This window comes from Hyla sarda, unplaced genomic scaffold (genome assembly GCF_029499605.1).
Source record: "Hyla sarda isolate aHylSar1 unplaced genomic scaffold, aHylSar1.hap1 scaffold_1073, whole genome shotgun sequence".
NCBI classification, from domain to species: Eukaryota; Metazoa; Chordata; class Amphibia; order Anura; family Hylidae; genus Hyla; species Hyla sarda.
Genome location: NW_026607693.1, coordinates 3 through 65979, shown reverse-complemented (window position 1 = coordinate 65979; position 65977 = coordinate 3). Strand labels below are relative to the sequence as shown.

At 42.9% G+C, this 65977-nt stretch overlaps 1 protein-coding gene across 1 annotated transcript; it reads right to left on the bottom strand.

Annotated features, from left to right (window-relative positions):
• Positions 1-13609: 13609 nt before the first annotated feature.
• On the bottom strand, positions 13610-65556 carry LOC130300282 (PC-esterase domain-containing protein 1A-like; the record flags this gene model as incomplete). The annotated part of the gene is given in 7 exon segments (XM_056551529.1): positions 13610-16378; positions 26705-26776; positions 26933-27013; positions 35658-35759; positions 64792-64863; positions 65144-65245; positions 65485-65556. Coding segments are annotated over 7 exon segments (674 nt in total), but the record flags the coding sequence as incomplete, so codon positions are not given.
• Between the last annotated feature and the right edge of the window lie 421 nt (positions 65557-65977).

Genomic DNA, 65977 nt, shown 5'->3' with positions numbered 1-65977 from the left:
TGTTGATGTCTGTGAACGAAGTAACCGGGTCATTGCAGCAGATTTCAATGCAAGACACCCTACGAGACCACCCATCTCCTATGCTACAGTTAGCAAACTACTTGCTAAGTTTCGTGAAACTGGTTCAGTGTTGGTTTTGCCAAAATGTGGACGCATGAAATCTATCACTAATGAAGAAACATCAGTGGCTGTCCTAGCTTCAGCACGAGCCCACAGCGTAGCACTCGCCGCATGTCACTGAAGAGTGGCATTAGTCGGACATCCCTTCGGCGGATATTAGCTACTCACAAATGGCACCTTACAAACTCCAGCTACTGCAGCATCTCGACGAGGATGACCCAGATCGGCGCACTGAATTTACAGAATGCGCAAAACAAAAATTGGAACAGGACCCTCAGTTTAAGCAGAAGATTTTATTCAGTGATGAGGAAACTTTTATGTGAACGGTGAAGTTAACAAACAAAACCACCGCTATTGGTCTGACACTAACCCACATTGGATAGATGGTATTAATGGTCTGGTGTGGTATGTGGGGTACAAAGATAATGGGGCCATTCTTCATCAATGGAAACCTCAAGGCCACTGGATATGTGAAATTGCTCCATGATGATGTTTCCCTCTTTATGCGTTGAAGCTGCACGTTCCCTGAGTTTTTCCAGCAAGATGGTGACCACCACATTATGGGTGTCAGATCCGAGCATTCCTAGATGAACAGTTTCCTGGAAAGTGGATTGGTCGTCGTGGGTCTGTTGAATGGCCCCCAATCTCTCCTGATCTGACCCCCTTAGACTTTTATCTTTGGGGTCATCTGAAGGCAATTGTCTATGCTGTGAAGATACGAGATGTGCAGCACCTGAAACTACGGCTACTGGAAGCCTGTGCTTGCATTTCTCCTGCGGTGTATATAGTAGTATATACCAGTGTATACGGATACTGGAAGCCTGTGCTAGCATTTCTCCTGCGGTGTATATAGTAGTATATAGCAGTGTATACGGATACTGGAAGTCTGTGCTAGCATTTCTCCTGTGGTGTATATAGTAGTATATAGCAGTGTATATGGATACTGGAAGCCTGTGCTAGCATTTCTCCTGCGGTGTATATAGTAGTATATAGCAGTGTATACGGATACTGGAAGCCTGTGCTAGCATTTCTCCTGCGGTGTATATAGTAGTATATAGCAGTGTATACGGATACTGGAAGCCTGTGCTAGCATTTCTCCTGCGGTGTATATAGTAGTATATAGCAGTGTATACGGATACTGGAAGCCTGTGCTAGCATTTCTCCTGCGGTGTATATAGTAGTATATAGCAGTGTATACGGATACTGGAAGCCTGTGCTAGCATTTCTCCTGTGGTGTATATAGTAGTATATAGCAGTGTATAAGGATACTGGAAGCCTGTGCTAGCATTTCTCCTGCGGTGTATATAGTAGTATATAGCAGTGTATACGGATACTGGAAGCCTGTGCTAGCATTTCTCCTGCGGTGTATATAGTAGTATATAGCAGTGTATACGGATACTGGAAGCCTGTGCTAGCATTTCTCCTGCGGTGTATATAGTAGTATATAGCAGTGTATACGGATACTGGAAGCCTGTGCTAGCATTTCTCCTGCGGTGTATATAGTAGTATATAGCAGTGTATACGGATACTGGAAGCCTGTGCTAGCATTTCTCCTGCGGTGTATATAGTAGTATATAGCAGTGTATACGGATACTGGAAGTCTGTGCTAGCATTTCTCCTGCGGTGTATATAGTAGTATATAGCAGTGTATATGGATACTGGAAGCCTGTGCTAGCATTTCTCCTGCGGTGTATATAGTAGTATATAGCAGTGTATACGGATACTGGAAGCCTGTGCTAGCATTTCTCCTGCGGTGTATATAGTAGTATATAGCAGTGTATACGGATACTGGAAGCCAGTGCTAGCATTTCTCCTGCGGTGTATATAGTAGTATATAGCAGTGTATACGGATACTGGAAGCCTGTGCTAGCATTTCTCCTGTGGTGTATATAGTAGTATATAGCAGTGTATAAGGATACTGGAAGCCTGTGCTAGCATTTCTCCTGCGGTGTATATAGTAGTATATAGCAGTGTATACGGATACTGGAAGTCTGTGCTAGCATTTCTCCTGTGGTGTATATAGTAGTATATAGCAGTGTATAAGGATACTGGAAGCCTGTGCTAGCATTTCTCCTGCGGTGTATATAGTAGTATATAGCAGTGTATACGGATACTGGAAGCCTGTGCTAGCATTTCTCCTGCGGTGTATATAGTAGTATATAGCAGTGTATACGGATACTGGAAGCCTGTGCTAGCATTTCTCCTGCGGTGTATATAGTAGTATATAGCAGTGTATACGGATACTGGAAGCCTGTGCTAGCATTTCTCCTGCGGTGTATATAGTAGTATATAGCAGTGTATACGGATACTGGAAGCCTGTGCTAGCATTTCTCCTGTGGTGTATATAGTAGTATATAGCAGTGTATAAGGATACTGGAAGCCTGTGCTAGCATTTCTCCTGCGGTGTATATAGTAGTATATAGCAGTGTATACGGATACTGGAAGCCTGTGCTAGCATTTCTCCTGCGGTGTATATAGTAGTATATAGCAGTGTATACGGATACTGGAAGCCTGTGCTAGCATTTCTCCTGCGGTGTATATAGTAGTATATAGCAGTGTATACGGATACTGGAAGCCTGTGCTAGCATTTCTCCTGCGGTGTATATAGTAGTATATAGCAGTGTATACGGATACTGGAAGCCTGTGCTAGCATTTCTCCTGCGGTGTATATAGTAGTATATAGCAGTGTATACGGATACTGGAACCCTGTGCTGGCATTTCTCCTGCGGTGTATATAGTAGTATATAGCAGTGTATACGGATACTGGTAGCCTGTGCTAGCATTTCTCCTGCGGTGTATATAGTAGTATATAGCAGTGTATACGGATACTGGAAGCCTGTGCTAGCATTTCTCCTGTGGTGTATATAGTAGTATATAGCAGTGTATATGGATACTGGAAGCCTGTGCTAGCATTTCTCCTGCGGTGTATATAGTAGTATACAGCAGTGTATACGGATACTGGAAGCCTGTGCTAGCATTTCTCCTGCGGTGTATATAGTAGTATATAGCAGTGTATACGGATACTGGAAGCCTGTGCTAGCATTTCTCCTGCGGTGTATATAGTAGTATATAGCAGTGTATACGGATACTGGAAGCCTGTGCTAGCATTTCTCCTGCGGTGTATATAGTAGTATATAGCAGTGTATACGGATACTGGAAGCCTGTGCTAGCATTTCTCCTGCGGTGTATATAATAGTATATAGCAGTGTATACGGATACTGGAAGCCTGTGCTAGCATTTCTCCTGCGGTGTATATAGTAGTATATAGCAGTGTATATGGATACTGGAAGCCTGTGCTAGCATTTCTCCTGTGGTGTATATAGTAGTATATAGCAGTGTATACGGATACTGGAAGCCTGTGCTAGCATTTCTCCTGCGGTGTATATAGTAGTATATAGCAGTGTATATGGATAGTGGAAGTCTGTGCTAGCATTTCTCCTGCGGTGTATATAGTAGTATATAGCAGTGTATATGGACACTGGAAGCCTGTGCTAGCATTTCTCCTGCGGTGTATATAGTAGTATATAGCAGTATATAGAGAAGAGGGTTGCATTGACAATCCAACACAATGGGCAGCACATTGAACACATTTTAGAAATGGTCAGAAACTTGTAAATAACTCATGAAAGAATAAAGTTACGTTAAAACCAAGAACATCATTGTTTTTCTTGTGAAATTCCCAATAGGTTTGATGTGTCACATGACCCTCTTCCTATTGGAAAAACAAAAGTTGGATTCAAAATGGCCGACTTCAAAATGGCCGCCATGATCACCACCCATCTTGAAAAGTTTCCCCCCTCATATATACTAATGTGCCACAAACATTTGATCTGGAATATATTATAGATTAATGTATGCGGAATAACTTTCCAATTGAATGCTATAAAAACATACACTTCTCTCTACAGAGTGCGCCATTTATATGGATACACCTTAATAAAATGGGAATGGTTTTTTGAGAGGTACGCTTTAAATGATACATTGATAAGATTTTAGAAGACAAGCACCTGCATTAACCCTTAGATGTCTGTCTACTCGAGTTTTATGCTGGAGAATGTAGAGGAAGAGGAGAATTTATGCAGAAAATATATTTTATAATAATGAATGGAATATGTTTTACATGACTGTCTTTAGGTTTTGTACAGCTACTTGTATTGAACACACATTGGCCTTTTATACTGTTTGTGGTGTTTTATATGTCCTTGATATTATATGTCCTCGGGCCGGGCCCAAAATGTACTGTTTGCTGTGAATAAAATAATTGCACGTTCACTTTGTGGTTAGAGGTCCTGCTGGTCCTGGTTTTGCCTCCAGCACAGCACTCCTGGAGGATCGGAGGAGCACTGCAGCCATTGGATTATAAGTCCTAAATACTGATACTGTATTTGTGGTGTGCCTACAAGCTGATATTTGGTGTGTGCCTGCATGCTGCTATGTGTGGGGTGCCTACATGCTGATATGTGTGGAGTGCCTACATGATGATAATTGTGGGGTGCCTACATGCTGATATTTGTGGGGTGCCTACAAGCTGATATTTGGTGTGTGCCTGCATGCTGATATGTGTGGGGTGCCTACATGCTGATATGTGTGGAGTGCCTAGATGCTGATATGTGTGGGGTGCCTACATGATGATATTTGTGGGGTGCCTACATGCTGATATATGTGGGGTGCCTACATGCTGATATGTGTGGAGTGCCTAGATGCTGATATGTGTGGGGTGCCTACATGAGGATATTTGTGGGGTGCCTACATGCTGATATGTGTGGAGTGCCTACATGCTGATATGTGTGGGGTGCCTACATGATGATATTTGTGGGGTGCCTACATGATGATATTTGTGGGGTGCCTACATGCTGATATGTGTGGGGTGCCTACATGCTGATATTTGTGGGGTGCCTACATGCTAATATGTGTGGAGTGCCTACATGCTGATATTTGTGGGGTGCCTACATGCTGATATTTGTGGAGTGCCTAGATGCTGATATGTGTGGGGTGCCTACATGATGATATTTGTGGAGTGCCTAGATGCTGATATGTGTGGGGTGCCTACATGATGATATTTGTGGGGTGCCTACATGCTGATATGTGTGGAGTGCCTACATGCTGATATGTGTGGGGTGCCTACATGCTGATATTTGTGGAGTGCCTAGATGCTGATATGTGTGGGGTGCCTACATGATGATATTTGTGGGGTGCCTACATGCTGATATGTGTGGAGTGCCTACATGCTGATATGTGTGGGGTGCCTACATGATGATATTTGTGGGGTGCCTACATGATGATATTTGTGGGGTGCCTACATGCTGATATGTGTGGGGTGCCTACATGCTGATATTTGTGGGGTGCCTACATGCTAATATGTGTGGAGTGCCTACATGCTGATATTTGTGGGGTGCCTACATGCTGATATGTGTGGGGTGCCTACATGCTGATATGTGTGGGGTGCCTACATGCTGATATGTGTGGAGTGCCTACATGCTGATATTTGTGGGGTGCCTACATGCTGATGTGTGTGGAGTGCCTAAATGCTGATATGTGTGGGGTGCCTACATGCTGATATTTGTGGTGTGCCTACATGCTGATGTTTGTGGTGTGCCTACATGCTGATGTGTGTGGGGTGCCTACATGCTGATGTGTGTGGAGTGCCTACATGCTGATGTTTGTGGTGTGTCTACATGCTGATGTGTGTGGTGTGTCTACATGCTGATATTTGTGGTGTGTCTACATGCTGATGTGTGTGGTGTGCCTACATGCTGATGTGTGTGGAGTGCCTACATGCTGATGTTTGTGGTGTGCCTACATGCTGATGTTTGTGGTGTGCCTACATGCTGATGTGTGTGGAGTGCCTACATGCTGATGTGTGTGGTGTGCCTACATGCTGATGTGTGTGGGGTGCCTACATGCTGATGTGTGTGGGGTGCCTACATGCTGATGTTTGTGGTGTGCCTACATGCTGATGTTTGTGGTGTGCCTACATGCTGATGTTTGTGGTGTGCCTACATGCTGATGTGTGTGGAGTGCCTACATGCTGATGTGTGTGGAGTGCCTACATGCTGATGTGTGTGGAGTGCCTACATGCTGATGTGTGTGGAGTGCCTAAATGCTGATATGTGTGGGGTGCCTACATGCTGATATTTGTGGTGTGCCTACATGCTGATGTTTGTGGTGTGCCTACATGCTGATGTGTGTGGGGTGCCTACATGCTGATGTGTGTGGAGTGCCTACATGCTGATGTTTGTGGTGTGTCTACATGCTGATGTGTGTGGTGTGTCTACATGCTGATATTTGTGGTGTGTCTACATGCTGATGTGTGTGGTGTGCCTACATGCTGATGTGTGTGGAGTGCCTACATGCTGATGTTTGTGGTGTGCCTACATGCTGATGTTTGTGGTGTGCCTACATGCTGATGTGTGTGGAGTGCCTACATGCTGATGTGTGTGGTGTGCCTACATGCTGATGTGTGTGGGGTGCCTACATGCTGATGTGTGTGGGGTGCCTACATGCTGATGTTTGTGGTGTGCCTACATGCTGATGTTTGTGGTGTGCCTACATGCTGATGTTTGTGGTGTGCCTACATGCTGATGTGTGTGGAGTGCCTACATGCTGATGTGTGTGGAGTGCCTACATGCTGATGTGTGTGGAGTGCCTACATGCTGATGTGTGTGGTGTGCCTACATGCTGATGTGTGTGGAGTGCCTACATGCTGATGTGTGTGGAGTGCCTACATGCTGGTGTGTGGAGTGCCTACATGCTGATGTTTGTGGTGTGCCTACATGCTGATGTGTGTGGGGTGCCTACATGCTGATATGTGTGGAGTGCCTACATGCTGATGTTTGTGGGGTGCCTACAAGCTGATATTTGGGGTGTGCCTACATGCTGATGTGTGTGGGGTGCCTACATGCTGATGTGTGTGGAGTGCCTACATGCTGATGTGTGTGGGGTGCCTACATGCTGATGTTTGTGGTGTGCCTACATGCTGATGTGTGTGGGGTGCCTACATGCTGATGTGTGTGGGGTGCCTACAAGCTGATATTTGTGGTGTGTCTACATGCTGATGTGTGGGGTGTCTACATACTGATACTGTATTTGTGGTGTGTCTACATGCTGATATTTGTGGGGTGCCTACATAGTGATATGTGTGGTGTGTCTACATGCTGATATTTGTGGGGTGCCTACATGCTGATATGTGGGGTGTGTCTACATGCTGATATTTGTGGGGTGCCTACATGCTGATGTTTGTGGGGTGCCTACATGCTGATGTTTGTGGGGTGCCTACATGCTGATGTGTGTGGGGTGCCTACATGCTGATGTGTGTGGGGTGCCTACATGCTGATGATGTGTGTGGGGTGCCTACATGCAGATGATGTGTGTGGGGTGCCTACATGCAGATGATGTGTGTGGGGTGCCTACATGCTGATGATGTGTGTGGGGTGCCTACATGCTGATGATGTGTGTGGGGTGCCTACATGCTGATGATGTGTGTGGGGTGCCTACATCATCAGCATGTTTTTGCTGATGATTTGTGACAAGCTGATATTTGTGGGGTGCCTACAAGCTGATATTTATGGGGTGCCTACATTTGGTAGTAGAACAGATGAGGACCCATTGGGTGTACAGACAGTGGATTCACCTGTGTTTTATACATATTGTTATATCATTATGGGATATTATTAAGGAGAAAACAAAGATGAGAATTGAGGTAACTGAATGTGATACTTCTCTGTGCTCTCTTTTTAACCTCTTAATAGGAGCAGTTACACCTTTTTATCGCACTTAGCAGTCAATAAATATGGGGCGGGCTCAGGAGATCCCCCCCCCTCCATAGGCTTCTGGCACTGGCTGTATCTTACATCCCTCACCCACCTACCACTGGGGGTGTTGAGTAATTTTCCTGGACCTGTTGGTAGCTGGACTGCAGCTCTTAATCTGAAATGAACATTATTGCTAAAGCACGAGCGCACCCCCCCCCCCAAACCATGACCAGTGATCACAGGGCCGTTCTGCATGTGATGAAGGGGAGGGGCATGGGTGGAGGAAGGGGAGGGGGCATAGGGGGGAGGAAGGGGAAGGGGCATGGGTGGAGGAAGGGGAGGGGGCATAGGGGGGAGGAAGGGGCATGGGTGGAGGAAGGGGAAGGGGCATGGGTGGAGGAAGGGAAGGGGGCATAGGGGGGAGGAAGGGGAAGGGGCATGGGTGGAGGAAGGGGAGGGGGCATAGGGGGGAGGAAGGGGAGGGGGCATAGGGGGGAGGAAGGGGAGGGGGTATAGGGTGGAGGAAGGGGAGGGGTATGGGTGGAGGAAGGGGAGGGGGTATAGGGGGGAGGAAGGGGAGGGGTATAGGGGGGAGGGGTATGGCAGGACAAATGAGGGGGGAGGGAATGGTATGGAAGAAGAATAAGGGTATGTGTAGATGGGAGGATGAAGGGGAGGAATATGGGTTGATGAAGAGCAGGGGTATGGGTTGATGATGGGGTGGGGGGTACGGGAGGACTAAGGGGTATGGAGAAATGAAGAGGAGGGGTATTGAGGGATGAAGGAAAAGGGTATGGATGAATGAAGAGGAGGAGTAAAGGTAGATGAAGGGAGAGTACAGGTAAATGAAGAAGAGGGGGTACGGATAGATGAAGAAAAGGGGTATGGGTGGAGGAAGAGGAGGGGTACAGGTAGATGAAGAGAGTGGGATATGATTCTATATTTCTACATAAAACATTATTTTCTTCTAAGAATGTATCTAAGCCTGTTTTGAAGCTTCAACAGTTTTTCCTGTGACCAGTTCCTGAGGTAGACTGTTCCACTGATTTCCATTTTGTTAGGGTAAAGGTGTCTTGTCACTTCTGGTGATTTAAACCTTGTTTTTCTCCAGACAGAGGGAGCGCCCCCTTGACTTTTGAGGGGACCTCCGTTCGCAACTTATTCTCTAGGCCCCTAAGAAAAAAATTACAACATTTAGTACAATTTTTTTTGACCCCTTAGAGGGGTCCCAGTGGTGGGACCCCCGCGATCAGACATCTTATCCCCTATCCTTTGGATAGCGCTGCGCTCTTGTGCCCCACATTGCTTTTGTGTTCATCCCTGCAGTGCTCAACACTATGTGTCCGAGAACAATGGGGATGTAGTGGTGTGTGCCCGGCCGCTCTTTGGGTTCATCCCTGCAGTTCTTGACATTATGGGTCCGAGCACAATGGGGATGTCGTGGTGTGTGCCCCGCAGCACTTTTGTGTTCATCCCTGCAGCGCTCAGCGCTATGTGTCCGTGCGCAGCAGGGATGTAGTGGAGTGTGCCCCGCAGTGCTTCTGTGCTCATCCCCGCACCGCTTGGCGCTATGTGTTTGAGTACAGGGGGATGTAGTGGAGTGTACCCCGCAGCGCTTTTGTGTTCATCCCTGCAGCGCTATGTGTCCCAGCGCAGGTGGGGGGGATGTAGTGGAGTGTGCCCCGCAGTGCTTCTGTGTTCATCCCCGCAGCGCTTGGCGCAATGTGTTTGAGTACAGGGGGATGTAGTGGAGTGTACCCCGCAGCGCTTTTGTGTTCATTCCTGCAGCGCTATGTGTCCGAGCGCAGGTGGGGGTGAGATGTAGTGGAGTGTACCCCGCAGCGCTTTTGTGTTCATCCCCGCAGCGCTATGTGTCCGAGCGCAGGTGGGGGGGAGATGTAGTGGAGTGTGCCCCGCAGCCCTTCTGTGTTCATCCCCGCAGCACTATGTGTCCACTTTCTGGCACCAGTTGATAAAAAAATAAATAAATAAAATCCCACCGGAGTACCCCTTTAAGTCAGTTATTATTTGTTTTTTCTGTTTTAATTCAGACTAGTTTTATGCTTTTCTTCTTAGGTTTTGATAGTAGACACCAGGGATATCCCGCTATGTTCACACAGTTCCTATCACACATGGGCACCGGGCCAAGTTGGTTTACTGACTGAAGGTCACATTCCATGCTTTTTGTTTATCTTTATCACGGAGTAACTGGGTGTTATTATAGTTTACTGAAGAAATTCTAATAGACAAGTCAAGGCCATAACTATATAAAGGTATCAAAGGAGTTCTAGAAGAAAGGGGATAAAATATATACTGTCTGCATGAGACTACATTACTGGAATCTGAAAGCCATAGTTAGTTAAATGGCAAACTGACCAAAGAAGTTGAGTGCACGTGCTCAGCGTCACAACCAGAGGTTGTTTTTGGGAAATAGACAGGCCATAGTTAGTTAGTGCTGGGATGACAAACTGATCGGTGGAAGTCAGACTACCGACCTCTGACACTCACAGGACAGGTTCCACTCAAAACAGGCCTCGCCACAGTCGACCGAAGAAGTTGAGTGCACGTGCTCAGCGTCACAACCAGAGGTGGTCTTTAACTATGGCCTGACTATTTCCCAAAGACCACGTCTGGTTGTGACGCTGAGCACGTGCACTCAACTTCTTTGGTCGACTGTGGCGAGGCCTGTTCTGAATGGAACCTGTCCTGTGAGTGTCAGAGGTCAGTAGTCTGACCTCCACTGATCAGTCTGTCATCCTGGCACTAACTACCTAACTATGGCCTGACTATTTCCCAGTTAGAGCCGGGATGGCAAACTGATCGGTGGGGTCAGACTACTGACCTCTGACACTCACAGGAGAGGTTCCACTCAGATCAGGCCTCACCACAGTCGACCAAAGAAGTTGAGTGCACTTGCTCAGTGTCACAACCAGAGGTTTTCTTTGGGAAATAGAAGTATGAGTGCTGCCAGCATTGCTGCAGAGGTTGAAGGAGTTGGAGGGTCAGCCTGTCAGTGCTCAGACCATACACCACCAACCTCATCAAATTGGTCTGCATGGCTGTCGTCCCAGAAGGAAGTCTCTTCTAAAGATGAAGCACAAGAAAGCCTACAGTTTGCTGAAGATAAGCAGACTAAGGGCACGGATTGCTGGAACCATGTTTTGGGGTACGATGAGACCAAGATAAACTTATTTGGTTCAGATGGTGTCAGGTTTGTGTGGGGGCAACCAGGTGAGGAGTACAAAGACAAGTGTGTCTCATCTACAGCCACCATGGTGGTGGGAGTGTCAAGGTCTGAGCCGGCATGAGTGGTGCTGGCACTGGGGGAGCTACAGGTCATTGAGGTAACCATGGATGCCAACATGTACTGTGACTGGGCTGCAGGGCAGTATTCACACATAAGGACCCCAAACACTTCCAAGACCACCACTGCTAAAGAAGCTGAGGGTAAAGGTGATGGGCTGGCCAAGCATGTCTCCAGACCTGAACCCTATTGGGCATCTGTGGGCATACTCAAATGGAAGGTGGGAGAGCGCAAGGTCTCTACCATCAGCCATCTCCATAATGTCATCATGGAGGAGAGGAAGAGGACTCCAGGAACAACCTGTGAAGATCTGGTGAACTCCATGCCCAAGAGGCTTCAGGATGGGCTGGAAAATAATGGCGGCCACACAAAATATTATAGGCACATTGGGCCCAATTAGGACATTTCCATTTAGGGGTGTCCTCACGTATTTATGATACCGTATTTTTGCAACAAAAAGATACAAGTACACCAAGATACACAGAAAAATGTCTTTATTGTCATTTACGTGAATATATTGTGATGTCTCACAATTTAGCATATTTCATAGACCTGATACAATATCTGTTCTGATAATACTGGAGAGAGATGGACCATGTGGTTCTGTATGCTTGTTGTACTGCATAGGTAAAAACTCAATTAAGTTCCTCATTCTATAATATATACACAGATATATACATACACTGGCCCCTTTATTAGAGCCCGCTGCCCTCTCACAATTGGATCTCCTTTGATCAAAGATAAGACCCCCTCACCCTAGGCTACATCATAAAATGCAGGGATCGGTGTTCTGTGAATTGTTTCAGTCTGAACATGCCTTAAGACTGGAAAATCAAGTAATCTAAGTGACTTGGAGCACGGCCTGGTCATCGGGGGCTAGACTAATTGGGATGAGGGGGTCACTGCCAACCCTGTGGGGTTTTTATGTAGCAGGGGGGAGACTATACAGGGAACTGTGTAGACTAGGAAAAACATCCAGAGAAACATGACTGGTCAGATGGATCCATATCTCTATGGAGAAACATGACTGGTCAGATGGATCCAGATCTCTGTATAGAAACATGACTGGTCAGATGGATCCAGATCTCTATGGAGAAACATGACTGGTCAGATGGATTCATATCTCTATGGAGAAACATGACGGGTCAGATGGATCCAGATCTCTGTGGAGAAACATGACCTGGTCAGATGGATCCAGATCTCTGTGGAGAAACATGGCCTGGTCAGATGGATCCAGATCTCTGTGGAGAAACATGACCTGGTCAGATGGATCCAGATCTCTGTGGAGAAACATGGTCTGGTCAGATGGATCCAGATCTCTGTGGAGAAACATGACCTGGTCAGATGCATCCAGATCTCTATAGAGAAACATGGCCTGGTCAGATGGATCCAGATCTCTGTGGAGAAACATGGCCTGGTCAGATGGATCCAGATCTCTGTGGAGAAACATGACCTGGTCAGATGGATCCAGATCTCTGTGGAGAAACATGGCCTGGTCAGATGGATCCAGATCTCTGTGGAGAAACATGGCCTGGTCAGATGGATCCAGATCTATGTAGAGAAACATGGCCTGGTCAGATGGATCCAGATCTATGTAGAGAAACATGGCCTGGTCAGATTGATCCAGATCTCTGTATAGAAACATGACCAGGTCAGATGGATCTAGATCTCTATGGAGAAACATGGCCTGGTCAGATGGATCCAGATCTCTGTATAGAAACATGACTGGTCAGATGGATCCAGATCTCTATGGAGAAACATGACTGGTCAGATGGATTCATATCTCTATGGAGAAACATGACTGGTCAGATGGATCCAGATCTCTGTGGAGAAACATGGTCTGGTCAGATGGATCCAGATCTCTGTGGAGAAACATGGCCTGGTCAGATGGATCCAGATCTATGTAGAGAAACATGGCCTGGTCATATGGATCCAGATCTATGTAGAGAAACATGGCCTGGTCAGATTGATCCAGATCTCTGTATAGAAACATGACCTGGTAAGATGGATCTAGATCTCTATGGAGAAACATGGCCTGGTCAGATGGATCCAGATCTCTGTATAGAAACATGACTGGTCAGATGGATCCAGATCTCTATGGAGAAACATGACTGGTCAGATGGATTCATATCTCTATGGAGAAACATGACTGGTCAGATGGATCCAGATCTCTGTGGAGAAACATGACCTGGTCAGATGGATCCAGATCTCTGTGGAGAAACATGGTCTGGTCAGATGGATCCAGATCTCTGTGGAGAAACATGACCTGGTCAGATGGATCCAGATCTCTATAGAGAAACATGGCCTGGTCAGATGGATCCAGATCTCTGTGGAGAAACATGGCCTGGTCAGATGGATCCAGATCTCTGTGGAGAAACATGACCTGGTCAGATGGATCCAGATCTCTGTGGAGAAACATGGCCTGGTCAGATGGATCCAGATCTCTGTGGAGAAACCTGGCCTGGTCAGATGGATCCAGATCTATGTAGAGAAACATGGCCTGGTCAGATGGATCCAGATCTATGTAGAGAAACATGGCCTGGTCAGATTGATCCAGATCTCTGTATAGAAACATGACCTGGTCAGATGGATCTAGATCTCTATGGAGAAACATGGCCTGGTCAGATGGATCCAGATCTCTATGGAGAAACATGACCTGGTCAGATGGATCCAGATCTGTGGAGAAACATGACCTGGTCAGATGGATCCAGATCTGTGGAGAAACATGGCCTGGTCAGATGTATGGAGATCTCTATAGAGAAATATGGCCTGGTCAGATGGATCCAGATCTCTGTAGAGAAACATGACCTGGTCAGATAGATCCAGATCTCTGTGGAGAAACATGGCCTGGTCAGATGGATCCAGATCTCTGTGGAGAAACATGGCCTGGTCAGATGGATCCAGATCTCTGTAGAGAAACATGGCCTGGTCAGATAGATCCAGATCTCTGTGGAGAAACATGGCCTGGTCATATGGATCCACATCTCTGTAGAGAAACATGGCCGGGTCAGATGGATCCAGATCTGTGGAGAAACATGGCCTGGTCAGATGGATACAGATCTCTGTGGAGAAACATGACCTGGTCAGATGGATCCAGATCTCTGTGGAGAAACATGGCCTGGTCAGATGGATCCAGATCTCTGTGGAGAAACCTGGCCTGGTCAGATGGATCCAGATCTATGTAGAGAAACATGGCCTGGTCAGATGGATCCAGATCTATGTAGAGAAACATGGCCTGGTCAGATTGATCCAGATCTCTGTATAGAAACATGACCTGGTCAGATGGATCTAGATCTCTATGGAGAAACATGGCCTGGTCAGATGGATCCAGATCTCTATGGAGAAACATGACCTGGTCAGATGGATCCAGATCTGTGGAGAAACATGACCTGGTCAGATAGATCCAGATCTGTGGAGAAACATGGCCTGGTCAGATGTATGGAGATCTCTATAGAGAAATATGGCCTGGTCAGATGGATCCAGATCTCTGTAGAGAAACATGACCTGGTCAGATAGATCCAGATCTCTGTGGAGAAACATGGCCTGGTCAGATGGATCCAGATCTCTGTGGAGAAACATGGCCTGGTCAGATGGATCCAGATCTCTGTAGAGAAACATGGCCTGGTCAGATAGATCCAGATCTCTGTGGAGAAACATGGCCTGGTCATATGGATCCACATCTCTGTAGAGAAACATGGCCGGGTCAGATGGATCCAGATCTGTGGAGAAACATGGCCTGGTCAGAGGGGGTCAGCAATTTGGCACAAGCACCATGAATCAATGACCTGTTTTTGTCTGGTGTGAATAGTTCAGGAGGCAGTCAGCAGGTCAATGCACCATCCACACAGCGCGTAGAGTTATTGATTGGCTCCAGAAACATCGCCAGACCTTAACCCTATAGACTTCACTGGGACAAGGTAGAATGGATTCTGGAGTGCATGTCAGGTCCTGCATCTAACGGACAGGTACTGCTACAATCCATCTTGTCTATACAGAGCCAATTCATTGTGGTCCGGGAGGCAATGGAAGGATCATGGGGGATCTACTAAAGAGGACAATCAGTGCATGCAATGAAATGTAAAGACACAAAACATACGGTCAACCTCCTAAAAATGTACAAAAAGTTTCAGTGTGATAAAAAAAATGTTGTCGACAGTTCTTCTATAGCAGCAATATGGTTGACGGGGGGTTAATACTTCATTCATTGTGCAGATACTGAGATGTCCACCACTTGACTGAACCAGCAGAACCTTTGAAGGCCAGTATGCCATTTCTTCATTAAAGGGGTACTCCTTAGGATTGGGGGGAAGATGTCTGAACGTGGGGGTCCCTCCGCTGGGTACCCCCCGCGATCTCCATGCTGCACCCGGTGTTCGTTTACAGTGTCAGGTTCAGCGCTGGCGGCTCCTGATGTCACGGCCGCGCCCCCTCAATGCAGGTGTATGGGAGGGGGCGTGAGGGCTGTCACGCCCCCTCCCATAGATTTGCATTGAGGGGGCATGGCCATGACCTCATGACCAGGGCCTGACTGTGACATCACAAGCCTCCACCCCGCATCACCAGTCATCCGGCATGGAGTGAAGTTTGCTCCGTGCACCGGATGTTTGGGGTGCCAAAGCAGAGATCCGGGGGGGGGGGTCAGACATCTTATCCCCTATCCTTTTGGATAGGGGATAAGATGTCTAGCAGCGAAGTAACCCTTTAAGGCCACATTCACACAATGGCAAGCTTTGGCGCAGTTCAGGGGAATTACTGTCCCTGGTTGAAGTTCAAGAAACCCTCTTGAGTGCTTCAAAGAAGCTATAACTCTGGGGAAAGTGCAAAATATAATGCCGGGTCCACAATATAGTGCAAGTATGTAAGGCTGGGTCACCAATATAGTGCAAGTAACAGATCAGGTTCACACATCGCAGGGTCCCAAATCCCATGATAAGAACCTAGGTCCCGGACTGGATGGTATATCCCAGCACTGCCTGTGGACAAGAGGTAGAAGTCCCATCTAGTTGTGGTCAGTAGATCCCAGGTAGATGCTATGGTGGGCAAGGGTTCGGTTTCATCTTGCCCCTTCTCCGCTTCATCTTCTTTTTCAGGGGTTTTTGTGAATACGGGGCGTGGTTGGGAAAAGGGACGTTCAGGTTCATGAGTGACGGTGTAGAGAGGAGGACCTTCCTTCCAGGAAACGGATGACTGAAGACCTCAGGACCTGGAAGAAGGACGAGATGTATCAATGAGGATAAGAGAACAACTCCACCCAACATCTGGAATATGCATACATGATTCAGCTCCTTTACTCCATTTCGTCCACCAGGTCTGATGTATCTGTAAAATCCGGATATTCTGCCCCTTTTACCTATGATATGAGGAACGTGTCTTCATGGGAACTATTATATAAGAGATGTGTCGCCATGGACTCTATCACATGAGAAAACCGTCAACATGGGCACTATGACATGAGGAACATGTCTCCATGGACACTATCACATGAGGAACATGTCTCCATGGACACTATCACATGAGGAACATGTCACCATGGACAATATCACATGAGGAACATGTCGCCATGGACACTATAATATGAGGAACATGTCACCATGGACACTATCACATGAGGAACATGTCTCCATGGACACTATCACGAGGAACATGTCTCCATGGACACTGTCAGATGAGGAACATGTGGCCATGGACACTAAAATATGAGGAACATGTCGCCATGGACACTATCACATGAGGAACATGTCTCCATGGACACTATCACATGAGGAACATGTCGCCATGGACACTATCACATGAGGAACATGTCTCCATGGACACTATCACATGAGGAACATGTCTCCATGGACACTATCAGATGAGGAACATGTCGCCATGGACACTAAAATATGAGGAACATGTCTCCATGGACACTATAATATGGAGAAACATGTCTCCATGGACACTATCAGATGAGGAACATGTCGCCATGGACACTATCACATGAGGAACATGTCTCCATGGACACTATCACATGAGGAACATGTCGCCATGGACACTATCACATGAGGAACATGTCTCCATGGACACTATCACATGAGGAACATGTCTCCATGGACACTATCAGATGAGGAACATGTCTCCATGGACACTATCAGATGAGGAACATGTCTCCATGGACACTATCAGATGAGGAACATTTCTCCATGGACACTATCAGATGAGGAACATGTCTCCATGGATACTATAATATGGAGGAACATGTCTCCATGGACACTATAATATGAGGAACATGTCTCCATGGACACTATCACATGAGGAACATGTCGCCATGGACACTATCACATGAGGAACATGTCACCATGGACACTATCACATGAGGAACATGTCACCATGGACACTATCAGATGAGGAACATGTCGCCATGGATACTATAATATGGAGGAACATGTCTCCATGGACACTATCACATGAGGAACATTTCACCATGGACACTATCAGAAGAGGAACATGTCGCCATGGATACTATAATATTGAGGAACATGTCTCCATGGACACTATCACATGAGGAACATTTCACCATGGACACTATCAGATGAGGAACATGTCACCATGGATACTATAATATGGAGGAACATGTCACCATGGATACTATAATATGGAGGAACATGTCGCCATGGACACTATCACATGAGGAACATGTCTCCATGGATACTATAATATGGAGGAAAATGTCTCCATGGACACTATCACATGAGAAACATGTCACCATGGACACTATCTCATGAGGAACATGTCTCCATGGACACTATCACATGAGGAACATGTCACCATGAACACTATCAGATGAGGAACATGTCGCCATGGATACTATAATATGGAGGAACATGTCTCCATGGACACTATCACATGAGGAACATTTCACCATGGACACTATCAGATGAGGAACATGTCTCCATGGATACTATAATATGGAGGAACATGTCACCATGGATACTATAATATGGAGGAACATTTCTCCATGGACACTATCACATGAGGAACATGTCTCCATGGACACTATAATATGGAGGAACATGTCTCCATGGATACTATAATATGGAGGAACATGTCTCCATGGATACTATAATATGGAGGAACATGTCTCCATGGACACTATAATATGAGGAACATGTCTCCATGGACACTATAATATGAGGAACATGTCTCCATGGATACTATAATATGGAGGAACATGTCTCCATGGATACTATAATATGAGGAACATGTCTCCATGGATACTATAATATGGAGGAACATGTCTCCATGGACACTATAATATGAGGAACATGTCTCCATGGATACTATAATATGGAGGAACATGTCACCATGGACACTATAATATGGAGGAACATGTCTCCATGGATACTATAATATGGAGGAACATGTCTCCATGGACACTATAATATGAGGAACATGTCTCCATGGATACTATAATATGGAGGAACATGTCTCCATGGACACTATAATATGGAGGAACATGTCACCATGGACACTATAATATGGAGGAACATGTCACCATGGACACTATAATATGAGGAACATGTCTCCATGGACACTATAATATGGAAGAACATGTCTCCAAGGACACTATAATATGGAGGAACATGTCTCCATGGACACTATAATATGGAGAAACATGTCTCCATGGACACTATCACATGAGGAACATGTCACCATGGACACTATCAGATGAGGAACATGTCTCCATGGACACTATAATATGGAGGAACATGTCACCATGGACACTATAATATGGAGGAACATGTCTCCATGGACACTATAATATGGAGAAACATGTCTCCATGGATACTATAATATGGAGGAACATGTCTCCATGGACACTATCACATGAGGAACATGTCACCATGGACACTATAATATGGAGTAACATGTCTCCATGGACACTATAATATGGAGGAACATGTCTCCATGGACACTATAATATGGAGGAACATGTCTCCATGGACACTATCACATGAGGAACATTTCACCATGGACACTATAATATGGAGGAACATGTCTCCATGGACACTATAATATGGAGGAACATGTCACCATGGATACTATAATATGGAGGAACATGTCACCATGGACACTATAATATGGAGGAGCATGTCACCATGGACACTATAATATGGAGGAACATGTTGCCATGGATACTATAATATGGAGGAACATGTCGCCATGGATACTATAATATGGAGGAACATGTCACCATGGACACTATAATATGGAGGAACATGTCACCATGGACACTATAATATGGAGGAACATGTCTCCATGGACACTATAATATGGAGGATCATGTCGCCATGGACACTATAATATGGAGGAACATGTCTCCATGGACACTATAATATGGAGGAACATGTCTCCATGGACACTATAATATGGAGAAACATGTCGCCATGGATACTATAATATGGAGGAACATGTCTCCATGGACACTATCACATGAGGAACATGTCACCATGGATACTATAATATGAGGAACATGTCTCCATGGATACTATAATATGGAGGAACATGTCACCATGGACACTATAATATGGAGGAACATGTCTCCATGGACACTATAATATGGAGGAACATGTCTCCATGGACACTATAATATGGAGGAACATGTAACCATGGACACTATAATATGGAGGAACATGTCTCCATGGACACTATAATATGAGGAACATGTCTCCATGGACACTATCACATGAGGAACATGTCACCATGGACACTATAATATGGAGGAACATGTCACTATGGATACTATAATATGGAGGAACATGTCACCATGGACACTATAATATGGAGGAACATGTTGCCATGGATACTATAATATGGAGGAACATGTCACCATGGACACTATAATATGGAGGAACATGTCACCATGGACACTATAATATGGAGGAACATGCCACCATGGACACTATAATATGGAGGAACATGTTGCCATGGATACTATAATATGGAGGAACATGTCGCCATGGATACTATAATATGGAGGAACATGTCACCATGGATACTATAATATGGAGGAACATGTCACCATGGACACTATAATATGGAGGAACATGTCACCATGGACACTATAATATGGAGGAACATGTCACCATGGACACTATAATATGGAGGAGCATGTCACCATGGACACTATAATATGGAGGAACATGTTGCCATGGATACTATAATATGGAGGAACATGTCGCCATGGATACTATAATATGGAGGAACATGTCACCATGGACACTATAATATGGAGGAACATGTCACCATGGACACTATAATATGGAGGAACATGTCTCCATGGACACTATAATATGGAGGATCATGTCGCCATGGACACTATAATATGGAGGAACATGTCTCCATGGACACTATAATATGGAGGAACATGTCTCCATGGACACTATAATATGGAGAAACATGTCTCCATGGATACTATAATATGGAGGAACATGTCTCCATGGACACTATCACATGAGGAACATGTCACCATGGATACTATAATATGAGGAACATGTCTCCATGGATACTATAATATGGAGGAACATGTCACCATGGACACTATAATATGGAGGAACATGTCTCCATGGACACTATAATATGGAGGAACATGTCTCCATGGACACTATAATATGGAGGAACATGTCTTCATGGACACTATCACATGAGGAACATGTCACCATGGACACTATAATATGGAGGAACATGTCTCCATGGACACTATAATATGGAGGAACATGTAACCATGGACACTATAATATGGAGGAACATGTCTCCATGGACACTATAATATGAGGAACATGTCTCCATGGACACTATCACATGAGGAACATGTCACCATGGACACTATAATATGGAGGAACATGTCACTATGGATACTATAATATGGAGGAACATGTCACCATGGACACTATAATATGGAGGAACATGTTGCCATGGATACTATAATATGGAGGAACATGTCACCATGGACACTATAATATGGAGGAACATGTCACCATGGACACTATAATATGGAGGAACATGCCACCATGGACACTATAATATGGAGGAACATGTTGCCATGGATACTATAATATGGAGGAACATGTCGCCATGGATACTATAATATGGAGGAACATGTCACCATGGATACTATAATATGGAGGAACATGTCACCATGGACACTATAATATGGAGGAACATGTCACCATGGATACTATAATATGGAGGAACATGTCACCATGGACACTATAATATGGAGGAACATGTTGCCATGGATACTATAATATGGAGGAACATGTCGCCATGGACACTATAATATGGAGGAACATGTCACCATGGATACTATAATATGGGGGAACATGTCACCATGGACACTATAATATGGAGGAACATGTCGCCATGGATACTATAATATGGAGGAACATGTCGCCATGGATACTATAATATGGAGGAACATGTCACCATGGACACTATAATATGGAGGAACATGTCACCATGGACACTATAATATGGAGGAACATGTCACCATGGACACTATAATATGGAGGAACATGACGCCATGGATACTATAATATGGAGGAACATGTCACCATGGACACTATAATATGGAGGAACATGTCGCCATGGATACTATAATATGGAGGAACATGTCGCCATGGACACTATAATATGGAGGAACATTTCACCATGGATACTATAATATGGAGGAACATGTCACCATGGACACTATAATATGGAGGAACATGTCGCCATGGATACCATAATATGGAGGAACATGTCACCATGGACACTATAATATGGAGGAACATGTCACCATGGACACTATAATATAGAGGAACATGTCTCCATGGACACTATAATATGGAGGAACATGTCACCATGGACACTATAATATGGAGCAACATGTCGCCATGGATACTATAATATGGAGGAACATGTCACCATGGACACTATAATATGAGGAACATGTCTCCATGGATACTATAATATGGAGGAACATGTCTCCATGGACACTATAATATGAGGAACATGTCTCCATGGATACTATAATATGGAGGAACATGTCTCCATGGATATTATAATATGGAGGAACATGTCTCCATGGACACTATAATATGAGGAACATGTCTCCATGGATACTATAATATGGAGGAACATGTCTCCATGGACACTATAATATGGAGGAACATGTCACCATGGACACTATAATATGGAGGAACATGTCACCATGGACACTATAATATGGAAGAACATGTCGCCATGGACACTATAATATGGAGGAACATGTCTCCATGGATACTATAATATGGAGGAACATGTCTCCATGGACACTATAATATGGAAGAACATGTCTCCATGGACACTATAATATGGAGGAACATGTCTCCATGGACACTATAATATGGAGAAACATGTCTCCATGGATACTATAATATGGAGGAACATGTCTCCATGGACACTATCACATGAGGAACATGTCACCATGGACACTATCACATGAGGAACATGTCTCCATGGACACTATAATATGGAGGAACATGTCTCCATGGACACTATAATATGGAGAAACATGTCTCCATGGATACTATAATATGGAGGAACATGTCTCCATGGACACTATCACATGAGGAACATGTCACCATGGACACTATAATATGGAGGAACATGTCTCCATGGACACTATAATATGGAGGAACATGTCTCCATGGACACTATCACATGAGGAACATTTCACCATGGACACTATAATATGGAGGAACATGTCTCCATGGACACTATAATATGGAGGAACATGTCACCATGGATACTATAATATGGAGGAACATGTCACCATGGACACTATAATATGGAGGAGCATGTCACCATGGACACTATAATATGGAGGAACATGTTGCCATGGATACTATAATATGGAGGAACATGTCGCCATGGATACTATAATATGGAGGAACATGTCACCATGGACACTATAATATGGAGGAACATGTCACCATGGACACTATAATATGGAGGAACATGTCGCCATGGACACTATAATATGGAGGAACATGTCGCCATGGACACTATAATATGGAGGAACATGTCGCCATGGACACTATAATATGGAGGAACATGTCTCCATGGACACTATAATATGGAGAAACATGTCTCCATGGATACTATAATATGGAGGAACATGTCTCCATGGACACTATCACATGAGGAACATGTCGCCATGGATACTATGATATGAGGAACATGTCTCCATGGATACTATAATATGGAGGAACATGTCACCATGGACACTATAATATGGAGGAACATGTCTCCATGGACACTATAATATGGAGGAACATGTCTCCATGGACACTATAATATGGAGGAACATGTCTCCATGGACACTATAATATGGAGGAACATGTCTCCATGGACACTATAATATGGAGGAACATGTCACTATGGACACTATAATATGGAGGAACATGTCACCATGGACACTATAATATGGAGGAACATGTCACCATGGACACTATAATATGGAGGAACATGTTGCCATGGATACTATAATATGGAGGAACATGTCGCCATGGATACTATAATATGGAGGAACATGTCACCATGGACACTATAATATGGAGGAACATGTCACCATGGACACTATAATATGGAGGAACATGTCACCATGGACACTATAATATGGAGGAACATGTCACCATGGATACTATAATATGGAGGAACATGTCACCATGGACACTATAATATGGAGGAACATGTCGCCATGGATACTATAATATGGAGGAACATGTCGCCATGGACACTATAATATGGAGGAACATGTCACCATGGATACTATAATATGGAGGAACATGTCGCCATGGATACTATAATATGGAGGAACATGTCGCCATGGATACTATAATATGGAGGAACATGTCACCATGGACACTATAATATGGAGGAACATGTCACCATGGACACTATAATATGGAGGAACATGTCGCCATGGATACTATAATATGGAGGAACATGTCGCCATGGACACAATAATATGGAGGAACATTTCACCATGGATACTATAATATGGAGGAACATGTCACCATGGACACTATAATATGGAGGAACATGTCTCCATGGATACTTTAATATGGAGGAACATGTCGCCATGGATACTATAATATGGAGGAACATGTCACCATGGACACTATAATATGGAGGAACATGTCACCATGGACACTATAATATGGAGGAACATGTCACCATGGACACTATAATATGGAGGAACATGTCTCCATGGATACTATAATATGGAGGAACATGTCGCCATGGACACTATAATATGGAGGAACATGTCGCCATGGATACTATAATATGGAGGAACATGTCACCATGGACACTATAATATGGAGGAACATGTCGCCATGGATACTATAATATGGAGGAACATGTCGCCATGGACACTATAATATGGAGGAACATGTCGCCATGGACACTATAATATGGAGGAACATGTCACCATGGACACTATAATATGGAGGAACATGTCACCATGGACACTATAATATGGAGGAACATGTCTCCATGGACACTATAATATGGAGGAACATGTCTCCATGGACACTATAATATGGAGAAACATGTCACCATGGACACTATAATATGAGGAACATGTCACCATGGACACTATAATATGGAGGAACATGTCTCCATGGACACTATAATATGGACGAACATGTCTCCATGGACACTATAATATGGAGGAACATGTCTCCATGGACACTATAATATGAGGAACATGTCACCATGGACACTATAATATGGAGGAACATGTCTCCATGGATACTATAATATGGAGGAACATGTCACCATGGACACTATAATATGAGGAACATGTCACCATGGACACTATAATATGGAGGAACATGTCTCCATGGACACTATAATATGGAGGAACATGTCTCCATGGACACTATAATATGAGGAACATGTCACCATGGACACTATAATATGGAGGAACATGTCTCCATGGACACTATAATATGGAGGAACATGTCTCCATGGACACTATAATATGAAGGAACATGTCGCCATGGACACTATAATATGGAGAAACATGTCTCCATGGATACTATAATATGGAGGAACATGTCTCCATGGATACTATAATATGGAGGAACATGTCTCCATGGACACTATCACATGAGGAACATGTCGCCATGGATACTATAATATGGAGGAACATGTCACCATGGACACTATAATATGGAGGAACATGTCACCATGGACACTATAATATGGAGGAACATGTCACCATGGACACTATAATATGGAGGAACATGTTGCCATGCATACTATAATATGGAGGAACATGTCACCATGGACACTATAATATGGAGGAACATGTCACCATGGACACTATAATATGGAGGAACATGTCACCATGGACACTATAATATGGACGAACATGTCACCATGGACACTATAATATGGAGGAACATGTCGCCATGGATACTATAATATGGAGGAACATGTCACCATGGATACTATAATATGGAGGAACATGTCTCCATGGACACTATAATATGGACAAACATGTTGCCATGGATACTATAATATGGACGAACATGTCGCCATGGATACTATAATATGGAGGAACATGTCACCATGGACACTATAATATGGAGGAACATGTCGCCATGGATACTATAATATGAGGAACATGTCGCCATGGATATTATAGTATGGAGGAACATGTCGCCATGGATACTATAATATGGAGGAACATGTCACCATGGACACTATAATATGGAGGAACATGTCGCCATGGATACTATAATATGGAGGAACATGTCACCATGGACACTATAATATGGAGGAACATGTCGCCATGGATACTATAATATGGAGGAACATGTCGCCATGGATACTATAATATGGAGGAACATGTTGCCATGGATACTATAATATGGAGGAACATGTCGCCATGGATACTATAATATGGAGGAACATGTTGCCATGGATACTATAATATGGAGGAACATGTCACCATGGACACTATAATATGGAGGAACATGTCGCCATGGATACTATAAAATGGAGGAACATGTCGCCATGGATACTATAATATGGAGGAACATGTCGCCATGGATACTATAATATGGAGGAACATGTCGCCATGGATACTATAATATGGAGGAACATGTTGCCATGGACACTATAATATGGAGGAACATGTCACCATGGACACTATAATATGGAGGAACATGTCTCCATGGATACTATAATATGAGGAACATGTCGCCATGGACACTATAATATGAGGAACATGTCTCCATGGACACTATAATATGGAGGAACATGTCGCCATGGATACTATGATATGGAGGAACATGTCGCCATGGACACTATAATATGGAGGAACATGTCACCATGGATACTATAATATGGAGGAACATGTTTCCATGGACACTATCACATGAGGAACATGTCACCATGGATACTATAATATGGAGGAACATGTTGCCATGGACACCCATGACTGTGCAGGAATTACCTGGAGGTGGAAGGAAGAAACCCTCCATGGTATCAGACGGTTGTGGACCATCAGTCATAAAGGGGAAAGGACCTGAAACACAAAAAACACCATCAAAGTCACCATCAGACATCATTATACAGAGAGAATCTGTACGTACACATTGGCGGCGCTATTTATGGAGAATTATTATCATTTGTATAAAATCACAGGTGACCATCATAACCATTGGGAGTAGTGGAGACCTACCCGAGTTGTGGTGCTCTTGATCTTGGATTTCGAGATGCGGCCCTGCATAGGGAGGAGGTGGGGCGGAGTGAACAGTGAAGCCTAAAACATCAGAAGACGGAGCGGGGTGTATAACAATGTTAATATTAATGGCCTACAGTGCACAATAACTATACTACTTCATATATGTGATATTGTGTAATAAGTTATCATACTATCCGCCCATATTGTTCAGACGGCGCCATAACTGAGGGGTGAACAGATCACGTACTACCGCGGGCCAAGAACAGCCGTGGATAATCTGCTACTCTATACAATCGGCCATAGATTAAACAAGTTATTGTATTAGTGTATATACACACACACACACACACTTTACAATAAACCATTCTGACTATAACCCCTGTGTGCAGTCTCATTGTAGTGCCGGTGGTAGTGATAGTGCCGGTGGTAGTGATAGTGTCGGTGGTAGTGATAGTGCCGGTGGTAGTGATAGTGCTGGTGGTAGTGATAGTGCTGGTGGTAGTGATAGTGCTGGTGGTAGTGATAGTGCCGGTGGTAGTGATAGTGCCGGTGGTAGTAATAGTGCCGGTGGTAGTAATAGTGCCGGTGGTAGTGATAGTGCCGGTGGTAGTGATAGTGTCGGTGGTAGTGATAGTGCTGGTGGTAGTGAGAGTGTCGGTGAGAGTGTTGGTGGTAGTGATAGTGCCGGTGGTAGTGATAGTGCCGGTGGTAGTGATAGTGCCGGTGGTAGTGATAGTGCCGGTGGTAGTGATAGTGTTGGTGGTAGTGATAGTGCTGGTGGTAGTGATAGTGTTGGTGGTAGTGATAGTGTTGGTGGTAGTGATAGTGCCGGTGATAGTGTTGGTGGTAGTGATAGTGCCGGTGGTAGTGATAGTGCCGGTGGTAGTGATAGTGCCGGTGGTAGTGAAAGTGCCGGTGGTAGTGATAGTGCCGGTGGTAGTGATAGTGCTGGTGGTAGTGATAGTGTTGGTGGTAGTGATAGTGTTGGTGGTAGTGATAGTGTTGGTGGTAGTGATAGTGCCGGTGGTAGTGATAGTGCTGGTGGTAGTGATAGTGCCGGTGGTAGTGATAGTGCCGGTGGTAGTGATAGTGTTGGTGGTAGTGCCGGTGGTAGTGATAGTGCCGGTGGTAGTGATAGTGCCGGTGGTAGTGATAGTGCCGGTGGTAGTGATAGTGTCGGTGGTAGTAATAGTGCTGGTGGTATTGATAGTATTGGTGGGAGTAATAGTGCCGGTGGTAGTGATAGTGCCGGTGGTAGTGATAGTGCCGGTGGTAGTGATAGTGTTGGTGGTAGTGATAGTGCTGGTGGTAGTGATAGTGTTGGTGGTAGTGATAGTGCTGGTGGTAGTGATAGTGTTGGTGGTAGTGATAGTGCCGGTGGTAGTGATAGTGCTGGTGGTAGTGATAGTGCCGGTGGTAGTGATAGTGTTGGTGCTAGTGATAGTGTCGGTGGTAGTGATAGTGCCGGTGGTAGTGATAGTGCCGGTGGTAGTGATAGTGCCGGGGTAGTGACAGTGCCGGCGGTAGTGACAGTGCCGGTGGTAGTGACAGTGCCGGTGGTAGTGACAGTGCCGATGATAGTGATAGTGCCGGTGGTAGTGAGAGTGCCGGTGGTAGTGATAGTGCCGGTGGTATTGATAGTGTTGGTGGGAGTAATAGTGCCGGTGGTAGTGATAGTCAGGTGGTATTGATAGTGTTGGTGGGAGTAATAGTGCTGGTGGTAGTGATAGTGCCAGTTGTAGTGATATTGCCGGTGGTAGTGATAGTGCCGGTGATAGTGTTGGTGGTAGTGATAGTGTCGGTGGTAGTGATAGTGCCGGTGGTAGTGATAGTGCCGGTGGTAGTGATAGTGCCGGTGGTAGTGATAGTGTCGGTGGTAGTGATAGTGTCGGTGGTAGTGATAGTGCTGGTGGTAGTGATAGTGCTGGTGGTAGTGATAGTGCCGGTGATAGTGTTGGTGGTAGTGATAGTGCCGGTGGTAGAGATAGTTCCGGTGGTAGTGATAGTGTCGGTGGTAGTGATAGTGCCGGTGGTAGTGATAGTGCCGGTGGTAGTGATAGTGCTGGTGGTAGTGATAGTGCTGGTGGTAGTGATAGTGCCGGTGGTATTGATAGTGTTGGTGGGAGTAATAGTGCCGATGGTAGTGATAGTGCCGGTGGTATTGATAGTGTTTGTGGGAGTAATAGTGCCGATGGTAGTGATAGTGCCGGTGGTAGTGATAGTGTTGGTAGTAGTAGTAATAACACAACAGAAAGTAGTTGTTTAGTAGTGGTCGGTGGTATTGATAATAGCACTGGTGGTAATAGTGATGGTGGTAGTGATAATGGTGGTGGCTGGTGATAGTAGTGGTAATAGTACTGGTAGTAGTGGTAATAGTACTGGTGATAGTAGTGGTAATAGTACTGGTAATAGTAGTAGTGGTAATAGTACTGCTGATAGTAGTGGTGATAGTAGTGGTAATAGTACTGGTGATAGTAGTGGTAATAGTACTGGTGATAGTAGTGGTAATAGTACTGGTGATAGTAGTGGTAATAGTACTGGTGATAGTAGTGGTAATAGTACTGGTGGTAGTGGTAATAGTACTGGTGGTAGTAGTGGTAATAGTACTGGTGGTAGTAGTGGTAATAGTACTGGTGGTAGTAGTGGTAATAGCACTGGTGATAGTAGTGGTAATAGTACTGGTGATAGTAGTGGTAATAGTACTGGTGATAGTAGTGGTAATAGTACTGGTGGTAGTAGTGGTAATAGTACTGGTGATAGTAGTGGTAATAGTACTGGTGGTAGTAGTGGTAATAGCACTGGTGATAGTAGTGGTAATAGTACTGGTGATAGTAGTGGTGATAGTAGTGGTGATAGTAGTGGTAATAGTACTGGTGGTAGTGGTAATAGTACTGGTGATAGTAGTGGTAATAATACTGGTGGTAGTGGTAATAATACTGGTGGTAGTGGTAATAGTACTGGCAATAGTACTGGTGGTAGTAGTGAAATGGTACTGGAAGTATTGTTAGTGGTATAATTAATAGTAGTAGTAATAGCACTAGTATTGGTAATAGTGCTGGTGGTAGTAATAGTACTGGTGAGTGGTAGTGGTAGCCGTGTTGGTGGTAGTAGTGGTAATAATACTGCTGGTAGTAGATGACGGTATAATAAAACAGTCTACAATATTACATGACACTTCATATATATGTCACCATGTAGGTCAGAGAGGTCTTTATGGGAGGTCTATAGTCACGTTATTAGTGAAGATGGCGGTATATAGTGCAGTGTATGGTGGTATATGATGCAGTAGATGACGGTATATGATGTAGTAGATGACGGTATATGATGTAGTAGATGATGGTATATGATGTAGTAGATGGTGGTATATGATGTAGTAGATGGTGGTATATGATGTAGTAGATGGTGGTATATGATGTAGTAGATGATGGTATATGATGTAGTAGATGGTGGTATATGAAGTAGTAGATGGTGGTATATGATGTAGTAGATGGCGGTATATGATGTAGTAGATGGTGGTATATGATGTAGTAGATGGCGGTATATGATGTAGTAGATGGTGGTATATGATGGAGTAGATGATGGTATATGATGTAGTAGATGGTGGTATATGATGTAGTAGGTATATGATGTAGTAGATGGTGGTATATGATGTAGTAGATGATGGTATATGATGCAGTAGATGATGGTATATGATGTAGTAGATGGTGGTATATGATGTAGTAGATGGTGGTATATGATGTAGTAGATGGTGGTATATGATGTAGTAGATGGTGGTATATGATGTAGTAGATGGTGGTATATGATGTAGTAGATGATGGTATATGATGTAGTAGATGGTGGTATATGATGTAGTAGATGGTGGTATATGATGTAGTAGATGGTGGTATATGATGCAGTAGATGATGGTATATGATGCAGTAGATGATGGTATATGATGCAGTAGATGATGGTATATGATGTAGTAGATGGTGGTATATGATGTAGTAGATGGTGGTATATGATGTAGATGATGGTATATGATGTAGTAGATGACGGTATATGATGTAGTAGATGGTGGTATATGATGTAGTAGATGATGGTATATGATGTAGTAGATGGTGGTATATGATGTAGTAGATGGTGGTATATGATGTAGTAGATGGTGGTATATGATGTAGTAGATGACGGTATATGATGTAGTAGATGGTGGTATATGATGTAGTAGATGATGGTATATGATGTAGTAGATGGTGGTATATGATGTAGTAGGTATATGATGTAGTAGATGGTGGTATATGATGTAGTAGATGGCGGTATATGATGTAGTAGATGGTGGTATATGATGTAGTAGATGGTGGTATATGATGTAGTAGATGATGGTATATGATGTAGTAGATGGTGGTATATGATGCAGTAGATGGTGGTATATGATGTAGTAGATGGTGGTATATGATGTAGTAGATGGTATATGATGTAGTAGATGGTGGTATATGATGTAGTAGATAATGGTATATGATGTAGTAGATGATGGTATATGATGTAGTAGATGGAGGTATATGATGTAGTAGATGGTGGTATATGATGCAGTAGATGGTGGTATATGATGTAGTAGATGGTGGTATATGATGTAGTAGATGGTGGTATATGATGCAGTAGATGGTGGTATATGATGTAGTAGATGGTGGTATATGATGCAGTAGATGGTGGTATATGATGTAGTAGATGGTGGTATATGATGTAGTAGATGATGGTATATGATGTAGTAGATGGTGGTATATGATGTAGTAGATGGTGGTATATGATGTAGTAGATGGTGGTATATGATGTAGTAGATGATGGTATATGATGTAGTAGATGATGGTATATGATGTAGTAGATGGCGGTATATGATGCAGTAGATGGTGGTATATGATGTAGTAGATGATGGTATATGATGTAGATGATGGTATATGATGTAGTAGATGATGGTATATGATGATGTAGATGGTGGTATATGATATAGTAGATGGTGGTATATGATGCAGTAGATGATGGTATATGATGCAGTAGATGGCGGTATATGATGTAGTAGATGATGGTATATGATGTAGTAGATGATGGTATATGATGTAGTAGATGATGGTATATGATGTAGTAGATGGTGGTATATGATGTAGTAGATGGTGGTATATGATGTAGTAGATGGCGGTATATGATGCAGTAGATGGTGGTATATGATGTAGTAGATGGTGGTATATGATGTAGTAGATGGTGGTATATGATGTAGTAGATGGTGGTATATGATGTAGTAGATGATGGTATATGATGTAGTAGATGGCGGTATATGATGTAGTAGATGGCGGTATATGATGTAGTATATGGCGGTATATGATGCAGTAGATGATGGTATATGATGTAGTAGATGATGGTATATGATGTAGTAGATGGTGGTATATGATGTAGTAGATGATGGTATATGATGTAGTATATGGCGGTATATGATGTAGTAGATGGCGGTATATGATGTAGTAGATGGTGGTATATGATGTAGTAGATGGTGGTATATGATGTAGTAGATGGTGGTATATGATGTAGTAGATGGTGGTATATGATGTAGTAGATGGTGGTATATGATGTAGTAGATGATGGTATATGATGTAGTAGATGATGGTATATGATGTAGTAGATGGTGGTATATGATGTAGTAGATGATGGTATATGATGTAGTAGATGGTGGTATATGATGTAGTAGATGGCGGTATATGATGCAGTAGATGATGGTATATGATGTAGTATATGGCGGTATATGATGTAGTAGATGGCGGTATATGATGTAGTAGATGGTGGTATATGATGTAGTAGATGGTGGTATATGATGTAGTAGATGATGGTATATGATGTAGTAGATGATGGTATATGATGTAGTAGATGGTGGTATATGATGTAGTAGATGATGGTATATGATGTAGTAGATGGTGGTATATGATGTAGTAGATGGCGGTATATGATGTAGTAGATGGTGGTATATGATGCAGTAGATGGTGGTATATGATGTAGTAGATGGCGGTATATGATGTAGTAGATGGCGGTATATGATACAGTAGATGGTGGTATATGATGTAGTAGATGATGGTATATGATGTAGTAGTAGATGGTATATGATGTAGTAGATGATTGTATATGATGCAGTAGATGGCGGTATATGATGTAGTAGATGACGGTATATGATGTAGTAGATGATGGTATATGATGTAGTAGATGGCGGTATATGATGCAGTAGATGATGGTATATGATGCAGTAGATGGCGGTATATGATGTAGTAGATGACGGTATATGATGTAGTAGATGATGGTATATGATGTAGTAGATGGTGGTATATGATGTAGTAGATGGTGGTATATGATGTAGTAGATGATGGTATATGATGTAGTAGATGGCGGTATATGATGTAGTAGATGGTGGTATATGATGTAGTAGATGGTGGTATATGATGTAGTAGATGATGGTATATGATGTAGTAGATGATGGTATATGATGTAGTAGATGGCGGTATATGATGTAGTAGATGGCGGTATATGATGCAGTAGATGGTGGTATATGATGTAGTAGATGATGGTATATGATGTAGTAGATGGGGGTATATGATGTAGTAGATGATGGTATATGATGTAGTAGATGGTGGTATATGATGTAGTAGATGATGGTATATGATGTAGTAGATGGTGGTATATGATGTAGTAGATGATGGTATATGATGTAGTAGATGATGGTATATGATGTAGTAGATGATGGTATATGATGTAGTAGATGGTGGTATATGATGTAGTAGATGATGGTATATGATGTAGTAGATGGTGGTATATGATGTAGTAGATGGTGGTATATGATGTAGTAGATGATGGTATATGATGTAGTAGATGGTGGTATATGATGATGTAGATGATGGTATATGATGTAGTAGATGGTGGTATATGATGTAGTAGATGGTGGTATATGATGTAGTAGATGGTGGTATATGATGTAGTAGATGGTGGTATATGTTGCAGTAGATAGTGGTATATGATGTAGTAGATGGTGGTATATGATGTAGTAGATGATGGTATATGATGTAGTAGATGATGGTATATGATGTAGTAGATGATGGTATATGATGTAGTAGATGGTGGTATATGATGTAGTAGATGATGGTATATGATGTAGTAGATAGTGGTATATGATGTAGTAGATGGCGGTATATGATGTAGTAGATGATGGTATATGATGTAGTAGATAGTGGTATATGATGTAGTAGATGGTGGTATATGATGTAGTAGATGATGGTATATGATGTAGTAGATGGCGGTATATGATGTAGTAGATGATGGTATATGATGTAGTAGATGGTGGTATATGATGTAGTAGATGGTGGTATATGATGTAGTAGATGATGGTATATGATGTAGTAGATGATGTAGTAGATGGTGGTATATGATGTAGTAGGTATATGATGCAGTAGATGATGGTATATGATGTAGTAGATGACGGTATATGATGTAGTAGATGGTGGTATATGATGTAGTAGATGATGGTATATGATGTAGTAGATGGTGGTATATGATGTAGTAGATGGTGGTATATGATGTAGTAGATGATGGTATATGATGTAGTAGATGATGGTATATGATGTAGTAGATGATGTAGTAGATGGTGGTATATGATGTAGTAGATGATGGTATATGATGTAGTAGATGGTGGTATATGATGATGTAGATGGTGGTATATGATGTAGTAGATGGCGGTATATGATGTAGTAGATGATGGTATATGATGCAGTAGATGGTGGTATATGATGCAGTAGATGGTGGTATATGATGCAGTAGATGGTGGTATATGATGTAGTAGATGGTGGTATATGATGGAGTAGATGGCGGTATATGATGCAGTAGATGGCGGTATATGATGTAGTAGATGATGGTATATGATGTAGTAGATGGAGGTGTATGATGTAGTAGATGGTGGTATATGATGTAGTAGATGGCGGTATATGATGTAGTAGATGGTGGTATATGATGCAGTAGATGGTGGTATATGATGTAGTAGATGGTGGTATATGATGTAGTAGATGGTGGTATATGATGCAGTAGATGGTGGCATATGATGTAGTAGATGGTGGTATATGATGTAGTAGATGGCGGTATATGATGTAGTAGATGATGGTATATGATGTAGTAGATGGTGGTATATGATGGAGTAGATGGTGGTATATGATGGAGTAGATGGCGGTATATGATGTAGTAGATGGCGGTACATGATGTAGTAGATGGCGGTATATGATGTAGTAGATGGTGGTATATGATGGAGTAGATGGCGGTATATGATGCAGTAGATGGCGGTATATGATGTAGTAGATGATGGTATATGATGTAGTAGATGATGGTATATGATGTAGTAGATGGCGGTACATGATGTAGTAGATGGCGGTATATGATGTAGTAGATGGTGGTATATGATGGAGTAGATGGCGGTATATGATGCAGTAGATGGCGGTATATGATGTAGTAGATGATGGTACATGATGTAGTAGATGGCGGTATATGATGCAGTAGATGGTGGTATATGATGTAGTAGATGATGGTATATGATGTGGTAGATGGCGGTATATGACGCAGTAGATGGCGGTAGTATATGAGCAGCACCAGTCATACATCATCAGTGATATTGAGAGGATACAGGTTGTGATACTAGACCATATAACCTGCTGTGGAGAGGAGATGGCGGTCTTACCCTGGGTGCAGCGCTCTTGCTCCTGGATTGAGGGGTGCGGCCCGGGATAGGGATCTCCTCTCAATGCAAACGGGTGAGGAGGTGCGGAGTGACCACTGAAGCCTGAGGAGACAGAGCAGAGGATAAATAGACTGGGTGATGTAGCAGAGCCCATTGTGTCTCTAAGCACAACTTTTAAGTGGTACTCCGCTGCATCGGGAGCTTGTGATGTCATAGCCCCGCCCCCTCATGATGTCACTCCCAGCCCTCAATGCAAGTCTATGGGAGGGGGGCGTGACAGCTGGCACGTCCCCTCCCATAGACTTGCATTGAGGGGGGCGGGGCTATAACATCACAAGCTTCCGGCGCCGTCTCTAGCGTTCAAACAATTTGTTCTAAACGCTGAGCAGCGGAGTACCCCTTTAAGGAATTTTGTATGTAACAACTAAATGGAAATGAAATAGTCAGTAGAGTCTGTAGTTGTATTAGATTGGACAGAACACTGAGCTCTACAGGCAGTTCTTTCCACCTCATGTCTCGGTGTTTGCTCTGATATACATTGCCAGCTGTGAGACCTTATATAGACAGGACTGTGTCTTCCCAAATCCTGTCTCTGAGCTCTACAGGCAGTTCTTTCCCCCTCATGGCTTGGTGTTTGCTCTGATATACACTGTCAGCTGTGAGACCTTATATAGACAGGACTGTGTCTTCCCAAATTCTGTCTCTAAGCTCCACAGGCAGTTCTTTCCCCCCTCATGTCTCGGTCATTGCTCTGATATACACTGTCAGCTGTGAGACCTTATATAGACAGGACTGTGTCTTCCCAAATCCTGTCTCTGAGCTCTACAGGCAGTTCTTTCCCCCTCATGGCTTGGTGTTTGCTCTGATATACACTGTCAGCTGTGAGACCTTATATAGACAGGACTGTGTCTTCCCAAATCCTGTCTCTGAGCTCTACAGGCAGTTATTTCCCCCTCATGGCTCGGTCTTTGCTCTGATATACATTGTCAGCTGTGAGACCTTATATAGACAGGACTGTGTCTTCCCAAATCTTGTCTCTGAGCTCTACAGGCAGTTCTTTCCACCTCATGGCTCGGTCATTGCTCTGATATACACTGTCAGCTGTGAGACCTTATATAGACAGGACTGTGTCTTCCCAAATCCTGTCTCTGAGCTCTACAGGCAGTTCTTTCCACCTCATGGCTCGGTCATTGCTCTGATATACACTGTCAGCTGTGAGACCTTATATAGACAGGGCTGTGTCTTCCCAAATCCTGTCTCTGAGCTCTACAGGCAGTTCTTTCCCCCTCATGGCTCGGTCTTTGCTCTGATATACACTGTCAGCTGTGAGACCTTATATAGACAGGACTGTGTCTTCCCAAATCCTGTCTCTGAGATCTACAGGCAGTTCTTTCCACCTTATGGCTCGGTCATTGCTCTGATATACACTGTCAGCTGTGAGACCTTATATAGACAGGGCTGTGTCTTCCCAAATCCTGTCTCTGAGCTCTACAGGCAGTTCTTTCCCCCTCATGGTTCGGTCTTTGCGCTGATATACATTGTCAGCTGTGAGACCTTATATAGACAGGACTGTGTCTTCCCAAATCCTGTCTCTGAGCTCTACAGGCAGTTCTTTCCACCTCATGGCTCGGTCTTTGCTCTGATATACACTGTCAGCTGTGAGACCTTATATAGACAGGGCTGTGTCTTCCCAAATCCTGTCTCTGAGCTCTACAGGCAGTTCTTTCCCCCTCATGGCTTGGTGTTTGCTCTGATATACATTGTCAGCTGTGAGACCTTATATAGACAGGACTGTGTCTTCCCAAATCCTGTCTCTGAGCTCTACAGGCAGTTCTTTCCCACTCATGTCTTGGTCTTTGCTCTGATATACATTGTCAGCTGTGAGACCTTATATAGACAGGACTGTGTCTTCCCAAATCCTGTCTCTGAGCTCTACAGGCAGTTCTTTCCCCCTCATGTCTTGGTCTTTGCTCTGATATACACTGTCAGCTGTGAGACCTTATATAGACAGGGCTGTGTCTTCCCAAATCCTGCCTCTGAGCTCTACAGGCAGTTCTTTCCTCCTCATGGCTCTGTGTTTGCTCTGATATACACTGTCAGCTGTGAGACCTTATATAGACAGGGCTGTGTCTTCCCAAATCCTGTCTCTGAGCTCTACAGGCAGTTCTTTCCACCTCATGGCTTGGTGTTTGCTCTGATATACATTGTCAGCTGTGAGACCTTATATAGACAGGACGGTGTCTTCCCAAATCCTGTCTCTGAGCTCTACAGGCAGTTCTTTCCACCTCATGGCTCGGTCATTGCTCTGATATACACTGTCAGCTGTGAGACCTTATATAGACAGGACTGTGTCTTCCCAAATCCTGTCTCTGAGCTCTACAGGCAGTTCTTTCAACCTCATGGCTTGGTGTTTGCTCTGATATACACTGTCAGCTGTGAGACCTTATATAGACAGGGCTGTGTCTTCCCAAATCCTGTCTCTGAGCTCTACAGGCAGTTCTTTCCCCCTCATGTCTCGGTGTTTGCTCTGATATACACTGTCAGCTGTGAGACCTTATATAGACAGGGCTGTGTCTTCCCAAATCCTGTCTCTGAGCTCTACAGGCAGTTCTTTCCCCCTCATGGCTCGGTGTTTGCTCTGATATACATTGTCAGCTGTGAGACCTTATATAGACAGGGCTGTGTCTTCCCAAATCCTGTCTCTGAGCTCTACAGGCAGTTCTTTCCACCTCATGGCTCGGTGTTTGCTCTGATATACATTGTCAGCTGTGAGACCTTATATAGACAGGACTGTGTCTTCCCAAATCCTGTCTCTGAGCTCTACAGGCAGTTCTTTCCACCTCATGGCTTGGTGTTTGCTCTGATATACACTGTCAGCTGTGAGACCTTATATAGACAGGGCTGTGTCTTCCCAAATCCTGTCTCTGAGCTCTACAGGCAGTTCTTTCCCCCTCATGGCTCGGTCTTTGCTCTGATATACACTGTCAGCTGTGAGACCTTATATAGACAGGACTGTGTCTTCCCAAATCCTGTCTCTGAGCTCTACAGGCAGTTTTTTCCCCCTCATGTCTTGGTCTTTGCTCTGATATACACTGTCAGCTGTGAGACCTTATATAGACAGGGCTGTGTCTTCCCAAATCCTGTCTCTGAGCTCTACAGGCAGTTCTTTCCACCTCATGGCTTGGTGTTTGCTCTGATATACATTGTCAGCTGTGAGACCTTATATAGACAGGACGGTGTCTTCCCAAATCCTGTCTCTGAGCTCTACAGGCAGTTCTTTCCACCTCATGGCTCGGTCATTGCTCTGATATACACTGTCAGCTGTGAGACCTTATATAGACAGGACTGTGTCTTCCCAAATCCTGTCTCTGAGCTCTACAGGCAGTTCTTTCAACCTCATGGCTTGGTGTTTGCTCTGATATACACTGTCAGCTGTGAGACCTTATATAGACAGGGCTGTGTCTTCCCAAATCCTGTCTCTGAGCTCTACAGGCAGTTCTTTCCCCCTCATGTCTCGGTGTTTGCTCTGATATACACTGTCAGCTGTGAGACCTTATATAGACAGGGCTGTGTCTTCCCAAATCCTGTCTCTGAGCTCTACAGGCAGTTCTTTCCCCCTCATGGCTCGGTGTTTGCTCTGATATACATTGTCAGCTGTGAGACCTTATATAGACAGGGCTGTGTCTTCCCAAATCCTGTCTCTGAGCTCTACAGGCAGTTCTTTCCACCTCATGGCTCGGTGTTTGCTCTGATATACATTGTCAGCTGTGAGACCTTATATAGACAGGACTGTGTCTTCCCAAATCCTGTCTCTGAGCTCTACAGGCAGTTCTTTCCACCTCATGGCTTGGTGTTTGCTCTGATATACACTGTCAGCTGTGAGACCTTATATAGATAGGACTGTGTCTTCCCAAATCCTGTCTCTGAGCTCTACAGGCAGTTCTTTCCTCTCATGGCTTGGTGTTTGCTCTGATATACATTGTCAGCTGTGAGACCTTATATAGACAGAGCTGTGTCTTCCCAAATCCTGTCTCTGAGCTCTACAGGCAGTTCTTTCCCCCTCATGGCTTGGTGTTTGCTCTGATATACACTGTCAGCTGTGAGACCTTATATAGACAGGACTGTGTCTTCCCAAATCCTGTCTCTGAGCTCTACAGGCAGTTCTTTCCCCCTCATGGCTTGGTGTTTGCTCTGATATACACTGTCAGCTGTGAGACCTTATATAGACAGGACTGTGTCTTCCCAAATCCTGTCTCTGAGCTCTACAGGCAGTTCTTTCCTCCTCATTGCTCGGTCTTTGCTCTGATATACACTGTCAGCTGTGAGACCTTATATATACAGGGCTGTGCCTTCCCAAATCCTGTCTCTGAGCTCTACAGGCAGTTCTTTCCCCCTCATGTCTCGGTCTTTTCTCTGATATACACTGTCAGCTGTGAGACCTTATATAGACAGGACTGTGTCTTCCCAAATCCTGTCTCTGAGCTCTACAGGCAGTTCTTTCCCCCTCATGGCTCGGTCTTTGCTCTGATATACACTGTCAGCTGTGAGACCTTATATAGACAGGACGGTGTCTTCCCAAATCCTTTCTCTGAGCTCTACAGGCAGTTCTTTCCCCCTCATGGCTCTGTGTTTGCTCTAATATACACTGTCAGCTGTGAGACCTTATATAGACAGGACTGTGTCTTCCCAAATCCTGTCTCTGAGCTCTACAGGCAGTTCTTTCCCCCTCATGGCTCTGTGTTTGCTCTAATATACACTGTCAGCTGTGAGACCTTATATAGACAGGACTGTGTCTTCCCAAATCCTGTCTCTGAGCTCTACAGGCAGTTCTTTCCTCCTCATGGCTCTGTGTTTGACCTTATATAGACAGGACTGTGTCTTCCCAAATCCTGTCTCTGAGCTCTACAGGCAGTTCTTTCCTCCTCATGGCTCTGTGTTTGACCTTATATAGACAGGACTGTGTCTTGTCCAATCATCTGAATTTACCCCCAGGTGACTCCAACCAAGGAGCAGAAACATCTCCGAGATGATCAGGAGAAATGGGAGGAGCCAGAGATAAATATCACGTGTCATAGAAAAGGGTCTGAATACTTATGATCAGAGATATTTTTGTTCTAATAAATTTGTAAATATTTCTAACGTTCTTTGGTCATTATGGGGGATTGAGGGCAGAATAATGGGGAACATAAGGAGCAACAGAACAAGATGTAAGAAGAGAAGGGGTCTGAATACTTTCTGAAGGCCTTGTATACCATCTCTACCGACCCAGTGGGACTGGTCAACCACCTAACGTATAAGGGGACCTCATGAATTTTGGCTGAACCTCAGATTTTGGTGGGACTGGTCAACCACCTAACGCATAACGGGACCTCATGAATTTTGGCTGAACCTCAGATTTTGGTTGGACTGGTCAACCATCTAACGTATAAGGGGACCTCCTGAATTTTGGCTGAACCTCAGATTTTGGTTGGACTGGTCAACCACCTAAAGTATAAGGGGACCTCCTGAATTTTGTCTGAACCTCAGATTTTGGTGGGACTGGTCAACCACCTAACGCATAATGGGACCTCCTTAATTTTGGCTGAACCTCAGATTTTGGTGGGACTGGTCAACCACCTAACGTATAAGGGGACCTCCTGAATTTTGGCTGAACCTCAGATTTTGGTGGGACTGGTCAACCACCTAACATATAAGGGGACCTCCTTAATTTTGGCTGAACCTCAGATTTTGGTGGGACTGGTCAACCACCTAACGTATAAGGGGACCTCCTGAATTTTGGCTGAACCTCATATATAGGTGGGACTGGTCAAACAACTAACGTATAAGGGGACCTCCTGAATTTTGGCTGAACCTCAGATTTTGGTGGGACTGGTCAACCACCTAACGTATAAGGGGACTTCCTGAATTTTGGTTGAACCTCAGATTTTGGTGGGACTGGTCAACCACCTAACGTATAAGGGGACCTCCTGAATTTTGGCTGAACCTCAGATTTTGGTGGGACTGGTCAACCAACTAACGTATAACGGGACCTCCTGAATTTTGGTCGAACCTCAGATTTTGGTGGGACTGGTCAACCACCTAACGTATAAGGGGACCTCCTGAATTTTGGCTGAACCTCAGATTTTGGTGTGACTGGTCAACCACCTAACGTATAAGGGGACTTCCTGAATTTTGGTTGAACCTCAGATTTTGGTGGGACTGGTCAACCACCTAACGTATAAGGGGACCTCCTTAATTTTGGCTGAACCTCAGATTTTGGTGGGACTGGTCAACCACCTAACGTATGAGGGGACCTCCTGAATTTTGGCTGAACCTCATATATAGGTGGGACTGGTCAACCACCTAACGTATAAGGGGACCTCCTGAATTTTGGCTGAACCTGAGATTTTGGTGGGACTGGTCAACCAACTAACGTATAAGGGGACCTCATGAATTTTGGCTGAACCTCAGATTTTGGTGGGACTGGTCAACCACCTAACGTATAAGGGGACCTCATGAATTTTGGCTGAACCTCAGATTTTGGTTGGACTGGTCAACCACCTAACGTATAAGGGGACCTCATGAATTTTGGCTGAACCTCAGATTTTGGTGGGACTGCTCAACCACCTAACGTATAAGGGGACCTCATGAATTTTGGCTGAACCTCAGATTTTGGTTGGACTGGTCAACCACCTAACGTATAAGGGGACCTCATGAATTTTGGCTGAACCTCAGATTTTGGTGGGACTGGTCAACCACCTAACGTATAAGGGGACCTCATGAATTTTGGCTGAACCTCAGATTTTGGTGGGACTGGTCAACCACCTAACGTATAAGGGGACCTCATGAATTTTGGCTGAACCTCAGATTTTGGTGGGACTGGTCAACCACCTAACGTATAAGGGGACCTCCTGAATTTAGGCTGAACCTCAGATTTTGGTGGGACTGGTCAACCACCTAACGTATAAGGGGACCTCCTGAATTTAGGCTGAACCTCAGATTTTGGTGGGACTGGTCAACCACCTAACGTATAAGGTGACCTCATGAATTTTGGCTGAACCTCAGATTTTGGTGGACTGGTCAACCAACTAACGTATAACGGGACCTCCTGAATTTTGGTTGAACCTCAGATTTTGGTGGGACTGGTCAACCACCTAACGTATAAGGGGACCTCCTGAATTTTGGCTGAACCTCAGATTTTGGTGGGACTGGTCAACCACCTAACATATAAGGGGACTTCCTGAATTTTGGTTGAACCTCAGATTTTGGTGGGATTGGTCAACCACCTAACGTATAAGGGGACCTCCTTAATTTTGGCTGAACCTCAGATTTTGGTGTGACTGTTCAACCACCTAACGTATAAGGGGACCTCCTGAATTTTGGCTGAACCTCATATATAGGTGGGACTGGTCAACCACCTAACGTATAAGGGGACCTCATGAATTTTGGCTGAACCTCAGATTTTGGTGGGACTGGTCAACCAACTAACGTATAAGTGGACCTCCTGAACTTTGGTTGAACCTCAGATTTTGGTGGGACTGGTCAACCACCAAACGTATAAGGGGACCTCATGAATTTTGGCTGAACCTCAGATTTTGGTGGGACTGGTCAACCACCTAACGTATAAGGGGACCTCCTGAATTTTGGCTGAACCTCATATATAGGTGGGACTGGTCAACCACCTAACGTATAAGGGGACCTCCTGAATTTTGGCTGAACCTGAGATTTTGGTGGGACTGGTCAACCAACTAACGTATAAGTGGACCTCCTGAACTTTGGTTGAACCTCAGATTTTGGTGGGACTGGTCAACCACCTAACGTATAAGGGGACCTCATGAATTTTGGCTGAACCTCAGATTTTGGTGGGACTGGTCAACCACCTAACGTATAAGGGGACCTCATGAATTTTGGCTGAACCTCAGATTTTGGTTGGACTGGTCAACCACCTAACGTATAAGGGGACCTCATGAATTTTGGCTGAACCTCAGATTTTGGTGGGACTGCTCAACCACCTAACGTATAAGGGGACCTCATGAATTTTGGCTGAACCTCAGATTTTGGTTGGACTGGTCAACCACCTAACGTATAAGGGGACCTCATGAATTTTGGCTGAACCTCAGATTTTGGTGGGACTGGTCAACCACCTAACGTATAAGGGGACCTCATGAATTTTGGCTGAACCTCAGATTTTGGTGGGACTGGTCAACCACCTAACGTATAAGGGGACCTCATGAATTTTGGCTGAACCTCAGATTTTGGTGGGACTGGTCAACCACCTAACGTATAAGGGGACCTCCTGAATTTAGGCGGAACCTCAGATTTTGGTGGGACTGGTCAACCACCTAACGTATAAGGGGACCTCCTGAATTTAGGCTGAACCTCAGATTTTGGTGGGACTGGTCAACCACCTAACGTATAAGGTGACCTCATGAATTTTGGCTGAACCTCAGATTTTGGTGGACTGGTCAACCAACTAACGTATAACGGGACCTCCTGAATTTTGGTTGAACCTCAGATTTTGGTGGGACTGGTCAACCACCTAACGTATAAGGGGACCTCCTGAATTTTGGCTGAACCTCAGATTTTGGTGGGACTGGTCAACCACCTAACATATAAGGGGACTTCCTGAATTTTGGTTGAACCTCAGATTTTGGTGGGACTGGTCAACCACCTAACGTATAAGGGGACCTCCTTAATTTTGGCTGAACCTCAGATTTTGGTGTGACTGTTCAACCACCTAACGTATAAGGGGACCTCCTGAATTTTGGCTGAACCTCATATATAGGTGGGACTGGTCAACCACCTAACGTATAAGGGGACCTCAAGAATTTTGGCTGAACCTCAGATTTTGGTGGGACTGGTCAACCAACTAACGTATAAGTGGACCTCCTGAACTTTGGTTGAACCTCAGATTTTGGTGGGACTGGTCAACCACCTAACGTATAAGGGGACCTCATGAATTTTGGCTGAACCTCAGATTTTGGTGGGACTGGTCAACCACCTAACGTATAAGGGGACCTCATGAATTTTGGCTGAACCTCAGATTTTGGTTGGACTGGTCAACCACCTAACGTATAAGGGGGACCTCATGAATTTTGGCTGAACCTCAGATTTTGGTGGGACTGGTCAACCACCTAACGTATAAGGGGACCTCATGAATTTTGGCTGAACCTCAGATTTTGGTGGGACTGGTCAACCACCTAAAGTATAAGGGGACCTCCTGAATTTAGGCTGAACCTCAGATTTTGGTGGGACTGGTCAACCACCTAACGTATAAGGGGACCTCATGAATTTTGGCTGAACCTCAGATTTTGGTGGGACTGGTCAACCACCTTTAAGCCTTTTGACTGTCCCTGATGACAAATATTGAAGGGAGAGAAGGAATGGACATTGGACTTTGGATTTTAACAGCTTGATCCTTTTGTTCCCATAAGTCACCACCAGAGGAGTCTGGCAGCGGCTTTCTCCCCTGTGCACACTTGGACCAAGCAGAGTACGGGCAGCAGAGGGGACCTCCAAACATTTCATCTGGCATGGACTTTATTTTTCTGCTTTTAGAAACTCTGAAGATGATGACAAAACATATTATTTTAATTCTGGAGATAAAGGATGTGAATCATGTTCAACTTCCTCTATTTTTTAGAAGACGTAATTGCTTTCGATAGGAAACACTTTTTAGGGGGGGACCCCAGCTGTTAGCTTATGTCAGAATACAAGACGGCACTTCTGTAACCATAGATCTGATGTCTTCCATAAATGAGGTTCCCCTTTAAGCTTCAGTATTACAGGCCACACACAGCCGTGCTTCACATCTGACCTTTGTCTTCTAGTCTCTACTTCTTATCAACAATAAATACAACGTTCCTCCAGCACATGTGTAACGTCTGCTCCGCAACACTGCCGGAAAAGGGAGCAACAGCCAGAGGACTCTATCAGGCAGACTGCTGCTGGTGATAGTAGTGGTAATAGTACTGGTGGTAGTGGTAATAGTACTGGTGATAGTAGTGGTAATAGTACTGGTAATAGTAGTAGTGGTAATAGTACTGGTAATAGTACTGGTGATAGTAGTGGTAATAGTACTGGTGATAGTAGTGGTAATAGTACTGGTGATAGTAGTGGTAATAGTACTGGTGATAGTAGTGGTAATAGTACTGGTGGTAGTAGTGGTAATAGCACTGGTGATAGTAGTGGTAATAGTACTGGTGATAGTAGTGGTAATAGTACTGGTGATAGTAGTGGTAATAGTACTGGTAGTAGTGGTAATAGCACTGGTGATAGTAGTGGTAATATTACTGGTGATAGTAGAGGTAATAGTACTGGTGGTAGTAGTGGTAATAGTACTGGTAGTAGTGGTAATAGCACTGGTGATAGTAGTGGTAATAGTACTGGTGGTAGTAGTGGTAATAGCACTGGTGATAGTAGTGGTAATAGTACTGGTGGTAGTAGTGGTAATAGTACTGGTGATAGTAGTGGTAATAGTACTGGTGATAGTAGAGGTAATAGTACTGGTGATAGTAGTGGTAATAGTACTGGTGATAGTAGTGGTAATAGTACTGGTAGTAGTGGTAATAGCACTGGTGATAGTAGTGGTAATATTACTGGTGATAGTAGAGGTAATAGTACTGGTGGTAGTAGTGGTAATAGTACTGGTAGTAGTAGTGGTAATAGTACTGGTGATAGTAGTGGTAATAGTACTGGTGGTAGTAGTGGTAATAGTACTGGTGATAGTAGTGGTAATAGTACTGGTGGTAGTAGTGGTAATAGTACTGGTGGTAGTAGTGGTAATAGTACTGGTGATAGTAGTGGTAATAGTACTGGTAGTAGTGGTAATAGCACTGGTGATAGTAGTGGTAATAGTACTGGTGGTAGTAGTGGTAATAGTACTGGTGATAGTAGTGGTAATAGTACTGATGATAGTAGTGGTGATAGTACTGGTGATAGTAGTGGTAATAGTACTGGTGGTAGTAGAGGTAATAGTACTGGTGATAGTAGTGGTAATAGTACTGGTAGTAGTGGTGGTAATAGTACTGGTGATAGTAGGGGTAATAGTACTGGTAGTAGTGGTAATAGTCCTGGTGGTAGTAGAGGTAATAGTACTGGTGATAGTAGTGGTAATAGTACTGGTGGTAGTAGTGGTAATAGTCCTGGTGATAGTAGTGGTAATAGTACTAGTGATAGTAGTGGTAATAGTACTGGTGATAGTAGTGGTAATAGTACTGGTAGTAGTGGTAATAGTACTGGTAGTAGTGGTAATAGTACTGGTTGTAGTAGTGGCAAAAGTATAGTAATTGAGCCGTGCTTCACATCTGACCTTTGTCTTATAGTCTCTACTTCTTATCAATAATAAATACAACGTTCCTCCAGCACATGTGTAACGTCTGCTCCGCAACACTGCCGGAAAAGAGAGCAACAGCCAGAGGACTCTATCAGGCAGACTGCTGCTGGTGATAGTAGTGGTAATAGTACTGGTGATAGTAGTGGTAATAGTACTGGTGATAGTAGTGGTAATAGTACTGGAGATAGTAGTGGTAATAGTACTGGTGATAGTAGTGGTAATAGTACTGGTGATAGTAGTGGTAATAGTACTGGTGATAGTAGTGGTAATAGTACTGGTGATAGTAGTGGTAATAATACTGGTGATAGAACTGGTGATAGTAGTGGTGATAGTAGTGGTGATAGTATTGGTTGTAGTAGTGGTGATAGTACTGGTAGTAGTAGTGGTGATAGTACTGGTGATAGTAGTGGTGATAGTACTGGTGATAGTAGTGGTAATAGTACTGGTGATAGTAGTGGTAATATTACTGGTGATAGTAGTGGTAATAGTACTGGTAGTAGTGGTGGTAATAGTACTGGTGATAGTAGGGGTAATAGTACTGGTAGTAGTGGTAATAGTCCTGGTGGTAGTAGTGGTAATAGTACTGGTGGTAGTAGTGGTAATAGTCCTGGTGATAGTAGTGGTAATAGTACTGGTGATAGTAGTGGTAATAGTACTGGTGATAGTAGTGGTAATAGTACTGGTGATAGTAGTGGTAATAGTACTGGTAGTAGTGGTAATAGTACTGGTAGTAGTGGTAATAGTACTGGTTGTAGTAGTGGCAATAGTATAGTAATTGAGCCGTGCTTCACATCTGACCTTTGTCTTATAGTCTCTACTTCTTATCAATAATAAATACAACGTTCCTCCAGCACATGTGTAACGTCTGCTCCGCAACACTGCCGGAAAAGAGAGCAACAGCCAGAGGACTCTATCAGGCAGACTGCTGCTGGTGATAGTAGTGGTAATAGTACTGGTGATAGTAGTGGTAATAGTACTGGTGATAGTAGTGGTAATAGTACTGGAGATAGTAGTGGTAATAGTACTGGTGATAGTAGTGGTAATAGTACTGGTGATAGTAGTGGTAATAGTACTGGTGATAGTAGTGGTAATAGTACTGGTGATAGTAGTGGTAATAGTACTGGTGATAGTAGTGGTAATAATACTGGTGATAGAACTGGTGATAGTAGTGGTGATAGTAGTGGTGATAGTATTGGTTGTAGTAGTGGTGATAGTACTGGTAGTAGTAGTGGTGATAGTACTGGTGATAGTAGTGGTGATAGTAGTGGTGATAGTACTGGTGATAGTAGTGGTAATAGTACTGGTGGTAGTAGTGGTAATAGTCCTGGTGGTAGTAGTGGTAATAGTACTGGTGATAGTAGTGGTAATAGTAGTGGTAATAGTAGTGGTAATAGTAGTGGTAATAGTACTGGTGGTAGTAGTGGTAATAGTACTGGTGATAGTAGTGGTAATAGTACTGGTAGTAGTGGTAATAGTACTGGTTGTATTAGTGGTAATAGTACTGGTAGTAGTGGTAATAGTCCTGGTGGTAGTAGTGGTAATAGTCCTGGTGGTAGTTGTGGTAATAGTACAGGTGGTAGTAGTGGTAATAGCACTGGTGATAGTAGTGGTAATAGTACTGGTGGTAGTAGTGGTAATAGCACTGGTGATAGTAGTGGTAATAGTACTGGTGGTAGTAGTGGTAATAGTACTGGTGATAGTAGTGGTAATAGTACTGGTGGTAGTAGTGGTAATAGTACTGGTAGTAGTGGTAATAGCACTGGTGATAGTAGTGGTAATATTACTGGTGATAGTAGAGGTAATAGTACTGGTGGTAGTAGTGGTAATAGTACTGGTAGTAGTAGTGGTAATAGTACTGGTGATAGTAGTGGTAATAGTACTGGTGGTAGTAGTGGTAATAGTACTGGTGATAGTAGTGGTAATAGTACTGGTGGTAGTAGTGGTAATAGTACTGGTGGTAGTAGTGGTAATAGTACTGGTGATAGTAGTGGTAATAGTACTGGTAGTAGTGGTAATAGCACTGGTGATAGTAGTGGTAATAGTACTGGTGGTAGTAGTGGTAATAGTACTGGTGATAGTAGTGGTAATAGTACTGATGATAGTAGTGGTGATAGTACTGGTGATAGTAGTGGTAATAGTACTGGTGGTAGTAGAGGTAATAATACTGGTGATAGTAGTGGTAATAGTACTGGTGGTAGTAGTGGTAATAGTCCTGGTGGTAGTAGTGGTAATAGTACTGGTGATAGTAGTGGTAATAGTACTGGTGGTAGTAGTGGTAATAGTCCTGGTGATAGTAGTGGTAATAGTACTGGTGATAGTAGTGGTAATAGTACTGGTGATAGTAGTGGTAATAGTACTGGTAGTAGTGGTAATAGTACTGGTAGTAGTGGTAATAGTACTGGTTGTAGTAGTGGCAATAGTATAGTAATTGAGCCGTGCTTCACATCTGACCTTTGTCTTATAGTCTCTACTTCTTATCAATAATAAATACAACGTTCCTCCAGCACATGTGTAACGTCTGCTCCGCAACACTGCCGGAAAAGAGAGCAACAGCCAGAGGACTCTATCAGGCAGACTGCTGCTGGTGATAGTAGTGGTAATAGTACTGGTGATAGTAGTGGTAATAGTACTGGTGATAGTAGTGGTAATAGTACTGGTGATAGTAGTGGTAATAGTAGTGGTAATAGTACTGGTGATAGTAGTGGTGATAGTACTGGTGATAGTAGTGGTAATAGTACTGGAGATAGTAGTGGTAATAGTACTGGTGATAGTAGTGGTAATAGTACTGGTGATAGTAGTGGTAATAGTACTGGTGATAGTAGTGGTAATAGTACTGGTGATAGTAGTGGTAATAGTACTGGTGATAGTAGTGGTAATAATACTGGTGATAGTAGTGGTAATAGTACTGGTGATAGTAGTGGTAATAGTACTGGAGATAGTAGTGGTAATAGTACTGGTGATAGTAGTGGTAATAGTACTGGTGATAGTAGTGGTAATAGTACTGGTGATAGTAGTGGTAATAGTACTGGTGATAGTAGTGGTAATAGTACTGGTGATAGTAGTGGTAATAATACTGGTGATAGAACTGGTGATAGTAGTGGTGATAGTAGTGGTGATAGTATTGGTTGTAGTAGTGGTGATAGTACTGGTAGTAGTAGTGGTGATAGTACTGGTGATAGTAGTGGTGATAGTAGTGGTAATAGTACTGGTGATAGTAGTGGTAATAGTACTGGTGATAGTAGTGGTAATATTACTGGTGATAGTAGTGGTAATAGTACTGGTAGTAGTGGTGGTAATAGTACTGGTGATAGTAGGGGTAATAGTACTGGTAGTAGTGGTAATAGTCCTGGTGGTAGTAGTGGTAATAGTACTGGTGGTAGTAGTGGTAATAGTCCTGGTGATAGTAGTGGTAATAGTACTGGTGATAGTAGTGGTAATAGTACTGGTGATAGTAGTGGTAATAGTACTGGTGATAGTAGTGGTAATAGTACTGGTAGTAGTGGTAATAGTACTGGTAGTAGTGGTAATAGTACTGGTTGTAGTAGTGGCAATAGTATAGTAATTGAGCCGTGCTTCACATCTGACCTTTGTCTTATAGTCTCTACTTCTTATCAATAATAAATACAACGTTCCTCCAGCACATGTGTAACGTCTGCTCCGCATCACTGCCGGAAAAGAGAGCAACAGCCAGAGGACTCTATCAGGCAGACTGCTGCTGGTGATAGTAGTGGTAATAGTACTGGTGATAGTAGTGGTAATAGTACTGGTGATAGTAGTGGTAATAGTACTGGAGATAGTAGTGGTAATAGTACTGGTGATAGTAGTGGTAATAGTACTGGTGATAGTAGTGGTAATAGTACTGGTGATAGTAGTGGTAATAGTACTGGTGATAGTAGTGGTAATAGTACTGGTGATAGTAGTGGTAATAATACTGGTGATAGAACTGGTGATAGTAGTGGTGATAGTAGTGGTGATAGTATTGGTTGTAGTAGTGGTGATAGTACTGGTAGTAGTAGTGGTGATAGTACTGGTGATAGTAGTGGTGATAGTAGTGGTGATAGAACTGGTGATAGTAGTGGTAATAGTACTGGTGGTAGTAGTGGTAATAGTCCTGGTGGTAGTAGTGGTAATAGTACTGGTGATAGTAGTGGTAATAGTAGTGGTAATAGTAGTGGTAATAGTAGTGGTAATAGTACTGGTGGTAGTAGTGGTAATAGTACTGGTGATAGTAGTGGTAATAGTACTGGTAGTAGTGGTAATAGTACTGGTTGTATTAGTGGTAATAGTACTGGTAGCAGTGGTAATAGTCCTGGTGGTAGTAGTGGTAATAGTCCTGGTGGTAGTTGTGGTAATAGTACAGGTGGTAGTAGTGGTAATAGCACTGGTGATAGTAGTGGTAATAGTACTGGTGGTAGTAGTGGTAATAGCACTGGTGATAGTAGTGGTGATAGTATTGGTTGTAGTAGTGGTGATAGTACTGGTAGTAGTAGTGGTGATAGTACTGGTGATAGTAGTGGTGATAGTAGTGGTAATAGTACTGGTGATAGTAGTGGTAATATTACTGGTGATAGTAGAGGTAATAGTACTGGTGGTAGTAGTGGTAATAGTACTGGTAGTAGTAGTGGTAATAGTACTGGTGATAGTAGTGGTAATAGTACTGGTGGTAGTAGTGGTAATAGTACTGGTGATAGTAGTGGTAATAGTACTGGTGGTAGTAGTGGTAATAGTACTGGTGGTAGTAGTGGTAATAGTACTGGTGATAGTAGTGGTAATAGTACTGGTAGTAGTGGTAATAGCACTGGTGATAGTAGTGGTAATAGTACTGGTGGTAGTAGTGGTAATAGTACTGGTGATAGTAGTGGTAATAGTACTGATGATAGTAGTGGTAATAGTACTGGTGATAGTAGTGGTAATAGTACTGGTGGTAGAACTGGTGATAGTAGTGGTGATAGTAGTGGTGATAGTATTGGTTGTAGTAGTGGTGATAGTACTGGTAGTAGTAGTGGTGATAGTACTGGTGATAGTAGTGGTGATAGTAGTGGTAATAGTACTGGTGATAGTAGTGGTAATATTACTGGTGATAGTAGAGGTAATAGTACTGGTGGTAGTAGTGGTAATAGTACTGGTGGTAGTAGTGGTAATAGTACTGGTGATAGTAGTGGTAATAGTACTGGTGGTAGTAGTGGTAATAGTACTGGTGATAGTAGTGGTAATAGTACTGGTAGTAGTGGTAATAGTACTGGTAGCAGTGGTAATAGTCCTGGTGGTAGTAGTGGTAATAGTACTGGTGATAGTAGTGGTAATAGTACTGGTGATAGTAGTGGTAATAGTACTGGTGATAGTAGTGGTAATAATACTGGTGATAGAACTGGTGATAGTAGTGGTGATAGTAGTGGTGATAGTATTGGTTGTAGTAGTGGTGATAGTACTGGTAGTAGTAGTGGTGATAGTACTGGTGATAGTAGTGGTGATAGTAGTGGTAATAGTACTGGTGATAGTAGTGGTAATATTACTGGTGATAGTTGAGGTAATAGTACTGGTGGTAGTAGTGGTAATAGTACTGGTAGTAGTAGTGGTAATAGTACTGGTGATAGTAGTGGTAATAGTACTGGTGGTAGTAGTGGTAATAGTACTGGTGATAGTAGTGGTAATAGTACTGGTGGTAGTAGTGGTAATAGTACTGGTGGTAGTAGTGGTAATAGTACTGGTGATAGTAGTGGTAATAGTACTGGTAGTAGTGGTAATAGCACTGGTGATAGTAGTGGTAATAGTACTGGTGGTAGTAGTGGTAATAGTACTGGTGATAGTAGTGGTAATAGTACTGATGATAGTAGTGGTGATAGTACTGGTGATAGTAGTGGTAATAGTACTGGTGGTAGTAGAGGTAATAGTACTGGTGATAGTAGTGGTAATAGTACTGGTGGTAGTAGTGGTAATAGTCCTGGTGATAGTAGTGGTAATAGTACTGGTGATAGTAGTGGTAATAGTACTGGTGATAGTAGTGGTAATAGTACTGGTAGTAGTGGTAATAGTACTGGTAGTAGTGGTAATAGTACTGGTTGTAGTAGTGGCAATAGTATAGTAATTGAGCCGTGCTTCACATCTGACCTTTGTCTTATAGTCTCTACTTCTTATCAATAATAAATACAACGTTCCTCCAGCACATGTGTAACGTCTGCTCCGCAACACTGCCGGAAAAGAGAGCAACAGCCAGAGGACTCTATCAGGCAGACTGCTGCTGGTGATAGTAGTGGTAATAGTACTGGTGATAGTAGTGGTAATAGTACTGGTGATAGTAGTGGTAATAGTACTGGTGATAGTAGTGGTAATAGTAGTGGTAATAGTACTGGTGATAGTAGTGGTGATAGTACTGGTGATAGTAGTGGTAATAGTACTGGAGATAGTAGTGGTAATAGTACTGGTGATAGTAGTGGTAATAGTACTGGTGATAGTAGTGGTAATAGTACTGGTGATAGTAGTGGTAATAGTACTGGTGATAGTAGTGGTAATAGTACTGGTGATAGTAGTGGTAATAATACTGGTGATAGTAGTGGTAATAGTACTGGTGATAGTAGTGGTAATAGTACTGGAGATAGTAGTGGTAATAGTACTGGTGATAGTAGTGGTAATAGTACTGGTGATAGTAGTGGTAATAGTACTGGTGATTGTAGTGGTAATAGTACTGGTGATAGTAGTGGTAATAGTACTGGTGATAGTAGTGGTAATAATACTGGTGATAGAACTGGTGATAGTAGTGGTGATAGTAGTGGTGATAGTATTGGTTGTAGTAGTGGTGATAGTACTGGTAGTAGTAGTGGTGATAGTACTGGTGATAGTAGTGGTGATAGTAGTGGTAATAGTACTGGTGATAGTAGTGGTAATAGTACTGGTGATAGTAGTGGTAATATTACTGGTGATAGTAGTGGTAATAGTACTGGTAGTAGTGGTGGTAATAGTACTGGTGATAGTAGGGGTAATAGTACTGGTAGTAGTGGTAATAGTCCTGGTGGTAGTAGTGGTAATAGTACTGGTGGTAGTAGTGGTAATAGTCCTGGTGATAGTAGTGGTAATAGTACTGGTGATAGTAGTGGTAATAGTACTGGTGATAGTAGTGGTAATAGTACTGGTGATAGTAGTGGTAATAGTACTGGTAGTAGTGGTAATAGTACTGGTAGTAGTGGTAATAGTACTGGTTGTAGTAGTGGCAATAGTATAGTAATTGAGCCGTGCTTCACATCTGACCTTTGTCTTATAGTCTCTACTTCTTATCAATAATAAATACAACGTTCCTCCAGCACATGTGTAACGTCTGCTCCGCAACACTGCCGGAAAAGAGAGCAACAGCCAGAGGACTCTATCAGGCAGACTGCTGCTGGTGATAGTAGTGGTAATAGTACTGGTGATAGTAGTGGTAATAGTACTGGTGATAGTAGTGGTAATAGTACTGGAGATAGTAGTGGTAATAGTACTGGTGATAGTAGTGGTAATAGTACTGGTGATAGTAGTGGTAATAGTACTGGTGATAGTAGTGGTAATAGTACTGGTGATAGTAGTGGTAATAGTACTGGTGATAGTAGTGGTAATAATACTGGTGATAGAACTGGTGATAGTAGTGGTGATAGTAGTGGTGATAGTATTGGTTGTAGTAGTGGTGATAGTACTGGTAGTAGTAGTGGTGATAGTACTGGTGATAGTAGTGGTGATATTAGTGGTGATAGTACTGGTGATAGTAGTGGTAATAGTACTGGTGGTAGTAGTGGTAATAGTCCTGGTGGTAGTAGTGGTAATAGTACTGGTGATAGTAGTGGTAATAGTAGTGGTAATAGTAGTGGTAATAGTAGTGGTAATAGTACTGGTGGTAGTAGTGGTAATAGTACTGGTGATAGTAGTGGTAATAGTACTGGTAGTAGTGGTAATAGTACTGGTTGTATTAGTGTTAATAGTACTGGTAGTAGTGGTAATAGTCCTGGTGGTAGTAGTGGTAATAGTCCTGGTGGTAGTTGTGGTAATAGTACAGGTGGTAGTAGTGGTAATAGTACTGGTGATAGTAGTGGTAATAGTACTGGTGGTAGTAGTGGTAATAGCAATGGTGATAGTAGTGGTAATAGTACTGGTGATAGTAGTGGTAATAGTACTGGTGATAGTAGTGGTAATAGTACTGGTAGTAGTGGTAATAGCACTGGTGATAGTAGTGGTAATATTACTGGTGATAGTAGAGGTAATAGTACTGGTGGTAGTAGTGGTAATAGTACTGGTAGTAGTGGTAATAGTACTGGTAGTAGTGGTAATAGTACTGGTTTTAGTAGTGATAATAGTACTGGTGGTGGTAGTGGTAATAGTACTGGTGATAGTAGTGGTAATAGTACTGTTGATAGTAGGGGTAATAGTACTGGTGATAGTAGTGGTAATAGTACTGGTTGTAGTAGTGGTAATAGTACTGGTGATAGTAGGGGTAATAGTACTGGTAGTAGTGGTAATAGTATTGGTGATAGTAGGGGTAATAGTACTGGTAGTAGTGGTAATAGTACTGATTGTAGTAGTGGTAATAGTACTGGTGATAGTAGGGGTAATAGTACTGGTGGTAGTAGTGGTAATAGTAGTGGTAATAGTACTGGTGGTAGTAGTGGTAATAGTAGTGGTAATAGTACTGGTGATAGTAGGGGTGATAGCACTGGTGATAATACTGGTGATAGTAGTGGTAATAGTACTGGTGGTAGTAGTGGTAATAGTACTGGTAGTAGTAGTGGGAATAGTCCTGGTGGTAGTAGTGGTAATAGTACTGGTAGTAGTGGTAATAGTACTGGTTGTATTAGTGGTAATAGTACTGGTAGTAGTGGTAATAGTCCTGGTGGTAGTAGTGGTAATAGTCCTGGTGGTAGTAGTGGTAATAGTACTGGTGGTAGTTGTGGTAATAGTACTGGTGGTAGTAGTGGTAATAGTACTGGTAGTAGTAGTGGTAATAGTACTGTTGATAGTAGTGGTAATAGTACTGGTAGTAGTGGTAATAGTACTGGTAGTAGTGGTAATAGTACTGGTTGTAGTAGTGGTAATAGTACTGGTGATAGTAGGGGTAATAAAACTGGTAGTAGTGGTAATAGTACTGATTGTAGTAGTGGTATTAGTACTGGTGATAGTAGGGGTAATAGTACTGGTGGTAGTAGTGGTAATAGTACTGGTAGAAGTGGTAATAGTACTGGTTGTAGTAGTGGCAATAGTATAGTAATTGAGCCGTGCTTCACATCTGACCTTTGTCTTCTAGTCTCTACTTCTTATCAAAAATAAATACAACGTTCCTCCAGCACATGTGTAACGTCTGCTCCGCAACACTGCCGGAAAAGGGAGTAACAGCCAGAGGACTCTATCAGGCAGACTGCTGCTGGTGATAGTAGTGGTAATAGTACTGGTGGTAGTGGTAATAGTACTGGTGATAGTAGTGGTAATAGTACTGGTAATAGTAGTAGTGGTAATAGTACTGGTAATAGTACTGGTGATAGTAGTGGTAATAGTACTGGTGATAGTAGTGGTAATAGTACTGGTGATAGTAGTGGTAATAGTACTGGTGATAGTAGTGGTAATAGTACTGGTGGTAGTAGTGGTAATAGCACTGGTGATAGTAGTGGTAATAGTACTGGTGATAGTAGTGGTAATAGTACTGGTGATAGTAGTGGTAATAGTACTGGTAGTAGTGGTAATAGCACTGGTGATAGTAGTGGTAATATTACTGGTGATAGTAGAGGTAATAGTACTGGTGGTAGTAGTGGTAATAGTACTGGTAGTAGTGGTAATAGCACTGGTGATAGTAGTGGTAATAGTACTGGTGGTAGTAGTGGTAATAGCACTGGTGATAGTAGTGGTAATAGTACTGGTGGTAGTAGTGGTAATAGTACTGGTGATAGTAGTGGTAATAGTACTGGTGATAGTAGAGGTAATAGTACTGGTGATAGTAGTGGTAATAGTACTGGTGATAGTAGTGGTAATAGTACTGGTAGTAGTGGTAATAGCACTGGTGATAGTAGTGGTAATATTACTGGTGATAGTAGAGGTAATAGTACTGGTGGTAGTAGTGGTAATAGTACTGGTAGTAGTAGTGGTAATAGTACTGGTGATAGTAGTGGTAATAGTACTGGTGGTAGTAGTGGTAATAGTACTGGTGATAGTAGTGGTAATAGTACTGTTGGTAGTAGTGGTAATAGTACTGGTGGTAGTAGTGGTAATAGTACTGGTGATAGTAGTGGTAATAGTACTGGTAGTAGTGGTAATAGCACTGGTGATAGTAGTGGTAATAGTACTGGTGGTAGTAGTGGTAATAGTACTGGTGATAGTAGTGGTAATAGTACTGATGATAGTAGTGGTGATAGTACTGGTGATAGTAGTGGTAATAGTACTGGTGGTAGTAGAGGTAATAGTACTGGTGATAGTAGTGGTAATAGTACTGGTGATAGTAGTGGTAATAGTACTAATGATAGTAGTGGTAATAGTACTGGTGATAGTACTGGTGATAGTAATGGTGATAGTAGTGGTAATAGTACTGGTGATAGTAGTGGTAATAGTACTGGTGATAGTAGTGGTAATAGTACTGGTGATAGTAGTGGTAATAGTACTGGTAGTAGTGGTGGTAATAGTACTGGTGATAGTAGGGGTAATAGTACTGGTAGTAGTGGTAATAGTCCTGGTGGTAGTAGTGGTAATAGTACTGGTGGTAGTAGTGGTAATAGTCCTGGTGATAGTAGTGGTAATAGTACTGGTGATAGTAGTGGTAATAGTACTGGTGATAGTAGTGGTAATAGTACTGGTAGTAGTGGTAATAGTACTGGTAGTAGTGGTAATAGTACTGGTTGTAGTAGTGGCAATAGTATAGTAATTGAGCCGTGCTTCACATCTGACCTTTGTCTTATAGTCTCTACTTCTTATCAATAATAAATACAACGTTCCTCCAGCACATGTGTAACGTCTGCTCCGCAACACTGCCGGAAAAGAGAGTAACAGCCAGAGGACTCTATCAGGCAGACTGCTGCTGGTGATAGTAGTGGTAATAGTACTGGTGATAGTAGTGGTAATAGTACTGGTGATAGTAGTGGTAATAGTACTGGTGATAGTAGTGGTAATAGTAGTGGTAATAGTACTGGTGATAGTAGTGGTAATAGTAGTGGTAATAGTACTGGTGATAGTAGTGGTAATAGTAGTGGTAATAGTACTGGTGATAGTAGTGGTAATAGTACTGGTGATAGTAGTGGTAATAGTACTGGTGATAGTATTGGTGATAGTAGTGGTAATAGTACTGGAGATAGTAGTGGTAATAGTACTGGTGATAGTAGTGGTAATAGTACTGGTGATAGTAGTGGTAATAGTACTGGTGATAGTAGTGGTAATAGTACTGGTGATAGTAGTGGTAATAGTACTGGTGATAGTAGTGGTAATAATACTGGTGATAGAACTGGTGATAGTAGTGGTGATAGTAGTGGTGATAGTATTGGTTGTAGTAGTGGTGATAGTACTGGTAGTAGTAGTGGTGATAGTACTGGTGATAGTAGTGGTGATAGTAGTGGTGATAGTAGTGGTAATAGTATTGGTTGTAGTAGTGGTGATAGTACTGGTAGTAGTAGTGGTGATAGTACTGGTGATAGTACTGGTGATAGTAGTGGTAATAGTAGTGGTGATAGTACTGGTGATAGTAGTGGTGATAGTACTGGTGATAGTAGTGGTAATAGTACTGGTGGTAGTAGTGGTAATAGTCCTGGTGATAGTAGTGGTAATATTACTGGTGAAAGTAGTGGTAATAGTACTGGTGATAGTAGTGGTAATAGTACTGGTGGTAGTAGTGGTAATAGTACTGGTGATAGTAGTGGTAATAGTACTGGTAGTAGTGGTAATAGTACTGGTTGTATTAGTGGTAATAGTAATGGTAGTAGTGGTAATAGTCCTGGTGGTAGTAGTGGTAATAGTCCTGGTGGTAGTTGTGGTAATAGTACTGGTGGTAGTAGTGGTAATAGTACTGGTAGTAGTGGTAATAGTACTGGTAGTAGTGGTAATAGTACTGGTTTTAGTAGTGATAATAGTACTGGTGGTGGTAGTGGTAATAGTACTGGTGATAGTAGTGGTAATAGTACTGTTGATAGTAGGGGTAATAGTACTGGTGATAGTAGTGGTAATAGTACTGGTAGTAGTGGTAATAGTACTGGTGATAGTAGGGGTAATAGTACTGGTAGTAGTGGTAATAGTATTGGTGATAGTAGGGGTAATAGTACTGGTAGTAGTGGTAATAGTACTGATTGTAGTAGTGGTAATAGTACTGGTGATAGTAGGGGTAATAGTACTGGTGGTAGTAGTGGTAATAGTAGTGGTAATAGTACTGGTGGTAGTAGTGGTAATAGTAGTGGTAATAGTACTGGTGATAGTAGGGGTGATAGTACTGGTGATAGTAGTGGTAATAGTACTGGTGGTAGTAGTGGTAATAGTACTGGTAGTAGTAGTGGGAATAGTCCTGGTGGTAGTAGTGGTAATAGTACTGGTAGTAGTGGTAATAGTACTGGTTGTATTAGTGGTAATAGTACTGATAGTAGTGGTAATAGTCCTGGTGGTAGTAGTGGTAATAGTCCTGGTGGTAGTAGTGGTAATAGTACTGGTGGTAGTTGTGGTAATAGTACTGGTGGTAGTAGTGGTAATAGTACTGGTAGTAGTAGTGGTAATAGTACTGTTGATAGTAGTGGTAATAGTACTGGTAGTAGTGGTAGTAGTGGTAATAGTACTGGTAGTAGTGGTAATAGTACTGGTTGTAGTAGTGGTAATAGTACTGGTGATAGTAGGGGTAATAGTACTGGTAGTAGTGGTAATAGTATTGGTGATAGTAGGGGTAATAAAACTGGTAGTAGTGGTAATAGTACTGATTGTAGTAGTGGTAATAGTACTGGTGATAGTAGGGGTAATAGTACTGGTGGTAGTAGTGGTAATAGTAGTGGTTATAGTACTGGTGGTAGTAGTGGTAATAGTACTGGTAGTAGTAGTGGGAATAGTCCTGGTGGTAGTAGTGGTAATAGTACTGGTGAAAGTAGTGGTAATAGTACTGGTGATAGTAGTGGTAATAGTAGTGGTGATAGTACTGGTGATAGTAGTGGTGATAGTACTGGTGATAGTAGTGGTGATAGTACTGGTGATAGTAGTGGTAATAGTACTGGTGGTAGTAGTGGTAATAGTACTGGTGGTAGTAGTGGTAATAGTACTGGTGGTAGTAGTGGTAATAGTACTGGTGGTAGTAGTGGGAATAGTCCTGGTGGTAGTAGTGGTAATAGTACTGGTGATAGTAGTGGTGATAGTAGTGGTGATAGTAGTGGTAATAGTATTGGTTGTAGTAGTGGTGATAGTACTGGTAGTAGTAGTGGTGATAGTACTGGTGATAGTACTGGTGATAGTATTGGTAATAGTAGTGGTGATAGTACTGGTGATAGTAGTGGTGATAGTACTGGTGATAGTAGTGGTAATAGTACTGGTGGTAGTAGTGGTAATAGTACTGGTGGTAGTAGTGGGAATAGTCCTGGTGGTAGTAGTGGGAATAGTCCTGGTGGTAGTAGTGGTAATAGTACTGGTGATAGTAGTGGTGATAGTAGTGGTGATAGTACTGGTGATAGTAGTGGTAATAGTACTGGTGAAAGTAGTGGTAATAGTACTGGTGATAGTAGTGGTAATAGTAGTGGTAATAGTACTGGTAGTAGTAGTGTAATAGTACTGGTGATAGTAGTGGTAATAGTACTGGTAGTAGTGGTAATAGTACTGGTTGTATTAGTGGTAATAGTACTGGTAGTAGTGGTAATAGTCCTGGTGGTAGTAGTGGTAATAGTACTGGTGGTAGTTGTGGTAATAGTACTGGTGGAAGTAGTGGTAATAGTACTGGTAGTAGTGGTAATAGTACTGGTTTTAGTAGTGATAATAGTACTGGTGGTGGTAGTGGTAATAGTACTGGTGATAGTAGTGGTAATAGTACTGGTGATAGTAGTGGTAATAGTACTGGTAGTAGTGGTAGTAGTGGTAATAGTACTGGTAGTAGTGGTAATAGCACTGGTTGTAGTAGTGGTAATAGTACTGGTGATAGTAGGGGTAATAGTACTGGTAGTAGTGGTAATAGTATTGGTGATAGTAGGGGTAATAAAACTGGTAGTAGTGGTAATAGTACTGATTGTAGTAGTGGTAATAGTACTGGTGATAGTAGGGGTAATAGTACTGGTGGTAGTAGTGGTAATAGTAGTTGTAATAGTACTGGTGGTAGTAGTGATAATAGTAGTGGTAATAGTACTGGTGGTAGTAGTGGTAATAGTACTGGTAGTAGTAGTGGGAATAGTCCTGGTGGTAGTAGTGGTAATAGTACTGGTGAAAGTAGTGGTAATAGTACTGGTGATAGTAGTGGTAATAGTACTGGTAGTAGTGGTAATAGTACTGGTAGTAGTGGTAATAGTACTGGTTGTAGTAGTGGTAATAGTACTGGTGATAGTAGTGGTAATAGTACTGGTAGTAGTGGTAATAGTACTGGTTGTATTAGTGGTAATAGTACTGGTAGTATTGGTAATAGTCCTGGTGGTAGTAGTGGTAATAGTCCTGGTGGTAGTAGTAGTAATAGTACTGGTGGTAGTTGTGGTAATAGTAGTGGTAGTAGTGGTAATAGTACTGGTTTTAGTAGTGATCATAGTACTGGTGGTGGTAGTGGTAATAGTACTGGTGATAATAGTGGTAATAGTACTGTTGATAGTAGGGGTTATAGTACTGGTGATAGTAGTGGTAATAGTACTGGTTGTAGTAGTGGTAATAGTACTGGTGATAGTAGGAGTAATAGTACTGGTGATAGTAGGGGTAATAGTACTGGTAGTAGTGGTAATAGTATTGATGATAGTAGGGGTAATAGTACTGGTAGTAGTGGTAATAGTACTGATTGTAGTAGTGGTAATAGTACTGGTGATAGTAGGGGTAATAGTACTGGTGGTAGTAGTGGTAATAGTAGTGGTAATAGTACTGGTGGTAGTAGTGGTAATAGTAGTGGTAATAGTAGTAGTGGTAATAGTACTGGTGATAGAAGGGGTAATAGTAGTTGTAATAGTACTGGTGATAGTAGTGGTAATAGTACTGGTGATAGTAGTGGTAATAGTACTGGTGATAGTAGTGGTAATAGTACTAGTAGTAGTGGTAATAGTACTGGTGATAGTAGGGATAATAGTACTGGTAGTAGTGGTAATAGTACTGGTGATAGTAGGGGTAATAGTACTGGTGGTAGTAGTGGTAATAGCCCTGGTGGTAGTTGTGGTAATAGTACTGGTAGTAGTGGTAATAGTACTGGTGATAGTAATGGTGATAGTAGTGGTAATAGTACAGCTGGTAGTAGTGGTAATAGTACTGGTGATAGTAGGGGTAATAGTAGTGGTAATAGTACTGGTGATAGTAGGGGTAATAGTACTAGTTGTAGAGCTGCTGGTGGTAGTATTTCTGGATGTATTAGTGACAGTAGTGCTGCAGTCAGTCTCCTTCCTCAGCACATGAAGAAGCTCCCAGCAGAGGCAGAGGCCCCCACCTCTATACATCGACCCCCCTCCCCCCCCATGGACACTGACTGTGCGGTAGTTGTGATACTATTGGTGGTAGTTGTAATCGTACCGGTAGTAGTGGTAATAGTGGTGATAGTAGTGGTAATAGTACTGGTAGTAGTGGTAATAGTACTGGTGGTAGTAGTGGTAATAGTACTGGTGATAGTAGTGGTGATAGTAGTGGTAATAGTACTGGTGATAGTAGTGGTAATAGTACTGGTGATAGTAGTGGTAATAGTACTGGTAGTAGTGGTAATAGCACTGGTGATAGTAGTGGTAATATTACTGGTGATAGTAGAGGTAATAGTACTGGTGGTAGTAGTGGTAATAGTACTGGTAGTAGTGGTAATAGCACTGGTGATAGTAGTGGTAATAGTACTGGTGGTAGTAGTGGTAATAGCACTGGTGATAGTAGTGGTAATAGTACTGGTGGTAGTAGTGGTAATAGTACTGGTGATAGTAGTGGTAATAGTACTGGTGATAGTAGAGGTAATAGTACTGGTGATAGTAGTGGTAATAGTACTGGTGATAGTAGTGGTAATAGTACTGGTAGTAGTGGTAATAGCACTGGTGATAGTAGTGGTAATATTACTGGTGATAGTAGAGGTAATAGTACTGGTGGTAGTAGTGGTAATAGTACTGGTAGTAGTAGTGGTAATAGTACTGGTGATAGTAGTGGTAATAGTATTGGTGATAGTAGTGGTAATAGTACTGGTGGTAGTAGTGGTAATAGTACTGGTGATAGTAGTGGTAATAGTACTGGTGATAGTAGTGGTAATAGTACTGGTGATAGTAGTGGTAATAGTACTGGTGGTAATAGTACTGGTGATAGTAGTGGTAATAGTACTGGTGGTAGTTGTAATACTATTGGTGGTAGTGGTAATAGTACTGGTGGTAGTAGTGGTAATAGTACTGGTAGTAGTGGTAGTAGTGGTAATAGTACTGGTAGTAGTGGTAATAGTACTGGTAGTAGTGGTAATAGTACTGGTAGTAGGGGTACTAGTACTGGTGGTAGTAGTGGTAATAGTACTGGTGGTAGTAGTGGTAATAGTACTGGTGGTAGTAGTGGTAATAGTACTGGTAGTAGTGGTAATAGTGCTGGTGATAGTAGTGGTAATAGTACTGGTAGTAGTGGTAATAGTACTGGTGATAGTAGTGGTAATAGTACTGGTGGTAGTTGTAATACTATTGGTGGTAGTGGTAATAGTACTGGTGGTAGTAGTGGTAATAGTACTGGTAGTAGTGGTAATAGTACTGGTAGTAGTGGTAATAGTACTGGTAGTAGTGGTAATAGTACTGGTAGTAGGGGTACTAGTACTGGTGGTAGTAGTGGTAATAGTAGTGGTAATAGTACTGGTGATAGTAGTGGTAATAGTACTGGTGATAGTAGTGGTAATAGTACTGGTGATAGTAGTGGTAATAGTACTGGTGGTAGTTGTAATACTATTGGTGGTAGTGGTAATAGTACTGGTGGTAGTTGTAATACTATTGGTGGTAGTGGTAATAGTACTGGTGGTAGTAGTGGTAATAGTACTGGTAGTAGTTTTAGTAGTGGTAATAGTACTGGTAGTAGTGGTAGTAGTGGTAATAGTACTGGTAGTAGTGGTAATAGTACTGGTGGTAGTAGTGGTAATAGTACTGGTGGTAGTAGTGGTAATAGTACTGGTGGTAGTAGTGGTAATAGTACTGGTAGTAGTGGTAATAGTGCTGGTGATAGTAGTGGTAATAGTACTGGTAGTAGTGGTAATAGTACTGGTGATAGTAGTGGTAATAGTACTGGTGGTAGTTGTAATACTATTGGTGGTAGTGGTAATAGTACTGGTGGTAGTAGTGGTAATAGTACTGGTAGTAGTGGTAATAGTACTGGTAGTAGGGGTACTAGTACTGGTGGTAGTAGTGGTAATAGTACTGGTGATAGTAGTGGTAATAGTACTGGTGATAGTAGTGGTAATAGTACTGGTGATAGTAGTGGTAATAGTACTGGTAGTAGTGGTAATAGTACTGGTGATAGTAGTGGTAATAGTACTGGTAGTAGTGGTAATAGTACTGGTGATAGTAGTGGTAATAGTACTAGTTGTAGAGCTGCTGGTGGTAGTAGGGGTAATAGTACTAGTTGTAGAGCTGCTGGTGGTAGTAGTTCTGTAAGTAGTAGTGACAGTAGTGCTGCAGTCAGTCTCCTTCCTCAGCACATGAAGAAGCTCCCAGCAGAGGCAGAGCCCCCCCCCCCCCCCCCCCATGGACACTGACTGTGCGGCATTACCTTGTGGAGAGAAGTAGTTGTGGCCTATGTCCGCGGTCAGTAGAGGACCATCTGTCCCAAAGGGGAAAGGAGCTGAAACACAGAAAACACCATCAATATAACCAGTATACAGGATATATACAGGGAGAACCTACACAGTCATGTGTGTACACAGTGACGGCACTATTTATGGAGATTCCCTATAACATGCTGGGTGGAGATGCTGAGCATTATACTGGGACATTCTAAGGATCACATTCCACCCCATACTGTATATGAGGCACCAGTGAGAGGTCGCGGGTTGTGATACTACATGGTTGTCCTATAGTCCAGAATAGACATGGCTGCTGTGGAGAGGAGATGGCGGTCTTACCCTGGGTGCAGCGCTCTTGCTCCTGGATTGAGGGGTGCGGCCCGGGATAGGGATCTCCTCTCAATGCAAACGGGTGAGGAGGCGCGAAATGACCATTAAAGCCTAAAACACCGGGGGAAAATCTAACGTTACTGGCACCATAATAATAGTACTAGTGGTGGTAATAGTACTGATAAATAAGTGACACCCCCTAAAAAGTAATAATACCCCCTTTGTGCCCCTTACCACGTAATAATTCCCACGTTGTGTCTCTTACTTTATTATAATGTCCCTTCACCTCTCTACACCTGTATTCACACACCCCTATATATCCCCCATGGACACTGACTGTGCGGTATTACCTGGAGGACCGAAGAAGCCGGGGGTCATGGTATCGGGCATTTGTGGAATATCAGTCCCAAAGGGGAAAAGAGCTGAAACACAAAAAACACCATTAATGTAACGTCAGTCCCCTGGACACCACTATACTACATATATATACAGTGAGAACCTACATGGACATGTGTACACAGTGGCGGCACTATTTATGGAGATTTACTATTTACTGGTATCTACTGCATCATATACCGCCATCCAGTAACTACATCATATACCGCCATCTACTGCAACATATAGCCACCTACTGCAACATATATATATATATATATAGCTGTCTACTGCAACATAAACTGCCTATTACTGCAAGATATACAGCCATCTACTGCAACATATAGCTTTAGCTACTGCAGCACCACTGACAAAAGCTGCAATGATACATCTTCACCTCAAAATGTCATATAGTCTCTCCAGCTCTAATGTTATACATATATATAACAGTAGATGGTGGTATATGAT